The 70,999-nt window shown below is 40.7% G+C and overlaps 6 protein-coding genes across 6 annotated transcripts; 4 read left to right on the top strand and 2 right to left on the bottom strand.

The window, feature by feature from the left end:
* Nucleotides 1–17,001: 17,001 nt before the first annotated feature.
* rad51c (RAD51 paralog C) lies at nucleotides 17,002–18,667 on the bottom strand (the record flags this gene model as incomplete). The annotated part of the gene is made up of 4 exons (XM_083894996.1): nucleotides 18,543–18,667; nucleotides 17,829–18,063; nucleotides 17,535–17,751; nucleotides 17,002–17,448 (listed from the first exon to the last, which is right to left on the bottom strand). The coding sequence occupies exons 1-4, from the start codon at nucleotides 18,664–18,666 to the stop codon at nucleotides 17,002–17,004; spliced, it is 1,023 nt and encodes a 340-aa protein (XP_083751122.1). The 5' UTR covers nucleotide 18,667.
* A 318-nt stretch (nucleotides 18,668–18,985) lies between these two features.
* On the top strand, nucleotides 18,986–22,121 carry abt1 (activator of basal transcription 1). Its single transcript, XM_083894806.1, has 5 exons — nucleotides 18,986–19,069; nucleotides 19,908–20,273; nucleotides 21,261–21,433; nucleotides 21,520–21,708; nucleotides 21,794–22,121. The coding sequence occupies exons 2-5, from the start codon at nucleotides 19,910–19,912 to the stop codon at nucleotides 21,959–21,961; spliced, it is 894 nt and encodes a 297-aa protein (XP_083750932.1). The 5' UTR covers nucleotides 18,986–19,069; nucleotides 19,908–19,909; the 3' UTR covers nucleotides 21,962–22,121.
* Nucleotides 22,122–23,068: 947 nt separating this feature from the next.
* On the top strand, nucleotides 23,069–32,057 carry LOC310931601 (cyclin-dependent kinase 16-like). The gene is made up of 17 exons (XM_083894802.1): nucleotides 23,069–23,187; nucleotides 24,129–24,323; nucleotides 24,426–24,563; nucleotides 25,573–25,691; nucleotides 25,817–25,945; nucleotides 26,051–26,107; nucleotides 26,246–26,360; nucleotides 26,800–26,894; nucleotides 27,006–27,068; nucleotides 27,227–27,350; nucleotides 28,174–28,294; nucleotides 28,391–28,488; nucleotides 28,668–28,773; nucleotides 28,858–28,900; nucleotides 29,007–29,097; nucleotides 29,188–29,265; nucleotides 29,764–32,057. Exons 2-17 carry the CDS (start codon nucleotides 24,200–24,202, stop codon nucleotides 29,799–29,801), a joined length of 1,539 nt encoding a protein of 512 aa, XP_083750928.1. The 5' UTR covers nucleotides 23,069–23,187; nucleotides 24,129–24,199; the 3' UTR covers nucleotides 29,802–32,057.
* A 4,687-nt stretch (nucleotides 32,058–36,744) lies between these two features.
* On the top strand, nucleotides 36,745–41,636 carry LOC310931604 (tyrosine-protein phosphatase non-receptor type 7-like; the record flags this gene model as incomplete). Its single annotated transcript, XM_083894805.1, has 10 exons — nucleotides 36,745–36,851; nucleotides 37,152–37,332; nucleotides 37,914–37,998; nucleotides 38,120–38,199; nucleotides 39,003–39,140; nucleotides 39,236–39,436; nucleotides 39,552–39,745; nucleotides 39,909–40,022; nucleotides 41,015–41,099; nucleotides 41,521–41,636. 10 exons carry the CDS (start codon nucleotides 36,745–36,747, stop codon nucleotides 41,596–41,598), a joined length of 1,263 nt encoding a protein of 420 aa, XP_083750931.1. The 3' UTR covers nucleotides 41,599–41,636.
* A 722-nt stretch (nucleotides 41,637–42,358) lies between these two features.
* Nucleotides 42,359–48,338, top strand: LOC310931606 (ADP-ribosylation factor-like protein 8A). The gene is made up of 7 exons (XM_083894807.1): nucleotides 42,359–42,767; nucleotides 43,336–43,416; nucleotides 43,540–43,613; nucleotides 44,633–44,726; nucleotides 44,865–44,932; nucleotides 45,393–45,463; nucleotides 46,619–48,338. The coding sequence occupies exons 1-7, from the start codon at nucleotides 42,645–42,647 to the stop codon at nucleotides 46,669–46,671; spliced, it is 564 nt and encodes a 187-aa protein (XP_083750933.1). The 5' UTR covers nucleotides 42,359–42,644; the 3' UTR covers nucleotides 46,672–48,338.
* Nucleotides 48,339–54,162: 5,824 nt separating this feature from the next.
* gpr37l1b (G protein-coupled receptor 37 like 1b) lies at nucleotides 54,163–60,137 on the bottom strand (the record flags this gene model as incomplete). The annotated part of the gene is made up of 4 exons (XM_083894804.1): nucleotides 54,163–54,336; nucleotides 54,933–55,307; nucleotides 56,464–56,772; nucleotides 59,451–60,137. The coding sequence occupies 4 exons, from the start codon at nucleotides 60,135–60,137 to the stop codon at nucleotides 54,163–54,165; spliced, it is 1,545 nt and encodes a 514-aa protein (XP_083750930.1).
* Nucleotides 60,138–70,999: the final 10,862 nt, after the last annotated feature.

Here is a 70,999-nt window from a genome sequence, read left to right as displayed (position 1 = left end):
ACCGCCAGCCGAGTGACCCCACAGTGACCCCACAGTGACCCCAGGGCTGTGTGGATCAGACCCTTTCAATAAACACACACACACACACAAAGGTTAAAGCTCAAAGCTGGCATAAAAACATCTGAAGTAAGGCGAATGAATTCAGAAAATCTTGCGTTAACATGTATAATTTACATTTGTGTTTGAACATAAACGAGGCTGATCCTGCTTTAATCTCTCCACAGAGAGGCCAATCTGACCCCTGACCTCCATGAAAGGAAGATCAGCGAGGTCGCACACTCCTCTGGACCATTTTTTTTTTCATTTCTCCATGCACAAGCCTTTTCCCTCTGAAAGAGTGTTTGTCGAATCAGTTTTCATGGCAACAGTAAAGACGAGTAAAGTTTTCCTGTGAATCTGTGAGATTTCAGGAGGAGACGGCAGCAGTTAGCCTGTAAACACTGGGTCAGGAGGTGCAACTGCTGTTTCCTCTGCTTTGTCTCCTAAGAACAACACTTTTTATTTTATTTTACTTTATTTATCTTTTTTATTTATGTAGCTCAACATCACAAACACAGTTTACTCTAAGACCTTTACAGTATGTGTTTCCCTCTATCCTTAGACCCTCACATCCTTAGACCCTCACATCCTTAGACCCTCGCATCCTTAGATCCTCACATCCTTAGACCCTCAAATCCTTAGACCCTCACATCCTGAGACCCAAATATCCTTAAACCCTCACATCCTTAAACCCTCACATCCTTAGACCCTCACATCCTTAGACCCTCACATTGTTAGATCCTCACATCCTTAAACCCTCACATCCTTAAACCCTCACATCCTTAAACCCTCACATCCTTAGACCCTCACATCCTTAGACCCTCTCATCCTAAACCCCCACACCCTTAAACCCATCCTTAGACCCTCACATCCTTAAACCCTCACATCCTTAGACCCTCTCATCCTAAACCCTCACATCCTTAAACCCATCCTTGGACTCTCACATCCTTAGACCCTCACATCTTTAGACCCTCACACCCTTAAACCCTCGCATCCTTAGATCCTCACATCCTTAGATCCTCACATCCTTAGACCCTCAAATCCTTAGACCCTCACATCCTGAGACCCAAACATCCTTAAACCCTCACATCCTTAAACCCTCACATCCTTAGACCCTCACATCCTTAGACCCTCACATCCTGAGACCCAAACATCCTTAAACCCTCACATCCTTAGACCCTCACATCCTTAGACCCTCACATCGTTAGATCCTCACATCCTTAAACCCTCACATCCTTAAACCCTCACATCCTTAGACCCTCTAATCCTTAGACCCTCTCATCCTATACCCTCACATCCTCAAACCCATCTTTGGATCCTCACATCCTTAAACCCTCGCATCCTTAAACCCTCACATCCTTAAACCCTCACATCCTTAGATCCTCACATCCTTAGATCCTCACATCCTTAGACCCTCACATCCTTAGATCCTCACATCCTTAGATCCTCACATCCTTAAACCCTCACATCCTTAGATCCTCACATCCTTAGATCCTCACATCCTTAAACCCTCACATCCTTAGATCCTCACATCCTTAGATCCTCACATCCTTAAACCCTCACATCCTTAGACCCTCACAGTAAGGGAAAAACACAACAATATACATTTTACATTTTACACAAAAATGGTTGAAACCCCTGAAAGAGCCACAGAGGCGGCTGCTCGTGTAAATGTAAAAACCTTAAAGCTAAAACAACGCGGGATAAACCATTAAAACCTATAGGAAAAGTGGAAAAAGGACATTTAAATGATGTATATCATCTTAAAAATCACTACAGCCAAAAAGTCACAGCTAAAGATGTATATTTTATTCATGTAATTTACATTTAATTTCATTTTTAATATGAGTTACACTTATTTCAAATTGTTTTCACTTCTTTATATATTATACTCATGTTCCCCCCACACGTAATTCACCTTTTAAAACGCAAACGTACAAACAGTTTGTGGAGGTTTGAGGTTTGATTTGCTTGTAGAATTTGTAGATTTAAAAAAAAATTAAAATACAGCATATAATAATTCATAATTGCTTTAGGTCATTAATATCTGCATTTTAATTTCATATTCATTTTCTACGTAGAATATTTTACATTCAGATTCAGAGACAAAAACCAACATCTTATATTTGCTTATTTCTGACAAAAACAACAACACATTTTCTCAGTAAGACACTGAGAAACTGGAAAGTTGCCAAAAAGTTCTCAGTTCCTTTGTTTAAACTCTCTGTTCTCACTGTGCTGTGCATATATCCTCATATACTGCATACATACATACACATATGCATACATGTAAGTATATGTATATGGACGTACACAAATGTTAAGCTTTATAAACCTAGAACAAGAATAACAAAAAACTGATTTTATATTTAATTTAAATGTTAATTTCTCAGAATCTTATTATATTATATTAAAGTATATTATATACATCCTCATATGTGTAAATGCATATGTTAATAAAATAAGATTTTTACTCTTATCCTGCACCTTTTTAATTACGATGAATGTTTCCAAAGCAACAGAACTAGTGTACTAATACTATAATATAATATAATATAATATACCTTTCTATAATGATTTACTATAATATTCTAGCAGGACATGAAGTACAGCGAGCATTAAAATAAATGTAGTTAATGTTGATTTAGTTTTTAAGATTTAAATAATAGCAAAAAATGTGCTTTTGCGAGGAGTATTGGCCGCTGGTTCGTGTGCACACTGCGCCCTCTGCTGTTGGTAAAGCAGAGTTCAGCTAAGTACACATAATTATAAAGTAAGTTTATATAATAATAATAGAGCTGGTAAAGCACCTTTGTTGTGGGTACATTTTTCATTCGTGTGTGTGTGTGTGTGTGCGTGCGTGCGTGCGTGCGTGCGTGCGTGTGTGTGTGTGTGTGTGTGTGTGGAGAACAAATCACCATGCAAGGAAATGAGTACAATTTGAGGCCCCAAATACATGCATTTATAATGAATACTGTAATATTATATATTATATTATATTATATTATATTATAGTTGTTTTTTGAGTGAGTGAGTGAGTGAAAGTGAGTGAGTGAGTGAGTGAGTGAGTGAGTGAGTGAGTGAGTGAGTGAGTGAGTGAGTGAGTGAAAGTGAGTGAAAGTGAGTGAGTGAGTGAGTGAAAGTGAGTGAGTGAGTGAGTGAGTGAGTGAGTGAAAGTGAGTGAGTGAGTGAGTGAGTGAGTGAGTGAGTGAGTGAGTGAGTGAGTGAGTGAAAGTGAGTGAGTGAGTGAGTGAGTGAGTGAAAGTGAGTGAGTGAGTGAGTGAGTGAGTGAGTGAAAGTGAGTGAGTGAGTGAGTGAGTGAGTGAGTGAGTGAGTGAGTGAGTGAGTGAGTGAAAGTGAGTGAGTGAGTGAAAGTGAGTGAGTGAGTGAGTGAGTGAGTGAAAGTGAGTGAGTGAGTGAGTGAGTGAGTGAGTGAAAGTGAGTGAGTGAGTGAGTGAGTGAGTGAGTGAGTGAGTGAGTGAAAGTGAGTGAGTGAGTGAGTGAAAGTGAGTGAGTGAGTGAGTGAGTGAAAGTGAGTGAGTGAAAGTGAGTGAGTGAGTGAGTGAAAGTGAGTGAGTGAGTGAGTGAGTGAGTGAGTGAGTGAGTGAGTGAGTGAGTGAGTGAAAGTGAGTGAGTGAGTGAGTGAAAGTGAGTGAGTGAGTGAGTGAGTGAAAGTGAGTGAGTGAAAGTGAGTGAGTGAGTGAGTGAAAGTGAGTGAGTGAGTGAGTGAGTGAGTGAGTGAGTGAGTGAGTGAGTGAAAGTGAGTGAGTGAGTGAGTGAGTGAAAGTGAGTGTGAAAGTGAGTGAGTGAGTGAGTGAGTGAGTGAGTGAGTGAGTGAGTGAGTGAAAGTGAGTGAGTGAGTGAGTGAAAGTGAGTGAGTGAGTGAGTGAGTGAGTGAGTGAGTGAAAGTGAGTGAGTGAGTGAGTGAGTGAGTGAGTGAAAGTGAGTGAGTGAGTGAGTGAGTGAACGTGAGTGAGTGAGTGAGTGAGTGAGTGAGTGAAAGTGAGTGAGTGAGTGAGTGAGTGAAAGTGAGTGAGTGAGTGAGTGAGTGAAAGTGAGTGAGTGAGTGAGTGAGTGAGTGAGTGAGTGAAAGTGAGTGAGTGAAAGTGAGTGAGTGAGTGAGTGAGTGAGTGAGTGAGTGTGAGTGAAAGTGAGTGAGTGAGTGAGTGAGTGAGTGAGTGAGTGAGTGAGTGAGTGAGTGAGTGAAAGTGAGTGAGTGAGTGAGTGAGTGAGTGAGTGAAAGTGAGTGTGAGTGAGTGAGTGAGTGAGTGAAAGTGAGTGAGTGAGTGAGTGAAAGTGAGTGAGTGAAATTGAGTGAGTGAGTGAGTGAGTGAGTGAGTGAGTGAAAGTGAGTGAGTGAGTGAAAGTGAGTGAGTGAGTGAGTGAGTGAGTGAGTGAGTGAGTGAGTGTGAGTGAGTGAGTGAGTGAGTGAGTGAAAGTGAGTGAGTGAGTGAGTGAAAGTGAGTGAGTGAGTGAGTGAGTGAAAGTGAGTGAGTGAGTGAGTGAGTGAGTGAGTGAGTGAGTGAGTGAGTGAGTGAGTGAGTGAGCGAGTGAGTGAGTGTGAGTGAAAGTGAGTGAGTGAGTGAGTGAGTGAAAGTGAGTGAGTGAGTGAGTGAAAGTGAGTGAGTGAGTGAGTGAAAGTGAGTGAGTGAGTGAGTGAGTGAGTGAGTGAGTGAGTGAGTGAGTGAGTGAGTGAGTGAGTGAAAGTGAGTGAGTGAGTGAGTGAGTGAGTGAGTGAGTGAGTGAGTGAAAGTGAGAAAGTGAGTGTGTGAGTGAGTGAGTGAGTGAGTGAGTGAAAGTGAGTGAGTGAGTGAGTGAGTGAGTGAAAGTGAGTGAGTGAGTATGTGAGTGAGTGAGTGAGTGAGTGAGTGAGTGAGTGAGTGAGTATGTGAGTGAGTGAGTGAGTGAGTGAGTGAGTGAGTGAGTGAGTGAGTGTTTCGTGGGCTGACGGACCTGAGATTGAGCCTGACATCACCATTCTCAGGTTGGACAGTCCTGGAAACAACTACTCAGGTCAAAGTGAGACTGGAGACGTTGATCATGACGTTGTGGATTCACATCACTGTTCACACTGAGCTGCTCACACTGTTATTACATTTAAAACAATACAAACACATAGAGAGAAAAACACTGCTCACATGTTTGTTATTATGCTGTTGGAGTTTCACCACGTTCACAACTAACACCATCATCATCAAGTTTAACTCATGTCCCGCAGTGTGAATAAGACTGGATTTTTTTTCTGAAGTAAATAGTTAATTTTAAAAAATTAAAAGAAATAATAATAAATTATATAAATATAAATATAAATAAATTGTAATAAAATAAGTAAATAATTTTACAGAACACGGCATTCTTGTAGAATCATTTTCATTTTAGACTTCGTCATCAGACGCTGGGGTTTTGGCGCGAAATAAACGCACACGCTAACGTACGTTAATATAATCTCGTTAGATATAAGTTTATACATATATATACGTATATGTATATACGTATATATATGTATATATATATATACATATATATATATACAGTGAAGGAAGATAAAAGCTCTTATATCATCACATACAAACTGCACTGCATTCTACAAACATCTTTATCTTAAAACTTTATGAGGACAATCCGTGATTAACTATAGAGAGACACACGTATACACACACTTAAACACACATTTAAACACACACGTATACACACATTTAAACACACGTATACACACATATACACACATTTAAACACACATTTAATCACACATTTAAACACACGTATAAACACATTTAAACACACACATATACACACATTTAAACACACACGTATACACACATTTAAAAACACACGTATACACACATTTAAACACACATTTAAACACACACATATACACACATTTAAACACACACGTATACACACATTTAAACACACATATATACACACATTTAAACACACACATAAACACACATTTAAACACACACGTATACACACATTTAAACACACATTTAAACACACACATATACACACATTTAAACACACACGTATACACACATTTAAACACACACATATACACACATTTAAACACACGTATACACACATTTAAACACACATTTAAACACACGTATACACACATTTAAACACACACGTATACACACATTTAAACACACGTATACACACATATACACACATTTAAACACACATTTAATCACACATTTAAACACACGTATAAACACATTTAAACACACACATATACACACATTTAAACACACACATAAACACACATTTAAACACACACGTATACACACATTTAAACACACATTTAAACACACACATATACACACATTTAAACACACACGTATACACACATTTAAACACACACATATACACACATTTAAACACACGTATACACACATTTAAACACACATTTAAACACACGTATACACACATTTAAACACACACGTATACACACATTTAAACACACGTATACACAAATTTAAACACACACATATACACCCACTTAAACACACACACGTGTACACACATTTAAACACACACGTATACACACATTTAAACACACACGTATACACACATTTAAACACACGTATACACAAATTTAAAAACACACACATATACACACACTTGAACACACATTTAAACACACATTTACACACACATATACACACATTTAAACACACATTTAAACACACGTATAAACACACGTATAAACACATTTAAACACACATATACAGACACTTAAACACACATTTAAAAACACACACGTAAACACACACAAACACAGAGAGAGAAAAGGTTTAACAAACTTCTTCACATGATTCAGACAAACTCTGTGAGTATGTGAATAATTCATCCTCATCACCATCCATTCATCCCCTCACACTCACAAACACAGTCACAGCAGCAAATAACCAGCAGAAGAAGAAGAAAAACAACAACAACAACAACAAGAAGAAGAAGACGACAGTGTGAGGACAGTGATGGAGTTTTCTCCTCTGCAGGATTCTCACCTTCATAACGTGACGCTCAGACTCCTCACAGTGAAATGATGTGAACGTGATGGAGTTCATCATCTTCATCATCTTCATCATCTTCATCATCTTCATCTTCTTCATCATCTTCATCACTGAAAGAGGAAATAGAGGATGAGAGAGAGAGAGAGAGACTGAAGAACATGGAGGAAACCTGGTGACATGAGGACGAAGAAGAACCAGACTCAGGTCGATGAGTTATAACAGGACGTCATGATCTGTGCTGTCATTAACCAATGAGGACACAACACACACACACACACACACACACACACACACACACAGGAGGAGAGCGAGAAAAGAGAGAGAAAGAGAAACAGAGAGAGAGAGAGAGAGAGAGAGAGATACCATCTTCCTGTTTGTCAATGCTGGTGGTAAACTTTCCACTGACATCGCCAGTTAGAGGACAAGTGTGTGTGTGTGTGTTTGTGCGTGTGCGTGTGCGTGTGCGTGTGCGTGTGCGTGTGCGTGTGCGTGTGCGTGTGCGCGTGCGTACTTCTTACCTCTACATGCACGGACCTTGTCAGGACCAGTAGTCCTCATGTCCTGGAGTCCAAAACCTGGTCCTAATGAGGCCCAATGAGGAACTAGTTAAGTCCAGGACTAAGATTGTGAATCGTGGTTTGGTTAGGGTTAGGGTTAGGCATTACAGTGTGTGTGTGTGTGTGTGTGTTTGTGTGTGTGTGTGTGTGTGTGTGTGTGTGTGTGTGTGTGTGTGTGTGTGTGTGTGTGTGTGTGTGTGTGTGTGTGTGTGTGTGTGTGTGTGTGCCCTTGTCTGTCTATGCTTGTGAGGACCACCCCCTGGTAAACCACCTTCGTTGTGGGGACATTAGCCTTGTGGGGACATTAGCCTTGTGGGGACATTAGCCTTGTGGGGACATAATGCCAAGGAAAATGTTAGAATGAGCTCCTTTGACCTCAGTGGACGATCTGTCAAAGTTTCAAAGTACACAGGTCCTCATAGACTCAGAGAACTCAGAAGTGTGTGTGTATGTGTGTGCGTGTGTTCCTGTTTGTGTGCCTTTGTGAGGACCAAAAAAGGTGGCTTTGGGGACTAAGACCTGGTTTTAGGGTTAGGGTTTTGTATTGGGTTGTGATGGTTATGTCTATGAGTGTCCTCAGTAAGAATGCTGCACAAACGTGTGTGTGTGTGTGTGTGTGTGTGTGTGTGTGTGTGTGTGTGTGTGTGTGTGTGTGTGTGTGTGTGTGTGTGTGTGTGTGTGTGTGTGTGTGTGTGTGTGTGTGTGTGTGTGTGTGTGTGTGTGAGTGTGTGTGTGTGTGCCTCCCGTGGGTCAAACATCTGCCTGATGACCTTATATATTCCTCGATAATCGTCCGTCACTCTCATCAAATGTGGGTCAGTGAAACGTGACAGCTGTCAATCACAGCCCCACGTGTGAGGAGGGCGATGGAAGATGAAGACGTCAAGGTGACTCTCTCCTGGAGAAGAGGACGACCACAACATCCTTCCTGTTCGTTAAGTAGAGCCAGCCAGGAAGTCATACTATATTCAAAGGTTAATAAAGCTTTTATAAACTGTGTAATAACTGCTATATAACTGTTGACTGTTTGTGAGAGTAAATAAGCTTCACTGACGAACAATTAAGCATTTATTAACCTCCTAACCCTTATAGTAAAGTGGGTCATTTGTTACTTAACAAAGACTTATACACTAATACATAATAATGCTAATTAATTAATAATGCTAATTAATTACTGAGTCATTGCTAATTAAATAAGAACAATTAATCATTTGTTTCCCATAAGCGACATTAATTAATAATCACTTAGTTGAAGTAAAGTAAGTGCATTAATAAAGGTCAAGTAGTGCTAATTTATAATTAAATAATGATTATTTTCTACATTTATTTATAATAAATGTCACTTTACAGACACACAAACCGTTAATCGCTGTGAACTAAAGGAAAGACAGTAATCATGTCAGTAATTACAGAATAATATATGAATGAATAACTTTACTATTATAATAACATTAATTAGCTTTAAGTAAAGTAATCGCATGATTAAGTTAAGTTAAATAATGTACCTTTATTGTGAAAACAAACACTGATTCACGCTATTTGTATGGTTTCTGCTCCTTTAGACAACAGTTAAATAAAATGATATTTTATATATATGATAATTATAATGATTATATATTAGTGTGTGATATAATTTAATTTTGTGGTGGTATGCAAAGCTGTTGTAAAATCAGCATAATTGTTACCCTCAAAGGTCCAGATGTAACTGTCATACAGAATAAATGTAACTAAATGTAACCAAATATAATTTAAAATAAAGCTAACTACTCTGTAACATTATTGCTAAATAACTTATTAACTTATTCAACTTACAAATATGACGCATTATTATCGATGTAATCCGGTCCGCGACGGTGATGCCGCCACTTTCGCGGGTAACGCAGTCGCCGTGCATTGTGGGAAATGTAGTTTACGGTTAACGCCGGCCTTAAAGCAGCACGGACCTATTTTAACGCAGATTTTTTAAGACCAATCAATCACTCGCGGGGTCCACACAAAATGACGCGGCGGACCACATCTGGCCCCCGGGCCTCGAGTTTGACACTTAAGCAAATCATGGAGAAACAGTTTGTATTGTTGCAGTATTTATTTTTTAAGTATCCGCATATACTGTTTTGTAATACTGTCCATGTAACCGATAACCACTGATCAATGAAGACACATCATACACTCTTTAAATCTAATCTTGTAAACGCAGCCACGCGCTAACAGTCGTCTTTTCTTTTCATGTCGTGCATTTCCTTTTTTCTGCAAATTCCAAATAAATGTTTCAAAGGTGACAGGAAGTGACTGTTTATCACAAACAATCAGACACTAAAACAGCAGCAGAAAAAAAACCCTCAATGCCGATCTGTGTTTTTGTCTTTTTTTTTTAAATGTACACGAGCCTTTTTGCATAGCAGTACAGAGAAAAAAACCACCGGGTCAGGTCCGAAGTAGTAAAACGTATGTAAATGAAGGACTCGCTGCATAAATATACGCATCACGAGTGCGTACTTAAAGCTGCATAATGTAGACGGGTTTCATCAGCGTGTCGGGTCAGCATCCGCAGAGATGGAGCGGTGCTGAACATAAAAAAAAAAAAAAAAAAAAAGACACACACCTACATGTTTTTTCCGCGAGTGGTCCTTCAGAAAGTGCTCGTGGCGACGGAAGATGAGCAACACAAGTTCATGATTTTACTTTCCTGAAAGTTGTGGGGAAAAAAAACTATGTGATAAAAATAACCATAAAAGCATCTTTTTTTTTTTGTTTTGTTTTAACAGCGCGAGCTAATTTACATTCAGTAACATTGTGTCGTCCACAGTACACGGATAATCCTATATACATATACAGTTTATATATATATCTATATATCTATAGATATATGTAGATATATATATACCTGTATATCTATATATAGATATAGATATAGATAGAGATATACCTGTATATCTCTATATATATAGAGATATACAGGTATATCTATATCTATATCTATATCTATACATATATAGATATAGATATACCTGTATATCTCTCTCTCTATATACATATATAGATATATATATATATGTATATCTCTCTATATATATAGATATATATATGCACATTCTGAAACTGATCATCAAACTAAAAGAAGACATTTGGACTTAATACTTACTTAATACTGCTCCCTTTTTCCTTTAAAACATTGGTTCTCAAAGTGCGGCCCGCGGGCCAATGGCGGCCCGCAGAAACATTTCTGGCGGCCCCGCAATGAATTACAGCTGATAGTTTTAATCCAGGAGCTACTAAACTTGTTAAATGTTTATTGGACATTACTGGATACAAACAAAAATTCTGGGTATTTACCTGGTTTCTATATGGTGAATTTGAGTGTATTATTGGGTTATAAGCTGGTAATAAGCAGGTAGCTACAGCCCCCAATTACTAGCTATTTACCCAGTAAATATATGGTAACAGAAATGTGTTACTTGGTATTAACCTGTAATTAGAAGGTAAGAACAATGGCCAAAATACTGGGTAATTACCCAGTAAATTATAAAAAGCGTTATAAAGCGTTATTATATTAATGCTTAAATTACTTTATATTATAGCTTAACGATAAACTGTAGAAGTGCAATCTGGTCATTAAAATTATTATAAAGGGGATTTCTCTCTGGGTTTTTTTCCTTTGAAATCATGTTTTGGCATGTGGCGCCACCTACCGCCGTCTACCAATCATTGCAGTCAGTAGAGTCTCAGCTGCCGAGCAACCACGGGTTGCCAGTTGCGTTAAGAAACCGAAACCTAAAAGACCTCGGTATTTTGAATTTGAGTGTAGTAACCGTTTTTTGGCCACATTCTTACATATGGCAGCTTTAAAGCACAATTTATCTTCAATAAATGTACTTTTTTTTCCCCGTATAAAAGTCAGCTGCAATTTCTGATGACACAATTTTTCACAATTTTCATCCCAAGCAGAGTAGAGCTTGAAAATAGCCGCCGCTACATACTGAATCAAGTTTGAATTAAAAAAATGATTTTGAATCTGAAATTGTTCTGAATCGAGAAGCTAGTTTTAATTAAATCGTGACCCAAGGAAATGGAATCTTGAGACTCTGAAAGATTGACACCTGTGCATCAAGAGTTTTAATGCAGGTTTAATTTAGATTTTTGAGTGGTCACACACCAGCAGGACTGGTACGGCCATGATGGCAGCAGCTCCAGTGGACACTGGTGCAAGTCCATATCAGAATCACGTGATCGTCACTGATGTCTTTAAGCTGACGTGTTTTAAAAAAAGGATGTGGTTTAACATCAGAGTGTGACATACATGACCAGCACCTATATTCTGTGGTTGGCATTGAGCAGAAAACCCACCCACACAACAACCTGACAGTTTCCGGAAAAGGACGTGCAGATGAATTCAAGATAAAAAGATAAGACAAATGCCGTACTTAAACTCAACGACTGAGAGAAAATGAATCATTAAATAGGTTTATGAGTTTGTATTTATTGTTAAAGCTCCCATATTTGGAACATTTGAAATTATAGTTCAGGTTTTTGTCCATATATTTTAGCAACTTAGCTAAAAGCTTACATTATAACAGCTATTCTTGCTTAAATCTACAGCACCTTAAGAATATGTGAGTTGCTTTATTTCATTGTGAGATAACTTTTCCTGGAAACTGAAGTTTGTAAACGGCTCACTCTCCTGCACCAAAGAAAAGTCAATCTAATGGAGAGATCAAGAGGCAAAGATATGTTTAAGTTATTGTCAACTCAAGCCGATGAACTAATAATAATACAAATTCTAATAATGATGCATTTTATTTATTTATAATAAAGAAAATGACACTCAAGAACAAAATAATAAGACATTCGCAATAATGAAAGTAAGCAATTAAAAATAGAATATCAGGTGGGAAAAACAATAATAATAGGGGTTGATGCCATTCGCTGCCCTGTAACCACGGCAATGACACACACACACACACACACACAGGACATATACATTTGATTTTGACATTTTTTGGAGGAATTTTAATTTTCACTGATTTATTACGCTGCACCAGGCAGGCAGCGGCTCATCAGCAGCAGCTGTGCTGTCTGGAGCGGGGAGGTGGGAGTGAAGAGGCTGTGCTCACGGTGGGTGAGAAATTTTCACACGGTTCACTGCAGAAAATGGTGTTATACTGACACGACGAGGTGTCCAATACACCAATACGCGAGCACATATTTATTTTGAATTAGCACGGAACTACTTTGCGGCTAACATGGCGAACCTGTTTCCAAAGGTAAGCTAGCGTGGCTACGATTAGCATAAGCGTAGGGCTAACATAATATAACACTGTGCAACCTCATTAGGCACAAAGCAAATGTTTGTAGTCGTCGCACCCTGAATGAGGATCTGTTGAAAATATTTGCAAACCTGTTAACGAATAATTTTAATACATTTTTGAAATTCAGGCAATGATCCATTTGCCCTGATGCACTTTGACAGAGAGCTGACTTTTTTTGCCAAAACAAAAAGTATCTCGGAATTACTTGAAATTTACCATCATAATAGTCGGCATCGCCCTGAACAAGGATCCATTGAAATTATTTGCAAATCTCTTACGGAATCATTTAAATAAATTTTTGAAATTCAGGCAATGATCCATTTGCCCTGATGCACTTTGACAGAGAGCTGACTTTTTTCTCAAAAACAAAAAGTATCTCGGAATTACTTGAAATTTACCATCATAATAGTCGGCATCGCCCTGAACAAGGATCCATTAAAATTATTTGCAAATCTCTTACGGAATCATTTTAATACATTTTTGAAATTCAGGAAATCATCCATTTGCCCTGATGCACTTTGACAGTGAGCTGACTTTCTTCTCAAAAACAAAAAGTATCTCGGAATTACTTGAAATTTACCATCATAATAGTCGGCATCGCCCTGAACAAGGATCCATTGAAATTATTTGCAAACCTCTTACGGAATAATTTTAATGAATTTTTGAAATTCAGGACATCATCCATTTGCCCTGATGCACTTTGACAGTGAGCTGACTTTCTTTTTTTCTCAAAAACTAAAAGTATCTTGGAATGACTTGAAATTTACCCTGGAAATAGTGGGCATCATCCGGTAATAAAAATAAACGAAATAAATAAAAACTACAAAGCACACAGTGCTATATTGAAAACTGCAATGGAAAATCGAAACTGCAGAGTGCATGATGATGGAAAATCATCAAAAAAAAAACTTAAATAAAGGGTTATAAGAAAAGCAAAGTTTCCTCTGTGAGAACGTGACACATGCGGGGGCCATTTTTAATTAAAATAGCTGAAAAATGGCTTTTTTACAAACGTGTCCGGACCAGAGTGTTGATATCATGTGCATCCAAATGCGTGCACGCGTGGGCGTTGCACGCCGCGACCATGTGGCTGTCGCTGTCTCACCGTGAAGAAGAGAAAGAAGAGGTTGAGCTCACAGGCCTCAGCATATCCTGTGTCTAAAGACAGACGTGAAGCTCACTTCCTCCCGCTCAGTCGCACAAACTGTGGCTGACATTCAATGGAAAAACTCAGCGCTTTGTAGTTTTGGGTATTGGAAACTTTCTCTGTGGCTGAGCTATGTGATCAGTCAACAATAGGTGCAGCGAGAGCTTCCTCTCTCACACTTTCTGTCTCACTCTCTCTCACTCTGTTTGTTTTATTTCTGTCGTGGTTTAAAGGAGGGGTCAGCGACTCGACTCGCTGGAGTATTTTTAGACACAGACGCCAGGAAGGAAGAGAGTGAGCTGTCATTTCTCTACAAAGAAATATATATATTTATAAAAAAAAAGAGGGGAAACCAGCGTCTTTACATGAAATGCTGCAAATAAAAATGTGTTCCACAAAACTCATGACGGCTCCTTCAAAAGCTGTGTTTGGTTTACAGGACGTGGCACGAGAGCGCCACCTGGTGATATTGTGTCAAAACTGGGGTTTTCTCTTCTCAATATAACATAAGTTAAGAGAGGAGGAGAGTCCTTTATTCATTAGATTTACAGCAACAAGACAGTAAAAACATGCATTAACAAGAAAAGTACAATATAAAAAGACATTATACACATTATACATACTATACAGAATGTATAGTGTACGTAATAGACCATTTACACGATATAAATATAGTATGGACTAGATTTTTTGTTTATTTAGTAAGTGTTTTTACATAAAACATTAAAAAAGCATAGAAAAGAGACATTCATAAAATAAAATACACATATAAAATCAAAATCAAAAAAACAAAAAACAAGCAGGTTAAATATATATGAAAAACATTAACCCTTTAAGGTGCGCACCAAGAAAAAGGCAAAGGAAAAATTATTTATTTGCACTTTTTATTATTTTTATTTTATTTACTTATGATAACAATAAATACAATCAATATATATATATGTTGTTTTTTTTGTTTGTTTTTTTTTAGACCCCACAGTATTTCAGATACAGGCCTCTACCAAACGGCTGAGATGTCTGTTCATAATAAACCTGATCAGTACAACATTCACGAGTCACATTAAGTATTAGTGAGTTCAACTTGATGCTTTTTTCAATTACATATAGTGACTTAAAGTGTGGTCGACCAAATGGTTGCTTAATACCTTAAAGGGTTAACTAATAGAACATTTAAAAAATAAATAAATACATATTTTTGACATTATTAACAGAGATTGAGCATAGGATATTATATGTTAATATTGCACAGAGGATGAGGAGCCTGGTTATGTGTGGTCTATAATAAAGGTTTCTGCCTTACTATTTACTGTAGCTTGAGATCATTTATTTTGTGATTTAGAGCCGTACCAAGAAAATAAAATAAATTTTAAAAATTTTAAATTCAATTAAGATTTAATTATGTATATTTAGCTAAATGTATACTACCATGAAATTAAAATGTCACAAAAACCACATAATAACAACATTATAACCACATTGCTGCTCATTGCTTCTTTTTGTTCCTTCTTTCCTTCATTTACAAATGAATATGGACCCAAGTGAAATTACCACTAATAAAAATGCCAAGATTTAGTTTTAATTGTAATTGTCTAAATTTAGTTAGAACATCAATTTTGCCATTTCACAGGGCTTTTATTTTGAAATGCCACATTAGAATGGCCTATTTGGTGAGGGTTTGAGTGAATGACGCGTGTAAAACGAAGTCACCGCCCACATTGACAAGGTACTTTTTTTTGTAGTGGAAAACCAACCTGTGCCATACCATACCGTGCCGTGGACCGGCGGGACCATCTAGTCAGATCGTCCTAAGACTTCGGATATGGGTTGAGCATGGCACGATGGTGTGCATCCTTGAATTTTTTAGATTTATCACGCTGCATTTTTACCGATTTATCAGGCTACACCAGGCAGGCAGAGGCTCATCAGCAGCAGCTGTGCTGTGTGGAGTGTGGAGGTGGGAGTGAAGAGGCTGTCCTCACTGTGGGTGAGACATTTTCACACGGTTCACTGCAGAACATGGTGTTATACTGAAACGCCCAGGTGTCCATTCACCAATACACGAGCACATTTATTTTTGCATTAGCATGCTACTACTTTGCGGCTAACTTGGCGAACCTGTTTCCAAAGGTAAGCTAGGGAGGCTGTCATTAGCATTAGTGTAGGGCTAACATATTGTACATGTATTATTTTGTGCAAGTGTTTTCATTTTCAATTAGCATTAGCATAGCGTGTTTTGTGACTGTCAGCCATGCCACGTCATCTAGCTACGCTAATGCTAATCGAAAATACTTGCACAAAATAATACATGTACAATAATATGTTAGCCCTACGCTAATGCTAATGATAGCCTCCCTAGCTTACCTTTGGAAACAGGTTCGCCAAGTTAGCCGCAAAGTAGTAGCATGCTAAATATGTGCTCGCGTATTGGTGAATGGACACCTCGGTTGTCGGTGGGTTGCACAGTGTTTGTATTATGTTAGCCTTTACGTTCCTTATGATGCATTAGCATAACTGAAAAATCTTCTTCAGCTCCCTCTACAGGAATACATACTTCCTATGGGCACTGCACTAGTAGTGGAGAAGGGTCATTCGAGGACATACTGATGTCTGGAACAGGAGAAAAACAGTGCCCTCTGCTGGTCACTGCACATTACTGTTCGTGTTCAAACTTTGTTCTCACACACACACACTAACAACTGTTGCCATAGAAACAGATGTCTGATAATTCTCCATCAGTGATCACACCTGTGTAGCTCCGCCCCAAAACACAGGAAGCCATGTTTTGTCTTCATGTGAGTTGTTTTTGTAACATGTTTTTTTTTTTTTTTTCAAATGTCACAAGAAATCAGAGAAAGTAGAAAATATATTATAAAAAATATTATTTATTGTGTATATAACATATTTACATTATATAAAGGACAACAGCCTTCGACCAATCACACGCCTGCCTGTCTCTCTTCTGATTGGTCAGCGTCTCTGAAGCCGTCAGAGCTGATCTGGTATTGGACAGTGGCTTCCATGTGGCACGGAGACTTGACCACGGTCGCCAGCCGACGCGAGCCCGACCACTGTAGGAGGAGCCTGATGGTGGAGGCGTGGCCCCAGCTCTCCCCGAGTGCGGGCACCAGCTGCGATTGGCCGCCTCGTACCCGTGTGGTCATCTGGTTGGTGATCACAACGGCCAAGTCGTGTCTGGTTGCCAAGGCGACCAGCTGCTGGGCGAGGCCCTGGAGGAGGCGTGTCCTCTGCGACAGGTCGTCAAACCCCCTGAATGGACGCGCCACGCTGTCAATCACCAGGAGGCGGGTCCTCGGATGATCGGACAGGAAGTCAGGCAGCAGGTGGAGCTCGGCCAGCAGCTCCACGTAGTCACGGCAACGCACCTGAGGCAGGGGCAGACAGCCAATCAGAGTCGATCTCACCGACAGCTAAGTGTGGCGTCTGTTACCGCGACGACCTGCGTCGTTACCAAGAAGATGTTGGACAGGATCGTCTCGGCGGTGAACGTCGCCGCGGCGTCGCGCTGCTCGGCGTCCTCCGCCAGCAGGGAGCAGTGTCGGACGGCGGCGGCGGCGATGTCGACGACTCGCTGCAGCACGAAGCTTCCCTCCGTGTCCACGAAGACCGCCTGACCTCCGACCCCGCCGAAACACGGAGGCACCTGCACGTCCACCGCCAGCTGCAGGCTGAGGTCAAACACAGGTCACGTGATCAACGACATCATCAAACACAGGTCGTGTGTGTGTGTGTGTGTGAGTCTGACCACAGTTGTGTTTTTCCGATTCCCGGCGTTCCACAGATTTCCGTCGTTTTCCCGACAGGAACTCCGCCTCCGAGGGCGGAGTCCAGCTGAGAGGAGAAGGTCACGATGTTCCTTGACTCCGCCTCCATCTGCAGCAGCTCCATTGCCGTGAGAGAAGCCGCCGCCCCTCCTTCTCCTCCTCCTCCAGTCACCACCTGTAGCACCTCCAGCGCCTCCTGCTGGGACAAACCAGCCTCTGCATGTAAAGCGAAAATGTCATATTATATTATATACATATATGGACAATAATATAGATTTTAAATAAGCGACTTTAGGAAAGGTTTGAATTTGGACATGGTGACGTTTTATGGCATTGTTATTGTACAAAGTGGCGGGAAATTTCCAAAAACTTTTCACGGAATTGAGAACTTTAGTTTTACGAATTTTGGAAATATTCCAAATTGGGAACTTTCCATGGAAATTATGATAATTTTGCAAGCCTCACATCATGTTGTTTATATTTTTAAAGTAATAATAATTGCGATCATATTTGACAGTAAATTCATGAAAACACATGGAAAAGTTCTGACAAAGTTTAATTGTGATTAAAAAACAACAACAACAGACTAAGTCAGTGTTAAACCGACCAGTGACAAAACCAGGTCTAAACTCGGCGTCAGTCCGACTACACTCGTGAGAAGACCCGGTTCTTGACCCGGGTTGTGAGTGCGGTACCGTGGCTCAGATTTGCCGGGCTCAAGTGCTGCAGATCCCCGGCGAAACGAAAACCGGCAGAAACCAGTTTGAGCTTCACACCGGAGCTGAGAGGAAAACTGGACACCGAGCGCTGCATTTTCATAACAACAACAGCAGCATGGCGCCATGACACATATCCCAGCATGCCTCTGTGAGGCCAGGAAGTAACACGCACTTCCGGGTTGACCTTTCCAGCTAAAAGTCTTACGTTTTTAAGGTTAGATGTGAAGATGTCCGTCTTAAAGAATAAGTACAGATGTGTTAATCCATCATACATATTTGTTTTGCGACGAATAAATTTGGTTGGTATTGTTCTAAAAAAAATGCGTGTGTTTTAAATAATATTTGCAGGAGAAACATGTCACTTTATTTTGAAGGTAAAGGAGAAAAGCCGGAAGTTGTGTCGTCATTTCATGGCGACGCAGTTCGCCTCGGTGTCGCGTTCACATGCTGCCGCTGTTTTGATAAAAAAAAAAAAGTACGAATGAAGATTTGAAGATTTAAAGGTGAGATTTGTTTTCGTTTAACATTAAACACAGGGGAGAACACGAAGATGAACCGGAAGCGAACGTTTATGTTTCTAAAGGTGAAAGACAGTGTTGTTAGAGACTGTTGTCAGGTTATATCTGACGATGAATGTGTCCCAGTTAGTCTTTAATAACTGACGGTTATGAATAATTGTATGAAATATTGTTTGTTGTTCTCTTGTTGTTGTTGTTTATGTCCCCGTTGTTTTGCTGCCTCTTGCCCAGGTCGTCTGTAAATGAGATTGCAGTTCTCAACTGACTTACCTGTTTAAATAAAATAAAAAATAAATAACAGCACTTACTGAAAATGTTGTTTTTGATGACATCTCAATGTTAAGAATGTTTTTGATTAACTGGTGCAAATTCCTGTAAAACTGTACTGTAACAATATTTCCAGTTTGCTAGTAGTCATATATGTCCTTAACACAACTTTATCTGTAGTTTTGTTTGTATAGAACATTTTATTTTTATTACATCTCAAAGGTTGAGGTTTTGTCTCAATCAAAAAAAGTGCCAAAGAGTACATTTTATAATACTGCTACTAATACTGTACGGGAAAAATGTCTGAATTCCAGTAAGTTCATAGTCATAGATGTCCTGAAAACAACTTTATCAGTTTTTCTAGAATTTATAGAAAATGTAGTTTTTATTACATCTCAAAGTTGACAGTTTTTTTCCCCTTAAAAGTGCCAATGTGGTGACCTTTTCTGTGACATTTCCCTCAAACTGTACAGTTAAAATGTCTGATTTACAGTGTAGTAGTAATCATTGATGTCCTCCTGAAAAACACTTTGTTGTTTGTTTGATTTGTTCACAGACATGGAGAGAAGAAAGGAAGATGAGGAGCTGAGGACCGCGGCTCAGAGAGAGGAAGGAGAAGAGGAGGAGGAAGAAGCAGGAGAAGAGGAAGAAGAAGAAGAAGAGGAGGAGGAAGAAGCAGGAGAAGAGGAGGAGGAAGAAGAAGGAGAAGAAGAGGAGGAAATCAGAGGTGATGATGATGAGGAGGAGGAAGCAGCAGCTGTGATGAAGAAGAGCAAAGCAAAAGTGACTTCCTGTTCAAAGCGTCAGGTGCTTCCTGGAATCATTTACCTGGGTCACATTCCTCCGAGGCTCCGCCCCAAACACCTGAGGAACATGATGTCAGCGTACGGAGAGATTGGACGAGTGTTTCTGCAGCCTGAGGGTACAAGTACACACAAGTACACATGTTTACAAGTACACATACAGAGAAGTATACACAATTACACACCAATATAGTACAAGTACATACAACCAACTCAACCAAGAGTAATTCTGCAGCCTGTACGTACAAGCATGTACACACAAGTAAACACACTAATATAGTACAAGGGTTGATGGTACGATTACACACAGGTTTCTAAGTACACAGACTTATAAATACACAAAAGTACACACAAATTACACAATTACAAGTAAATTAGTACAGATACACCAACAAGTGTGAGACAAGTACACACATACACAAAAGTACACACAAGTATAACAAAGTTCACACAAGCACACACAATAATGTGTAAATACACACAAGTACACACAAATATAGTACAAATACATTCAAACAACTCAGTATTTCTGCAGGATGTACATGCAATTACACACGTGTAAACACACTTATATAGTACAAGGTTTGAGGGTACAAGTATACACAAATTCAGGCCAGTACACATACGTGTAAATACACAATTGCACACAAGTATACACAAGTAAATTAGTACAGATACAAACACCTGAGACAAGTGTTTCTGCAGCCTGAGGGTACAAGTACACATACTTACATGTACATAAAAGTACACATACTTACACATACACAAAAGTGCAAACAAGTATAAGAAAGTTTACACAAGCACACAAAAGTATGTGTAAATACACACAAGTACACAGAGTATTTCTGCAGACTGTACATGCAAGTAAACACACTAATATAGTACAAAGGTTGGGGGTACAAGTATACACAAATTCAGGCTACTACACAGACTTGTAAAGGTGACACAATTACACACAAGGAAATTAGTACAGATACACACAAACACATGAGACAAGTGTTTCTGTTTCTGAGACAAGTTTTATGTACAAGTACATAAAAGTATGTGTAAATACACATGTATATACCAGTTGTGTTCACTGTTATCACTGATTATCCATCCCTCAGAGAAGGGAAGGGCGAAGAAGAAGAGGCCTGGTCTGAGGAGGTGTGGCTTCACTGAAGGGTGGGTGGAGTTTCGAGACAAACGTGTGGCGAAGCGAGTGGCCGCGTCTCTTCACAACACGCCGATGGGAACCAGGAAACGCCAGATCTTCGCCGCCGACCTGTGGTGCATCAAGGTAACGCGCACATGTGACATCATCGTCGCACTGCGTAGGCAGAGGGAGGCGGGGCCTGACCTCTGTGTGTGTGTGTGTGTGTTCAGTACCTGCACAGGTTCCAGTGGATTCACCTGAGTGAACGTCTGGCGTACGAGCAGATGGTTCTGAAGCAGAAACTCAGGACGGAAATTTCTCAGGCAAAGAAAGAAACTAACTTTTACCTGAACAACGTGGAGAAGAGCGCTCGGATGAACGACAAGAGGCGGAAAAAGAGGCAGCAGGACGGCCCACAGGTACGCCACACCACGCCACAGTCACATGGTAAGAGTCCCACCTGAGCGCTCGTGTTAAAACGCCTGTTATTCTGCGTGTCTCCAGCAGGTGGAGGACAAGACATGGGACTTCACGCAGCGGCAGACGGAGGACGAGATCCAGACGAGGAAGAGGAGGCGGAAGGACATGGACAAGGCCCGCCTGCTACAGGAGAAGAGCCAATCGAATGTCTCGCTGCTGACCAAGATCTTCAACTCCAACCAGTCACAGTGACAGCGCAGGGACACACCCCCCTTCTGTCCAATCACAGAACACCTCGTAGGGGGTGGGTGGAGCCACTGCAGCAGCCGGATGATCTGATTGACTGATGATGGCGAACGAGTTCAATCGTTACCTTTTTTTTTATTTCATTGTAACAATAAACTGTTTGTTGACCTTTGACCTTTCCACTCATCTGTAATCCTCAACCAAGGCTCCTCCCACTTTTGTCTCCTCAGCTCAGTTTCAGGCAGTGTTTACTATTACTACTACTCGGTACTAATACTCCAAATATACTATATGTACAACCATGCTAACCGGCTAGGAAACACACCGTAGTACTACTACACATTACTAATACTGCAGATATATATACTATACTGTACTGTACTGTACTGTACAACCATGCCAACAGGCTAGGTAATACTCGGTACAACTACTACTACACAGTACTAATACTGCATATATATTATACAGTACTAATACTGCAAATATACTATATGTACAACCATGCTAACCGGCTAGGAAACACACCGTAGTACTACTACACAGTACTAATACTGCAGATATATAAACTGTACTGTTGTACTGTATTGTACTGTACAACTATGCTTACAGGCTAGGTAATACTCGGTACAACTAATACTACAAAGTACTAATACTGCAGATATGTTATACTGTACTGTACTGTACTGTACTGAACACAGTACAACCATGCTAAAAGGCGAGGTAACACTCGGTACAACTACTACTACACAGTACTAATACTGCAAATATACTAGTACTGCATATATAATAATAAATACCATGTAGAGTGTTGCTATTGAAACGGCTCATCAAAGATACGTTTGTGTCCATGGACTTCCGGTTCCCGAACTGAAGCTCTGAAAACAAACCGTTTATATTTTATTTTATAAATAAATTCGTTTTTTTATTTATATTATTAAAATTAAATAAATTCTGCTTTTATATTTAATAGTTAACAATAATAAACTGTTTCATGATGACATTAACATGTATTTATTACAATTAAATGGTCTGCGGTTAGAGCACGTGCCGGGGACGCCGTGCTGTGACGTCAGTGGGCGTCTCCACCAGGACGTACCGTAGGGGCGGGGCCGAGCAGCAGCAGCGGCAGCAGCAACATGGCGGCAGATTACTGGGAGCCACAGGGAACCGAGATTCTGTCAGACTGAACCGAGCCGCAGGAAACCCGGGACAGACCGGGCCAACGACTCCCGGTGAGTGACCGTCACCACCGAGCCGCGAGACACCCGGAAACAGAAACACGCACGAGCCGTTAACGGAACAACGGCGTCAGAGATTAAAGCCGCTGCTATTTATAACACACTCACACACACACACACACACACACACACACACACACACACACACACATACACATACCAGCAGATAGACGGGTCCCGTTTTCATTTATTATCACTGAAATATGAAGAGAGAGGAAACCGGACATGGACAGAACCAAAGACAACACATAACATAGACAGAACCACTGAGAGAACATGGAGAACACAGGACATAGACTGTACCACTGGCAGAATATAGACAGAACCACTGAGGGAACACAGGACATAGACTGTACCACTGACAGAACCACAGAGAAAACACAGAACTTAGACTGTACCACAGAGAAAACACATAACATAGACTGTACCACAGAGAAAACACATAACATAGACTGTACCACTGACAGAACATAGACAGAACCACGGAGAAAACGCATAACATTGACAGTACCACTGACAGAACATAGACTGTACCACTGACAGAACCACAGAGTAAACACAGAACATAGACTGCACCACTGACAGAACATAGACTGTACCACTGACAGAACCACAGAGAAAACACAGAACATAGACTGTATCACTGACAGAACATAGACTGTACCACTGACAAAACATAGACTGTTTTGTGCAGAACACCCCAACAATGGGCACATTGCAACGAACAGTGCATTATTTACTTATTCTGTGGCAACAAAGACAGGAAGTGGGATTAAATGTCACACTCGACTATGAACATGATTAGCCTAGCATTAGCCACAGGATACTAGACGGCGAGAACCATCAGTAAACACAAATAAACACAAAGTGAATAGGTTTTTTTGGGGGGGGAGCAGCGATATTGACATTTGCATTCCTGTATTTATCCTGTGTAGGCGTGGCCTCCAGACTGGCGGCCCAACCCACCTTGGCGTCACGCCCCCCTCTGCCTCCCCGCCCTCCCCTCATGGAGAGGATGAGGAAGATCAAGCGGCAGCTGTCGCTCACTCTCGGGAGGGGTGGAGCTGGGGAAGGGGACAGAACAGGGAGTGACGCCATCAACCAGGAAGTGACGTCACACAGTGATTCAGGTGACATACACACTTTAAACTGAATCGATTACAGCGCTGTCGGTAAGAGTGGGAAAACCTTTATCTGTGATCTGATTGGCTGCTTTGACTCCGCCCCTTCAGAGGTGTCTGTCCGTTCGTCCGGAGGTTTGAAGGGTCGCTCTTCATCCTCGTCTCTTCAGTCTCTTCTTCAGTCGTACAGAAAACCACGAGGACTCGGACGAAGTCTGAGCTCATACCTCAACCACGCTAACAGGCTAGGTAATGCTCACTGCTACTACTACACAGTACTAATACTGCAAATATACAGTACTGAACGACCACTCAAACAGGCTAGGTAATATTCATTACTACTACTACACAGTACTAAAACTGCAAATATACTGTAGTGAACGACTACTCAAACAGGGTAGGTAATATTCATTACTACTACTACACAGTACTAATACTCCTGATATACTGTACTGAACAACCACGCTAACAGGCTAGATAATACTCATTACTACTACTACACAATACTATTACTGCTAATATACTGTACTGAACAACCACGCTAACAGGCTACGTTATGCTCACTACTACTACTACTACACAGTACTAATACTACTAATCTACTGTACTGTACAACCACGCCAACAGGCTAGGTAATATTCACTACTACTACTGCTACTACATCGTACTAATATGGCAAATATACAGTACTGTACAACTGCGCTAACAGGCTACATAATAATCACTACTATTACACAGTACCAATACTGCAATTATACTGTACTGTACAACCACGCTAACAGGCTACATAAAACTCACTACCACTACTACTACTACATAGTACTAAAACTGCAAATCTACTGTACTGTACAACTACGCTAACAGGCTAATAGGCTAGGTAATACTCACTACTACTACTACACAGTACTAATACTGCAAATATACTGTACTGTACAACCATGCTAACAGACTACGTAATACTTACTACTATTACTACTACAAAGTACTAATACTGCAAATATACTGTACTGTTCAACCACGCTAACAGGCTACGTAATACTCACTACTACTACTACACAGTACTAATACAGCAAATATACTGTACTGTACAACTAAGCTAACAGGCTAGGTAATACTCGCTACTACTACTACTACTACACAATACCAATACTGCAAATATTCTATACTGAGCAACCATGCTAACGGGCTAGGTAATACTCACTACTACACAGTACAAATCCTGCATATATAGAGTTTATTTGATTGATTGATTTTTTAGAAATCGTCCATGAGGACATGAAGATGAGCTCAGACGGAGAAAGTGACGCGGCGTCTTCATCGGACGACGTCCAGAGTCCAGTGAGAGTCCGACTGAGGAACAAGAAGATTTCTACTGAGGTCAACACACACACACTGAAACACACACACACACTGAAACAAACACACACACACACACACACCATGTTCTAATGAATGAATCGAGTCGATCAATTATTCTCTCTGTCTCCGTCCCCGTCCCTCAGGACATAAACAAGCGTCTCTCGTTACCTGCTGACATCCGTCTTCCTGACGATTACCTGGAGAAGTTTAACATGATTGGTCCGTCTTTGTTTGAGCAGCCAATCAGCAGGCGGCTCCGCAGAGTGTCTCTGGTATTACTTCCTGTTTTTATAAACCCTTTTTTTTCTCCTCCTGTTTTGTCTCTTGAAGACATATTTTATTAACCCTGTCCCCTCCGTCTGTCTCTGTGTTTACAGTCAGAAATTGGTTTTGGGAAACTGGAAACCTACATCAAACTGGACAAGCTGGGAGAGGTGAGGACATTTATTTAGGTCTTTGTTTACATACAAACAAACTGTGTTCAGTGTCTTAAAGGGACACGCTGTGATGAGTTGTGTACCGCGTCCACTGAACTGTGTCTGTCCTGTGTGTGTGTGTGTGTGTGTCCGTAGGGAACGTACGCCACAGTGTACAAAGGTCGCAGTAAACTGACGGAGAACCTGGTGGCGCTGAAGGAAATTCGACTGGAACATGAAGAAGGAGCTCCGTGCACAGCCATCAGAGAAGGTTCATTTGAATTCAACTTTATTTAAAACCAGGATCATGAACGAAGACAATACACAAACGGCAACTACTCTAACTTTACTCTGAAATTTTCTATGCCTTACTCTGAATTTACTCTAAAGTTTACTCTTAAGTTTACGCTAAAGTTTACTCTTAAGTTTACTCTTAAGTTTACTCAAAAGTTTACTCTTAAGTTTACTCTGAATTTACTCTAAGTTTACTCTGAATTTACTCTAAGTTTACTCTGACTTTACTCAGAGAAGGTTAATTTTAATGAAACTTTATTCAAAACCAGGATCATGAATAAAGACAATGTTGAGATTCAGCATCAACAGTCACTTTATAATATTACCCTCTACACTCTATGATACTGTAGTACTATAGAGTGGTACTTCTGTAGTCTGTGTGTGTTTATTAATGTGTGTGTGTTTGTGTTCCTCAGTGTCTCTGTTGAAGGATCTGAAACACGCCAACATCGTCACGCTTCATGACATCATCCACACGCAGAAGTCACTCACACTAGTGTTTGAGTACCTGGTGAGACACACACACACACACACATTCTCATATTCCTATCCTTTTAAAGACTTGACTTGAGAATTGAGCAGTTTTATGTTATGACTAACCCTAACACTGTGTGTGTTTCAGGACAAAGATCTGAAACAGTACCTGGACGACTGTGGAAACATGATCAATGTTCACAATGTCAAAGTGAGAAAGATTTATTTATTTGTTTATTGTTGACAACGGTGATCATAGTTATTCATTTATTATATGTATTTTGCTACCGTTTGTTGATGATGATGATGATGTTGATGATGATGATGATGATTACTATTGATGTACTTTTACCTCTTTTCTTCTCTCAGCTGTTTCTGTTCCAGCTGCTCCGAGGTCTGTCGTACTGTCACCGCAGGAAAGTTCTGCACCGAGACCTGAAACCTCAGAACCTGCTGATCAATGAACGAGGAGAACTCAAGCTGGCTGACTTTGGTGAGCTCACTCCTGCTGTATTACAAGAGTGTACTCCCAAGAGTGTACTCCCAAGAGTGTACTCCCAAGAGTGTACTCCCAAGAGTGTACTCCCAAGAGTGTACTCCAAGAGATTACTCCAAGAGTTTACTCCAAGAGTTTACTCCAAGAGTTTACTCCAAGAGTTTACTCCAAGAGTTTACTCCAAGAGTTTACTACAAGAGAGTACTACAAGAGAGTACTCCCAAGAGTGTACTACAAGAGTGTACTACAAGAGATTACTACAACAGTTTACTCCAGGAGTGAGATGACAGAGATTACGATAAGAGCTTACTCCCAAGAGTGTACCCCAATAAGTACTCACTGTAGTACTCTTACTGTACTACTGATACTGATAAGAATGTACCCCAAGAGATGTACTCTAAAAGATTATGCCAATAATTTACTCCAAGGGTGTACTCCAAGAAATTACTCCAAGAGTTTAATCAAAGGGTGTACTCTAAGAGATTATGCCAATAATTTACTCCCAAGAGTGTACTCCCAAGAGTGTACTCCCAAGAGTGTACTCCCAAGAGTGTACTCCAATAGATTACTCCAAGAGTGTACTCCAATAGATTACTCCAAGAGTGTACTACAAGAGATTACGCCAAGAATTTATTCCAAGAGTGTACTCCAACTCCAAGAGTAAACTACATGAATTTACTCCAAGAGTGTACTCTCTGGCTTTACTCTGAATTTACTTGGACTTTAGTTTAACTTAACTGTGACTTTAGCCTGACTTTACTCTTGAGTTTTCTGACTTTACTGACTCAACAGAGTGATGATGTCACATGATTTGTTTCAGGTTTGGCTCGAGCGAAGTCGATCCCGACAAAGACGTACTCTAACGAGGTGGTGACGCTGTGGTATCGACCGCCGGACATTCTCCTGGGCAGCACCGACTATTCTACTCACATCGACATGTGGTCAGCACCGAGTACTCTCACTGTAGTACTCTTACTGTAGTACTGATACTGCCCATCTATGACTCACCTGTGTGTGTGTGTCTCTCTCTCTCTCAGGGGCGTGGGCTGTATCTTCTATGAGATGGCGACAGGTCGTCCTCTGTTTCCTGGTTCCACGGTGGAGGAGGAGCTTCACTTCATCTTCAAACTGCTCGGTAAATTCATAACATGGTTATGTATGACTACTGATCATATTCTGATGAAGAGATTAAGTGATGGTTTTTTTACTTTTTGCAAGAATATTTACAACTTTTGACAACAGATTATTGTTTTAATCTGGTTTATAAAATCAGAATATTGTTGTCCATGTTATGATTGATGTGTGTGTTCACAGGAACACCGACAGAGCGCACATGGCCGGGGATTACTGCAAACGACGAGTTTGTGTCATACAATTACCCTCAGTACAGAGCAGAAACGCTGAGTCACCACACGCCCAGGTACACAACAGCACTACACAACAATACTACACAGCATTATACTGAGTAAATTAATAAACGTGTGTGTGTGTGTGTGTGGTTCAGGCTCAGCAGTGAAGGAGTGGATTTGTTGTCAAAGTTCCTAAAGGTCAGTGAACGCATCACATACAGGATGTGACATCATCACTAATGTTTCACCAGTAACTGGACAATAAAGTTTTTTTTTTTGTTGTTGTTTTTTATGTAAATTTCAGTTTGAAGGGAAGAAGAGAGTCTCTGCAGAGGAGTCACTTCATCATCGTTATTTCAGTAACCTTGGAAACAGAGTGTTGTCACTTCCTGACAGTAAGTTTTGAAGTCACAGACTTGCCTATGATGTCATTTCCTGTTTGGCTTCCAATCGCCAATGCATCGTTTTTGTTTTGTTTTTTCCAGCCACTTCCATCTTTAGTCTGAATCAGGAGATTCACCTGGAAAAAGAAAACGTGAGAGCGACCGCAACACCTGAGCCAGGTAACACACACACACACACACACACACTCTTTTACTTGCTGCATACTGAGGATCGGGTAAAAATGCTGGCAAAGTGAGGACCAGCATTTCCACTTTATAAATCAACACAATTACAAATATCTCGTTCATGAATGACATCTATGTAGAAATGCTGGGCGCAGTACCATAACATGTCTGCAGTTGTAGCCCCAGAGCAAAAAGTTTGTGGAACAACAGGTTTTTGCACCAAATTGAGGACCTGTTAAAAACAGAGTATAGCATGTTTACAACCTAAGGAAGTGATTTCAATTAAAACAAAGTGAAGGACCGGCCAAAATTACCTCACTTCGTAAAAATGACCTCACTTTGTTGGTTAAAAACCCTCACTGGTCCTCAGTATGCCACAAGTACAAGAACACACACACAAACACACATGTTGAGTGTTCAGGGCCACCGTACCACAACAATATAATAACATTCAGAGAAAAGAGCTTTTGAATAAAATCTCTTTCTCTTTAGCAAATAGCCCAAACAGGAGGCGGAGTCTTCTCTTCTGACATCACCATAGGGGGCGGGGTCTTCTGCAGGACACCGACAAACTGAAAAATAATGACTCTTATCTTTTTGGATTAAAAGGAAGTTTTAAAACAAAAGAAGAAGATGAAGAAGCTGCCTCTGTCTGACCAATCAGAAGAGGCGATACATGAACACTTGATGGAGTGAATTCTGTCTTCCATTTTACGGCACAGGCACCAGTGATGTCATCGATGACATCACAGTCAGCTGTGACGCTAATGCTGCACGTTTTTAAACAAAACAGGAAGAAACAGATCAATACCTGGAATGAAAGGACACCTGTTTCATCAACACACCTCAACCAACCAATCAATCAATCAATATGTCAGTCCAACATTTATAAAGCTAATGCTAACCTTACAGTGAACACTACATGACTGTTAAGAGACTTTCACCCAGGTCAAAGGTCACAGGTGAGTGTGGAGATTTTGGTTTCTTTGTTTTTGTTAGCGTTAGCTCACCAGTGTTTATGTATGCAGGACGTTAAAAGAGATTAGCCTGAAACATGTAACCTCATCTTTGACTGACTGAACATGATGGCCATGTTTATTAAAACGTGTTTTCTTTTGAAAGGACGAAAGAAGTTCCTGCTGTCCTGCATCTGTGTGCGACTGTTAGCATGTATGCAGGAGCCTTCTGTTAGCATGTATACAGTGGTATACGACTGTAGACATGTAGTAAGTAATACTGTTATACTACTGTTAGCTGTACTGTATACTACTGTTATCATGTATGCAGGAGCCTTCTGTTGGCATACTAATGTTAGTTTTAGCATATATGCATTAGTCTCTGTTAGCTTGCCAACTTAGTATACTACTGTTGGCAAGTATGCAGGAGCTTTCTGTTAGCATGCTAACATTAGTATACTACTGTTGGCATGTATGCAGGAGACTTCTGTTTGGATGTATACAGTAGTATACTAATGTTAGCATGCAGGAGCCTTCTGTTAGCATGTGTACAGTGGAATACCACTGTTAGCATGTATGCAGGAGCCTTCTGTTTACATGTATGCAGTAGTATGCAACTGTTAGCATGTGTGCAGGAGCCTTCTGTTAGCATACCATAGTGCACTACTGTTAGCTGAACTGTATACCACTGTTAATAGCTATCCAGTATGTAACTGTTAAGGCATATACGGTAGTGTACTACCGTTAGCTTGTATGCAGTAGCCTTCTGTTAGCATATGTGCAGTGCCAAGCTACTGTTAGCCATGCTGTACGCTACTGTTAGCGTGTATACAGTATTACTATTAGCAAGTATCTTCAGTTGTTAGGGATTTGTCGGTTAACCCAAGCGTGTGTACGCTACTATTGCTAACAGTTAGTGTGGATAAGCATAATACAGAGTGAGCGTTTGTTTATCTGTAAACTTTATTTACATCTTTTTTTTTTATAAGTTAATTTATTGTTTTTAGTTTTTAGTTTTGTCGTCGAGACATTTTCGTAGGTTTTTTTTTTTTGTATTTTTCAAGATGAGTTTTAATATTTTTCAAAATAAAATTTCCGATGTGAATAAACATTAGCAATAGTAAAATATGGAGGAGAAAACAATAACAGTGTTAAATGTTTGTACGAGATGCTTGAAATATTTGACATATTTAAGACTTTTTCCTTGATGCTGATCAACAACGATTTTTACAGAAAAACTAAACAAAAGTGTTTCCATAGAACGTGAAATATTTAGAATAATTAAAGGGAGGAAGGATATTTCCTGTCGATCGTCATTGTGGAGCGCTGTGTTGTTGAAGGAAGTGATGTCACTGAGGGGGCGGAGTCACAGTGTCAGGTGAATGTATTATTGCGTTCCTGTGAAACTAGCGTCGGCCGACACTGATCAGCTGATGGACATTAATGTGAAGTGACTGTAAATATTTGTCGACACTGATTCAACAAGCAAATATTTAGAGAACAACTTTAAGGAATAATAACGTCGAGGTGTTTTATCGTATTTATCACATTTGTCTCTTTCAGAATAAAACACGTGCGTTTGTTTTAAGGATCCTGATGCTGATTTTTCTTTTTCTTGATTATGTAAATGAACGTACATGCTTTGTTTACATACCAAAGTTATCCGCAATATGAAACTGCACTGCATGATGGGAATTCTCCTCCACATGACTTCCATGCATATTTTTTGTTTTCCTTCCACCTGCGACGTGATGAGCAGAGAGTTTATCCTATAACTGTTTACTACACGTATAAAATCACATTATGAATAAACAGTAAAGTTATTTATTATCACTTTTGTCTTTTGTGTATTTTATTAAAGTTTCGTCGCAGTTTAGCCTCTGACCGGAGAGGAACTCTCACTCTCCCACACCAAAGTTGTTGATCCACTGCTGCCTCCATCACTAAGTTCAGATTTACTTCAGTGACACAAAGTGACCACACGAGGGCAGCAGTAGACCAGCAGCTCCTGTGTCCCCGCGAGCCAAAATCACCGATTTTCTCTATGGACTTTGGTGTGGGAGAGTGAGTGGTTTACAAAAAAGATGTGACATAAAAATACATTCAAATAAAACAGCAGTTTACCAAACAAAAATCTAATTGTTCATGAAAATTTCATGTTAATGAAGACTAATGCTGTCCCCCTCACCTCTGTTTCCATGGTAACCGTCAGTAACTGCCGTCATCGCAGCGGCTCAGCTCGTGGTTTGTGGAAACAGTCGCTCCGCGTGTCGTTGATCAGTGAACGTTTCCTCTGAGGGAGTTTTAAAGTGTTTTCACTGTGACTGTGCAGCCGCCCGTCAGCTGCGTCTCCATAGAAACTAATGAGAGAGTTTCACATGGGGACACTGAAGAGAGCAGCGCTGCCTCTGCTGGAGACAGTGAGACGCTGCGCTGTCGTTGTCACTTCATGGCTCACGAGGGAAATTTGGTTTAATAACTCGGTGTGATTTAAAAACACAAGACAAAGAAGCTGAAAACACGTCATTGAGTGAATATAAACAATATCAATTACTGCATATGCAGACCATAAATTATTGTATATGTGGACGATAAATTACTTTATATGTAAATAATAAATTACTGTATATGCAGACCATAAATTATTGTATATGCAGATGATAAATTACTTTATATGTAAATAATAAATTACTGTATATGTAAATAATAAATTACTGTATATGTAAATAATAAATTACTGTATATGTAGACGATAAATTACTGTATATGTAGACAATAAATTACTGTATATGTAAATGATAAATTACTGTATATGCAGATGATAAATTACTGTATATGTAGACGATAAATTACTGTATATGTAGACGATAAATTACTGTATATGTAAATGATAAATTACTGTATATGTAGATGATAAATTACTGTATATGCAGATGATACATTTCTGTATATGTAGACGATAAATTACTGTATATGCAGATGATACATTTCTGTATATGTAGACGATAAATTACTGTATATGCAGATGATACATTTCTGTTTATGTAGACGATAAATTACTGTATATGTGGAGGATAAATTACTGTATATGTAGACAATAAATTACTGTATATGTTGACAATAAATTACTGTATATGTGGAGGATAAATTACTGTATATGTAGACGATAAATTGCTGTTTATGTAAATGATAAATTACTGTATATGTACACGATAAATTACTGTATATGTAGACGATAAATTACTGTATATGTTGACAATAAATTACTGTATATGTAGAGGATAAATTACTGTATATGTAGAGGATAAATTACTATATATGGTAATTATAAATCACTGTATATGCGGATGATAAATAACTGTATATATAAATGATATATTACTGTATATGCAGATGATACATTTCTGTATATGTAGACGATAAATTACTGTATATGTTGACAATAAATTACTGTATATGTAAACAATAAATTACTGTTTATGCAGATGATAAATTACTGTATATGTAGATGATAAATTACTGTATATGCAGACAATAAATTACTGTATATTTTGACAATAAATTACTGTATATGCAGATGATACATTTCTGTATATGTAGATGATGAATTACTGTATATGTTGACAATAAATAACTGTATATGCAGACGATAAATAACTGTATATATAGATTATAAATGACTGTATATATAAACAATAAATGACTGTATATGTAAACAATAAATGACTGTATATGCAGACGATAAATTACTGTATATGTAGATTATAAATGACTGTATATATAAACAATAAATTACTGTATATGTAGATGATAAATTACTGTATATATAGACAATAAATTACTGTATATGTAGATGATAAATTACTGTATATATAGATTATAAATGAATATGTAGATAATTAATTACTGTATATGTAGATGATAAATTACTGTATATGTAGATGACTATATGTAAATAATAAACAACTGTATCTGAAGATAATAAATACTATTAATCCCATGTTGCAGCGTGTGAATGAGTGAAAACTGTCGTGTAAAGCAGCTCAACAAGACTGTAAAAGCTCTATATGAAGACAGACCATAATACCAACTCTTATTCTTCTGATGTAGTGGAGTAAAAGTACACATAAATAACAAAGTAAAGATATGTAAAGATATAAACGATCATGATGATGATGGTGATGATGATGATGATGATGATGATGATGATGATGATGATGAATCCTCTCTGTTCACTTTATTTCTATGGTGACGAACGGCGAATAACGCTAGCAGGTTAGCTTCATCACTGACTCTGTGTCCTGGTGGAATCAAACCCTGCTGCTGGTCATCTGACACACACACACACACACACACACACACACACACACAGGTTTGTGCAGCTATTCTTCTCAGGACGCTGCATTGACTCACGGACCTTAAGTCTAACCACAAAAATCTCATCTTTACTCCCAAACTTTACTCATTAGGACCAGGTTTTAGGTCTCCATGAGATGAGGACCACTGGTCCTGACAAGGTCAGTGTTTATGACAGATAACACACACACACACACACACACACACACACTTTCTATTCCCCTCATCCAAGGTTATGGTCCCCCTTTAGACTGCACGCCACGGGCTCCACCAGTGTGTGTGTGTGTGTGTGTGTGTGTGTGTGATAATGAGAGAGTGGGCGGGTACAGAAGAGGAAGTGGCAGTGAAGGTAGAAGTAAAGACAGAGAGAGACAGAGAGAGAGAGACAGAGAGAGAGAGAGAGAGAGAGAGAGAGAAGGAAGAAGAAGAGACAAAAGAGACGAGGACCTGAAAGAAGACAGGAGGAGGAGGAGGAGGAGACGGGACGTAAGGAGAGGGACGGGAAAACTTGACGACCTGAGAGACGAGTGAATGGACAGGTGCGCACACACACACACACACACCACAGAAGTTTAGATCACTTTTTTTCTTCCACTGTTTTTATGAAGTTATATCTGAGAATATGATATTATTGTGTGTGTGTGTGTGTGTGTGTGTGTGTGTGTGTGTGTGTGTGTGTGTGTGTGTGTGTGTGTGTGTGTGTGTGTGTGTGTGTGTGTGTGTGTGTTGAGTGATTCATGAGCAGCTGTTTTCAGTGTGTTAATAATCGACGCCTGGAGCATCTTTCACTCTTTCATCATCCGTCTATCTTTTCATTCTCTCTCTCTCTCTCTCGCTCTCTCTCTCAGAGTCGTAACGGTTAAAACAACAGGACGAGTCTTGTCATGTGTTTTCTTCTTCTTCTTCTTCTTCTTTTTCTTTCCTCCACCTCACCTGCCATCCTTCACTCTCTCTCTCACACACACACACACACACACACACACACACACACACACACACACACACACACACACACACACACACACACACACACACACACTTGTTTCTTCTTGCCTCTTCTCACAGACGATCACCTTTCTGGAAAGAAAACAATCACTGATAAAAAAAAACTGATCAATACATTTATTACTGTATCCTGTGTGTGTGTGTGTGTGTGTGTGTGTGTAATTGTCATCGAATCCCGGATGTTTTTATTGATCGCCGTCATTCGTTAATTTAAATTGTTTTATTTTTTTGGCATTAAGATTCATAAAGGAGTGACAATAAAATAACCTTATTTTACAGTTTGATATAAGACGTCGTATAAAGGCAAAGTCAGTGGCTCTTATTTTGAAAGCCGAAAAGGAAGCTGCGCCAGTGGTATAAGATCGGCTGACTGACCGACTGTCGTGTGTGAAGAGAGATGGTCACTGGTTCACGTCTCTTTTGGCCACTTCCAGGCCACCGTACTCTTCACGTAAACTCAGTAAACACAGGGCCGAGATTGTAAAATACCAGAATTGCCCTTTAATCCTTTGATGGCAGGTGTAAAGTTGACCTTTGTCCACTTGACCTTTGTCCCCCTGCTGGACACAGGGGTGATGCTCAGTGTGTGTGTGTGTGTGTGTGTGTGTGTGTGTGTGTGTGTGTGTGTGTGTGTGTGTGTGTGTGTGTGTGTGTGTGTGTGTGTGTGTGTGTGTGCATGTGCGTGTGTGTGTGTGTGTGGGTGTGCTCTGATTTCCTGATATGAGGAAACTGTCTTTCCGATGGAGTCACACTGAAACGTTTCAGAATGAAACTTCTGTAGAAATAAACTCACACACACACACACACACACACTTCCTTCAGTGTGTGTGTGTGTGTGTGTGTGAGATCAGAGTTTCTGTTTTTTACAGAAACTGGCACAGACGCTGACAGGAAGTGTCACCTCCGATCCAACGCCAGCAAAGAAGAAGAAGCGACGTGGACGGACGACGGAGAACTTACAGAGCAGACGTCCGTCAGCGCCGAGGTATGAGCCCTGCGGGACGCCGTCGCTGACCGAGTAACCATGGTAACATCTGTGTCTCGTGTCGACAGAGTGATGTGACGAAAACCTGAGAGCAACACACACACACACACACACACACACACACACACACACACACACACACACACACACACACACACACACTCCCACACCATGAGTACGACAGCAGTGCACTCGGGCTCGCCACCTGTGGAGGAGCCGACCACGCCCCCACCAATGACCACGCCCCCTCGCAAGGCCTCGGTCCGCCTGCAGGAGAGGTGAAGTGTTTGTGTCTGTGTAAACCGCTCACTCTGCCACACCAAAGTCCATAGAGAAAATCTGTAATTTTAGCTCGCGGGGGGGACACAGGAGCTGCTGGTCCGCTGCTGCCTCGTGTGGTCACTTTGTGTCAGTGTTGGAGGCAGCAGTGGATCAACAACTCCTGTGTGCTGTGATGTTAAAATCACTGATTTTCTCTATGGACTTTGGTGTGGGAGAGTGAGCGGTTTACAAACGTCCGTTTCCTGTTGTATATGTGAGTATTATGTCTGAATCACGTGTGTGGTCACTTCTTGTAGGCGTGGCTCTAACCTGTCCCTGCTATTGGATGTGAGCACTCTGGGGGTGGAGCCTGTGTGCTCTGTCTCCACCCCGAAGGAGGTGTGGCTTCAGCTGCTCCACACCTCGTCCAGGCCGCTCACGCACACACTGCTGCAGCACGCCGCCGCCGACACGCGCGCGCTCAACGACGAGTATCAGGTAAAACATGAACATCTGCGATGTTTTCCTCTTGGCAGAGGCTAACATTAGTCATTATCTTCTGCTGCTAATTCTTTCTGTTAGTCTTTGTTGATAATAGTTGATAGCAAATGTTGCTAACAACTATGTGTAAGCATTAGCAAATTTGCTTACTTACTAGCAAAGCAGCTCACGTTAGCATCATTATTATTAACCGTTGCTAACATTAATGATGTTAACACTTTTTGTTAACGATATGATCTTTGTCAGCATGAAACTTTGCAAAAGTTAGCAAACGCAAAGTTAGCAAGCTAGCATTAGCAGCATAAGCCTAGTAAATGTTAGCAAAATTGCTACACCACATAGACGAAGAAGTGAATGTTAGAGTTGGGTGACTTCTCCAGTCAGGCTAATGCTAACTGTACAAACAGCATGGTTTTAGGCTACATTTAGCATTAGCTACAGTCATAGTGCATTACAGTAATTGTATATTATAACAGCACAAAACCAAAACATGTCAAAAGTTTGCTCTTAACGCCGAGTCGTACACGAGACGAGGTGTGTTTGTTTCACCATGCGTCTCGTCCCCGTCTCCTCCACAGAAGATCCCGCCCAACTTTGTGAGCGCCGCAGAGCTCGACGTCCCCGGACACATGATGAAGGACAGATATAAGACCATCCTGCCCAGTCAGTGTCTCACCTGTCTCACCTGTCCTCATGTCCTCAGCAGAGACACAAGAATCACTGTCTCCGCCCCTGTTTATCAATCACAGCTCTTTGTTGTTGTTGTTGTTTCTTAACCGTTTAGATCCGGAGAGTCGCGTGAGTCTGAGGAGCCTGGACGAGGAGGCGGGGCCAGATCGCTACATCAACGCCAACTACATTAGGGTCAGAACTTATTTCATATTGGGGGCGTATCCCACTATAGCTCCACCCAGAAGGGAATTTTTAAAAACACAAGAGAAGGGGATCGAGTACAGATCCCTGAGGAACGCCAGAGATATCGAGTTCTATAAATAAACGTTAAATATGGACGTTAATGTTTAACAGAGGCGGTCGGATCAGAAACAGCTGTGAGCTGAAGATTAACGGAACAAAAACTGACAACGACAACGACGCGTCAGTTGCGAGATTGTGACATATGTGTGTGTGTGTGTGTGTGTGTGTGTGTTTGTGTTGAGCTGTCAATTTGTCAGTGTGGGAGTCTGACAACCAGGAAAACCACAGGAAGTGAGGGAGGAAGTGACACGTTCCTATCTCTTCCCTTCTCACCCCGACCCACGCACTCCTGTCACTATGCAGCCGTGCGTGTGTGCTCTTGTCTTTCTATGCTTGTGAGGACCACCCCCTGGCAAACCACCCTGTGTGTGTGTGTGTGTGTGTGTGTGTTTCTTCTAGACAAAAGGGGCACCATCAGCTTTTTTGTAATGTGTCACATCAAGTTAAGTTAACTTTAGCAACTTTGCTAACGCTAGCAAAGTTGCTAACATCAGCAGGGGTTTAGGGCGGGCAAATGTTATTTACTTTGCTAATGCTAGCAACTAAAACAATACACTGTCCCTTTAAATTCATTTGAAACGAAACAATGCGACAGCGAAAAATCCTCCAGTCACACATCACTGTCTTGACGTGTTAGCGCCACCTGTAGTAATCACATGACGTTTGTTGCGTGTGGATCCTCTCGCTCTCAGGGTTACAAAGGGACACCGCGCGCCTACATCGCCACCCAGGGGCCGATGGTGCACACTGTGGGCGACTTCTGGGACATGGTGTGGCAGGAGAGGAGCAGCGTCATCGTCATGGTGACCAGACTGAAGGAGAACAATGAGGTGAGCAGGCTCCGCCCACCTTTGACCTCGCCAGACCGTGCTCCCGTGGTGGCGGTCAGGAGGTCACAGAGGTAAACGTTTGGTGTTGTTTGCAGAAGTGTGAGGTGTACTGGCCTCAGCTGAGGAGGAGGAGGAGGGTGAAGGTGAGGGACGAGGAGAGGAGGCAAGGAGACGAGGAGGGAGAGAGGAGGCAAGGAGACGAGGATGGAGAGAGGAGTCAGTTCGGGAGGTTCCTCCTCAGAGTGAGAGAGAGTCGAGAGAAGGACGGGTTCACCATCACCGACATGGAGATCCAGGTTCAGACATTACATCATCATCATCATTAGACTTTATCATGAGACACCAAAAAACATCATGTTAAATGTGTGTGTGTGTGTGTGTGTGTGTGTGTGTGCGCGTGTGTGTGTGTAGCTGGGTTCCGAGCGTCGTCCGGTCAGACATTACTGGTTCACCTCTTGGCCCGACCACCACATCCCACAATGCACTGCTCCTCTGCTGAGGTTGGTGGAGGAGGTGGAGTCGTACAGGAAGTCCCGCCTACTGCCGGACTCTCGGCCGACCACAGGCCCCGCCCCCGGCCCTGGACCAATCATCGTCCACTGCAGGTTGTGTTTTCCAGAGAAAATTAACGTGATTATCAAACACTAAAATTGTTGTTGTAAATGTGCTTAGTGTTAAGCAATTCACCTTCTCCCCTCCTTCCCTCCTTTCCTCGTCTTGCCTCCTTGTTTCCTCTCCCTGTTTTCTCCCCTTGCTTCCTCTCCTCAGTGCAGGTATAGGTAGGACAGGTTGTTTTATAGCCAGCAGTATTTGTGTGGAGCAGCTCAGAGAAACAGCTCAGGTGGACGTTCTGGAGACAGTGTGTCAGCTACGACTGGACAGGTGAGACAGACGACGCCCACACTGTCACCTGTATCACACCTGGTTCACACCTGGTTCACACCTGGTTCACACCTGGTTTACACCTGTATCACATCTGTATCACACCTGGTTTACACCTGGTTTACACCTGGTTTACACCTGGTTTACACTTGTATCACACCTGGTTTACACCTGTATCACACCTGGTTTACACCTGGTTTACACTTGTATCACACCTGGTTTACACCTGTATCACACCTGGTTTACACCTGTATCACACCTGGTTTACACCTGTAACACACCTGTAACACACCTGTAACACACCTTTATCACATCTGTATCACACCTGGTTTACACCTGGTTTACACTTGTATCACACCTGGTTTACACCTGTAACACACCTTTATCACATCTGTATCACACCTGGTTTACACCTGGTTTACACTTGTATCACACCTGGTTTACACCTGTATCACACCTGGTTTACACCTGGTTTACACCTGGTTTACACCTGGTTTACACCTGGTTTACACCTGGTTTACACCTGGTTTACACTTGTATCACACCTGGTTTACACCTGGTTTACACCTGGTTTACACCTGGTTTACACCTGTATCACACCTGGTTTACACCTGTAACACACCTGTAACACACCTGTAACACACCTTTATCACATCTGTATCACACCTGGTTTACGCCTGTATTACATCTGTATCACACCTGTATCACACCTGTATCACATCTGTAGCACACCTGGTTTACACCTGGTTTACACCTGGTTTACACCTGTATCACATCTGTATCACACCTGTATCACATCTGTATCACACCTGGTTTACACCTGTATCACATCTGTATCACACCTGTATCACATCTATATCACACCTGGTTTACACCTGTATCACACCTGTATCACACATGTATCACACCTGTATCACGCCCGGTTTACACCTGTATCATAATTGGTTTACACCTGTATCACACCTGGTTTACACCTGTCCTCCCCCCTGCAGAGGTGGTATGATCCAGACCACAGAACAGTACCAGTTCTTGTACTCGATACTGGCCCAGTTCAGTTGTCAGCTACAACACCAGCAGGTGATTCACTTAACCTAACCGAAGTGGACTTAACTTAACCTTAACTTAGATTAGGTTGACTTAACCTTAACGACTTGGCTTGACTTAACCTATCTTAAGTGGACTTGACTTAAATTTAACTTGACTTGGGTTAACTTGACTTAACCTTACCTTAACCTAAGTTAACTTGACTTAACTTAAGTGGACTTAACTTAACTTAAACTTAACTTAGATTAGGTTGACTTAACTTAACCTTAAGTTGACTTGACTTAACTTAAGCCTTACTTTAGTTGACATGACCGTAATTTGACTTGACTTAAAAAATGGTTTACAGACTTTAGTTTCCTGTTGGAAAAGTCTGTCTAACTTGCTCTTTTTTCGTGAAGTTGCCACATTGATAATTGTTTGTTAGAGACCGACCATAACTCTGTTTTCTCTTCAGGAGCAGAACCAGAACCAGCAGCTCAGCACACACTTACAGAACCTTCAGCTGGACAACACACAGAAGCAGAGGAACTGATGCTGACCAGAACGTTCCAATGGAACCTCAAAACCAACAGAACCTGGAACAAATGAGTCCAGCACCAGTTCTGGTTAGTTCCAGAGAACCAGAACATTGTGTCTCAGATGTTTGAACCCTTAAACAACCAAGTATTTCTTAAAAATCTCACCTCCAGTGTTAATATCTGATCAAATCAAATCAAATAAAAAAGTTATTCGAGGTAAAACCTCATGTACATGTATTTAAATATACAATATACATTTCACCAGGAATGTGAGTTTGCAGGAACACAGGAGCTGCTGTCTACTACTGCCTCGTGTGGTCACTTTGTGTCACTGATTGTAAAAATGCAGTTTTCAAATAAAAACGTGTTAATGTAACCTGTGTGTGTGTGTGTGTGTGTGTGTGTACGCTAGGGGGCAGAGTTCAGACAAATCGACGTTTGTGTCTCCTCTTGTTTCTGCATCTCTTCTGTTTCACGCATCAACCCCACCCACTCAAACAGGAAGCAGAGTGACTTCCGGCCTGACACAACAACAACAACACGACCGTTATAAACGAATTATTCGCAGAACAAACATACATTGCGTATAATGTATTGTTTCGAATCAATATACACACACATATATGGTTCGTTTATGTAGAATCTTTATTATTTGATTGTAAATTTTAAAAAGATGGGAGGTTCAGTCAGAGTTTTATTTTGACGGGTTGCACCGGATGCGCCGCGCGTCATCCTCTTAGTCGTCTTGACGCTTCAGCGATCGAAAAAAGGCGTAGCTAAATGAACGTCGCTGAAAACACAGAGCGGACATTAACGCCAGAAAACACCGAGTCATTCGAGCTGTTCGTCGGTTCCGCCACACTCAGTCGGTGCTGTTCGGTGTTCCGTTACCGTCACCGACTCTATCTGTGACTGACAACGTTCGGAAATAACGAAAAAAACAACAGGACCGCCGGGGCGTTAGCCAGCTAGCTAGCTAGCATAGCCACCTATCCGCCGCAACAGCAGCAGCAGCTACCCTTAGCTTTAGCATTAGCATCAGCCGCGAGACGACGCAAAGATGATAGCGCTCATCAACAAACTACTGGACTGGTTCAAAGCTCTGTTCTGGAAGGAGGAGATGGAGCTGACGCTGGTGGGACTGCAGTACTCCGGGAAGACCACCTTCGTGAACGTGATAGCGGTAAGCTGAGCTCATGTAGCCGCTAACAGATGTGCTAACGACAGCTCTTTCATCTGGGCTCCGTCCATTGTTACCCTGCAGTGATGGGGATGAGGATGATGAGGTCACAGAGACACCGTCTTCATCAGTGATTGGATTTAGCTTTAGTTTATTTTCACACTCGGTGTTTGCTCATAGACTGAAGCGAATTCTCAACACGGAGCCTTTAAATCAACCGAACAGTGCAAATGTGGGACTTTTAACTTGAAAATTCTCTAACACTGTACAGTACAAAAATCAATACATTCTGATTCCCTGTATCCTATTACATGTCAATGTCCTGAGCACAGTTTTATCAATCTTTCAGAATGAATGGAAATGTTCGCTTTTCTTACATCTCAAAGTTCAGATTTTTCTCAAGTAAAAAGTGCAACTGTTAGACTTTTAACTTGACATTTCTCTACAACTGTACAGCTAAAATGTCCTACCTCCTGTCTGTTGGTAGATGTCAATGTCATGAACACAACTCTATTTTATGAGTGTTCTCCACATCTCAAAGTTGAACTGTGTGTGTGTGTGTGTTTTTCAGTCTGGACAGTTCAGTGAAGACATGATTCCCACAGTTGGATTCAACATGAGGAAAATCACCAAAGGCAACGTCACCATCAAGGTCGGCCGTTCACTTGTGCTGTCTGATATGAATAATCAATATAATCAATGACTGTTTTTAACCCTTTCCTGTTTTCGCTGTTTAATTCCCGTGTAAACTGAAGTTTTCTCTCTCTCTGTGTAGCTGTGGGACATCGGCGGTCAGCCTCGCTTCAGGAGCATGTGGGAGCGTTACTGCCGAGGAGTCAGCGCTATTGTGTAAGTTAGTGTCCGCTTCCTGAACTGAGATTACTGCGACTGAAACTAGTCGCCGCGACGCTTCTGTCCAGTCTAAGAAAGATGGCCGACAACGATGAGCGAGAGAGAAATAAATGGAGGGAAGTCGCGCCACCAGTGAAACTGACGTTTGTAAACGCACCACACCAAAGTCCGTAGAGGAAATCAGTGATTTTTGTTCGCGGGGACACAGGTGCTGCTGGTCTACTGCTGCCTCGTGTGGTCACTTTGTGTCACTGAGGTCAATCTGCACAAAGTACAAGTACAACAAAGTACTGGGAAGTTACAAAATAAGACATTTTAACTTATTGATGGAGACAGCAGTGGATCAACAACTCTTATGTGCCGTGATGTTAAAATCACTGATTTTCTCTATGGACTTTGGTGTGGGAGAGTGAGTGGTTTACAAACTTCAGTTTCCTGTTTGAAAAGGCTGTCTAACAGTGGAAATATACCTTTAAATACAGTGTGGAAGCAGAATATATTTAGATTTCTCGCATTAGGCTGTTTTTGGGTTGGTTTTCCAACAGGAAACTGAAGTTTGTAAACCACTCACTCTCCCACACCAAAGTCCATAGAGAAAATCAGTGATTATAACATCACAGAGACACAGGAGTTGTTGATCCACTGCTGCCTCCATCACTAAGTTCAAATGTCTGATTTTGTCACTTCAGCATTTGAAGAACTTTGTTCAGATTGACCTCAGTGACACAAAGTGACCACACGAGGCAGCAGTAGACCAGCAGCTCCTGTGTCCCCGCGAGCTAAAATCACTGATTTTCTCTTTGTATTGCTAACTATTGTAGATTTTACAAGTGGCTAAAATAGTTGAACACACTGTGACAAAACCCTCATTGCAGCCGCACTTTAAAAACACGACGTGTCAATTTCTTTAAAAAAAAAATGAAAAGAGAAGTGATCTGTTTTCTCTCGCTCTCTCTAAAACTCTCTACAGTGTGAAGTTAAAAACATTTTTTACATTCGTCTTCTTCTGGTTTCAGTTACATGGTGGACGCAGCCGATCCAGAGAAAATCGAAGCCTCTAAGAACGAACTCCACAACCTGCTGGACAAACCTCAGCTGCAGGGGATTCCTGTAAGAACCACACAATCACCAGAACCACTTAGTTCAGAACCACTGAGATCAGAACCACTGAGACCAGAACCAAGTCCAAGAAAAACTAAAAACCTGAACCTTTATCTAATGTGTGTGTGTGTGTGTGTGTCTGTGTAGGTTCTGGTTCTGGGTAATAAGAGGGACCTGCCAGGAGCTCTGGATGAGAAGGAACTCATAGAGAGGATGTGAGTTTGTGCTCTTCAGTGACACATTTTTCCATTTTCATACATTTTTCATGTCTGCTGTGCTGTGCCGTGCCGTTATATACAGTATTTTCAATCAAAACTGATGTAGAATATGAACGTTAACGCTTCTGTTAGCATCCTGTCGTTCATTACCGTATCTCCTAGACTGTTAGCGATATTGAGAAAATTAAAAAACTATCTACTGAACCCACTAATTTAACCTTTTCTGACAATTCTACGGCCGTAAAATCTAAATAAATCCAGATTATCTTGACGATCATGAAACAGGTCATCAGCAGAATGATCCTGGACTAAATTAAATTAACAGGTCTAAAAATGGCAGAACTGAACATCTGTGCTAAAGGAACCGTGATGCCTCTGTAACGAAGCTCCTGCCGCAAACCTACGTTTGAGTTGGTTTACGTGTGTTTACGTTCTCCCGTCTGCGTTATTTCATCAGGAACCTGTCGGCGATCCAGGACAGAGAGATCTGCTGCTACTCCATCTCCTGCAAGGAGAAAGACAACATCGGTAACACACACACACACACACACATACACGTTTACCTAGCAGAGAGGGGACTGTCAGTCTTCACTGACAAACAGGGAACTTGGGTTTCTGGTCTTTTTTAAATAAAAACAAAAGCATAGAAAATTTACTTTAAAGGTCTTTTACCATATTATTACTTCAAATGTACTTTTTGCGCACACACACACACACATCTCAAGATCCAAAAAGAACTGTTTTATCGTCATCATAAACTGCCACAAATATATGTTTTTGTATTTTACTTTAGTGGGCAGAAAAACGACAGGTTAGCCTGTTAGCTGGAGCCATTTAGCATTGTGAGGTGGAGCAAAGTCAGCTGGAGGCTGTTCGGCTCCAGCTCACTATGCTAAAAGGCTCTTGCTAAATAAGGTGTTAGTTCAGTTAGCTGACGCTGATTTACCTGAGGCTGTTGGCTAAGTCAGCTTTGGCTTTTAGCTCAGTTAACCGAGACTGCAAACCTAACAATGTCCAACTGTAGATTAAAGTTAAAAAGACTTAAAAATCCTGAAAAGACGCGTTAATCTGCAACGTTTTCCAAAGGAAGTGGTTCAAATCTCAGGAGTCTGGTGTATTTAGCGACTAGTTTGTGAAACCACATCACTGCAGTTAATCCCAAAATTCAAAGGGTTTGAGGGACACGTGTGTCGATGTGATGTATGACGTGCACAAATGTCATTGGTTGCGTGTGACTTGATCAAAACCTGTTTTTATTTTTCAAAAATCCACACGTTTTCATCCGTTCATTTGTTTTAATTTACACTGACCTGAAAACACGGGCCACTAGATGGCAGCAGACACATGGACATCTGTGGCTGCCAGTGTTCTATTGAAGTACAACTCAAATTTGAAATGAATGGAGCATCGAACAGAATTTGTAATTTGTTTTTAAAACCAAAAACTGTATGAAATTAAAACATAGTTTTATATATTTATATATTATTTATATTTTTTCTGTATATATTATATATTTTTAGAAAAACTGAACTAAAATCATCTGAGAGTAGTAGTTTTACTGGTAAATTTGTTGGTCAAATACACTTTTTCATTTCGTAAGCTGCAAATACTTTTATTTTGACATTTTGTCTCTCACTCACACACACACACACACACACTTCCTGTCTGTGCCTCTCTCTGCAGACATCACCCTCCAGTGGTTGATCCAACACTCCAGGACTAAGAGGAGTTCCTGAGAGCAGAGACACGCCCCTAACCGAACTGGCCACGCCCCCACCAAACTTAACACATCCTCTCTCTTTGATCAACTTCATCCCTAACACACGTCACATGACCCTAAACTTCCTAACCCCAAACTAATCCCTCTCTTTCCTCTCATTTAAACCCCTCCCCACCCTTCCCCACCCCCTCATTATTACCCCGCCCCCTCGTTACCCCCCCCCCCCCCTCCCCCGCATATGCACTGATACCGCAGAAGTTTTGTTCAACATAAAACAATCGTTTAACGTAAAATCTACGTTTTCCTGATGATTTTTTTAATAACGAGCTAAATTTTTCTACGAAAGATCGGAGCAGCGGCGATGATGAGCGCCCTCTGCTGGTGAAACATCTCTGACTCTGATTGTTTTTATGAATTAAATGGTAACCGTCATTATTAACAGTATTAACAGTGATCGGGTCAGTGGTGTTCACAATCTGCAAAAATACGAATGTCACCATTTTTAAACCAAAAGTCTCTCGTGAGCAGATTTGTGTCGTTTATGAAAACAGGAAGTTGGTATCAGTGCATCCTTTTTTTTTTTATTACAATAAATAAACATAAAATTAAATAACAGTTTTATCGTCATCATGATCATAAATGCCACAAATAAATGTTTTAGTTTTTTAGTTTAATCGGCAGAAAAACGCACCGTTAGCCTGTTAGCTAGAGCCATTTAGCATTGTGAGGTGGAGTGAAGTTAGCAGAGTTAGCTGGAAGCTGTTAGGCTCCAGCTGGCTAAGCTAAAAGGCTCTTGCCAAATGAGGTGGTAGTTCAGTTAGCTGACACTGATTTAACTGAGGCTGTTGGCTAAGTTAGCTTTGGCCTTTAGCTCAGTTAGCCAGAGGCTGTTAGCTCAGTTAGCTGGAGGCTGTTAGCTGGTGGCTGTTAGGCTCTAGCCAACTAAGTGAATAGGCGCCAGCTAAATGAGTTGTTAGTTCAGTTTGCTGATGCTTCCAGCTATTTTAGCTGAGGCTGTTGGTTAAGTTAGCTGGAGGCTTTTAGCTCAGTTAGGTCAGTTAGCTGTAAGCATTTAGCCCAGTTAGCTGTTAGCTGGGGCTGTTTTGTGGATCTTCTTCCCTCAGTTTTTTCACCTCACTTCCTCTCCCTTTTATTCCTCTTTTACTTCATTCCTCCACTTCATCCGTCCATCTTTTCACCGATATAACCCTGAGAAGCTCCGCCTCCACCTCCTCCCTCCTCTGTTGTAAACTGCTTGTCCTCCTTCTGTCCTTCCTGTTCTTTATTTTCTCTCTCTCTCCCTCCCTCTCTCTGTGTCTCTCGTCCTGAGCGAGGGATTCAGATCTTCTTATTGCACTGTTGATTTTGTTTTTGTAAGATATTAATGATGAAAATAATGTTAATAACCAGATTTAATGAAGTGGTACGTTCAACTACAGAAGGACTGAAGTCTCTGTACGAAGCCTTTTATTTGTTTTATATTATTATTATTATTGTTATTGTTGTTATTATTATTGTTTTTTTTTTTTTTAATGTTGTTTGTTGATGTGATGACTTTTCTCTGGACGCTGGGACGTAAGTCAGTGATTGGACCAGAGCCGTCACATGATCAGGCTGCAGTGTTTACATCGTCATGTGGTATTAAACGCAGAAACGTCATTGGTCGCGTGTGACTCGTTCAAAACCCGCATATTAAAAAGTTTTTATTTAAAAATCAAGACGTTTATGTCTGTTTTAATCGACACCTGTCGATCATTTTCTCTCTCATGTCAGGACCTTCTACTGACGAACACACACAATATCATGATAGGTAAAAAAAGAAAGAAAAAAGGTTGCCCCCTACTGGACAAAGGAAATGCATTTTCTTTTTTAAATCTGGAAGAATATTTCAGATTTGGTTTTTTTCTCCACTTTAAATGAGAACACAAAAAAAACTTGTGTGTGTGAGAAACCTGGCCTTCTTGTGAATGAATGAAGTGTGATGTGACAAGTGAGGGACCAGTGAGGGTTTTAAAACATCAAAATGAGGTCATTTTTACGAAGTGAGGACATTTTGGCCGGTCCTCACTTTGTTTTCATTGAAATCACTTCCTGAGGTTGTAAACATGCTATACTCTGTCCTCAATTTGGTGCAAAAACTCTTTTTCCAGTCCTGGTGTTACACACTTTTTGCTCTAGGGCTCTACCTGCAGACATTTTATGGTACTGCACCCAGTAGCTCTTTATAGATGTCATTCACAAAGTTTTTGTAATTATGTAGATTTGTAAAGTGGAAATGCTGGTCCTCAGCATGAAGCAAGTACAAGAGTGTGTGTTTGTGTGTGTGTGTGTGTGTGTGTGTGTGTGTCTCAGAGAACAAGTTCAATGAACACAAAATAACCTGACCTGAATGTCACACTCAGACACACACAATAATGGTTTTGTTCTGTGGGAAAAGTGATGAGGAGCAGAGTTGGGGTTTCTGTTGTCATGACGACAAAGGAGGACTCCTGATGGAGAGTGAGGTTGACTCTCTCTCTCACACACACACAACACACACACACACACACACACACACACACACACACACACACACACACACACACACACACACACACACACACACACACACACACACACACACACACACACACACACACAGTGGTGGGAGCACTTTGTCGCGCAGACAGGAAACACTGAGGCCTGTTTCTTTGTTGACTACTATAAGTCGAGACACGCACACACACACACACTGGTTTTGCATTGGTGTGGAGACTCTTTGACATAATACATTCTCGAGCCTCTTACCCTAACCTTAACCATCGAACCCTGACCTTTAACCGTTAAATTCACCCTTAACCCTGAAACGAGGACTTAATACTCAAAAAGCCAGGTAAAGTTGTGTGACCGAATGTCCCCACAAAGACTGTAGGTCCGCACACGCACACACACACACAGAGCTCTTCATCAGTGCGATCACGCCGTCTTTCCTGTGTTTTCTTAACTTGGAGCAGCTGAGAAAGGCCAGTCTAAACTCTCCGTTGACCTCAGAGTCGTCACAAATAAAAACGTCATCTTCATTTGTTAAGAATCAATGACAAGAATTTAATCGGCATCCATTTTGATAATGAATTGTTTGTTTTCTTGGATTTTTCTGCTTCTTAAATGTGAATATTTCCTGGTTTCTTTGCTCCATAATAACAAAGAAATCATTAAAAAAAAAACTGAATCATTTTGGTTTGTTAATAATGGTAATCATGGAGTGGACTGTGAACACACACAAACACACACACACACACACACACACACACACACACACACACACACACACACACACACACACACACACTGTTGTATTGTTTCGTTTCAAATGAATTTAAAAGGGATAGTGTATAGTTTTAGTCGCTAGCATTAGCATGTGAATAGTAAATAACTTTTCCCGCCTGAAACCACTGCTAATGTTAGCAACTTTGCTCATGCTAGCAAAGTTAAAGTTAACTTAACTTGACGTGACACTTTTACAAAAAAGCTGACTGTGGCCCCTTTACGTAGAGGAAATACACACACACGTTTGTATAGCATCCATAATGAGGACATTCATAGAGGGTTAACCTGATTCAAACCCTGACCCTTAGGTATAAAAGTGTGTTGGTCCTCACAAAGATACCCATACAAGAACTCTCTCTCTCTCACACACACACACAGCTCATATAAATGGATGTGGGACTCGAACCTGTGACCTTCCTGTTGTTATGTAACAGCTGTTGGTTTCCGTCCAGTCTGTTGCTGAGACACTGTCGCACGACCGATGACGGTCGTGTGTGTGTGTGTGCGTGCGTGCGTGCGTGCGTGTGTGTGTGTGTGTGTGTGGCTTCATTAGTGAACAGAGGCGGTTCTGTTCACTCGTTTGTTTCACAGCAGTGAACTCTCATCACTGCTAATGAGAACAACATCAGTGAAACACTCTGTTCCTCCAACTCCACATCAATCTCTCTCTCCCTCCCGCTCCCTCTCTCTCTCTCTCTCTCTCTCTGTCGTCGATTAATCGCTCGGTTGTGTTTGATCGATTGTTGTCGCAAAGAAACCAGACGTTACGCTCTGCTATTTCTGGTGCTGGGCGCGTTAACGCGATTACGGCATTTAGCGGCGTCAACGCTAACACGCGACGTGTTTCCATGACGACTGAGCGGACGTCATGTTTACGTGACTCCCGATTGTTAAAACGAGTCTCTAAAGTAAACGCTAAACTTTAAAAACAGAGGCACGCATACGCGGTACACAGATACGCTGGTTATTTGTAGCGCTGCTCTTTTCCTTTAATAAACAGACCGCTCCAGTTCCACTGTAGGCGCGCTAACGACGCTAAAGGAGCTAATGCAGCTAACGGAGCTAACTGGTAAACGGTGGTGCCTGGACTCCGGTGTCGCGGCACGTAAACATGACGCCACGCATGTCTTTTTCTGGTCAGTCATCATGGAAACACGTCATGCGCTAACGTGCGATAACCTAGGGCCCAGCACTGGTTATTTCTCTGTTTGGTCAAATATTTTAGGAAGTATGTAAAAGAACAAAAAAGTCTTCTCTGCGGTTTCAAGGAGACAAACAGCAGGTGGCGCTGAGGGTTTCACGTTTTTCCATTTCTGTTCTTTAAATAGTTTCGTCCTGTCGTCGCTCGCTCTTTTGTCCGTCTCTGGTTTTTTCCCATCGGGCCCTTTAAACCCACTAAATCCCCTTCAATGGTTGCCAGGGGCAACCAGGCCCGAGACCTCTGGAGGAAAGAGACTCTTGTTGATGAGAAAAGAGTTTGAGTTTTTCTAAATTAACAGAACACTGTGTGTGTGTGTGTGTGTGTGTGTGTGTGTGTGTGTGTGTGTGTGTGTGTGTGTGTGTGTGTGTGTGTGTGTGTGTGTGTGTGTGTGTGTGTGTGTGTGTGTGTGTGTGTGTGTGTGTGTGTGTGTGTGTGTGTGTGTGTGTGTCCGTCCTCTGACACGTGAATGTGGGCTGGTATCCCACGGCGACAGGACACTGGTGAGGTCGTTGATATTCAGAGCAGCAGATCTGCTGAGGGGAAATCCTCCTCAGTCAAAGATTCCTTTACGTGACCACGTTTAAAAAACAACAACAAAAATACAATAGATTTAGATAAATTAAAACATTTAGTATGTGGTCCAAAAAGTCAAAAGTTTAAGTTACATGTAGTAATGTTTTCATACCAGCAGAGGGCGCACATCAGCCCAGAGCACAGACGTGAAATAAAAGAGCAAGAAAACAAACTGCTATAATAGTTGAGTATAAAAGTCTCTGTGCTTTACTTTGTTATTTATATTTCTAGCAAAGAGCTTTTCACCACTACATTTCCTCTAACTGTTTTTTTTTCTCGATACTACCAAATAAAATCAGGAGAAGAAGAGTTTCTCCTAGCTTTTCTAGGCTTTATGAGCAGTTTTCACCCATTCATTGCTCAAGGACATGTATAGACTAGCAGAGCCAGGAATTGAACCCACAACCTCCCAGTTGAAAGACAACCTTCCCTACCACTGAGTTCACCACTGTACTTAAGTAAATGTCATATACTTTAAGACTTTTACTTGCCGGTTTCTGATTGCTGCTACTTTTCAAAACACATCGTACAAACTTCGCTGACACCGAACGTTATTTCAAATTAAAATTTATTCAAATAAAAATTTCAAAGTCAAATCCTATTTTTTTTTTTTTAAAGTTAAATGAAAAAGGATAAACACGACCTCCTGCACAACTTTTATTCGTGAAACCAACAAATGCCATCGTTCAAAGAATCGACATCGCGTTTAATCATCTGTCGCCTCCGTGGTGACGGGAGATCGCACCTTGTTTTTGTGCGTCATCACGTTCTAAAAAAGAAAAGAAAACAAAAAAAAACAACCTCTCACCTAAATCACAGATCGTCTGCGTACGTAGAAATCACAGGAACCACGTCGTACACGCAAACTTTACCGTCTCACTTCCCTTCGTACAAACACGTCATTAGTCAAACATCTAACGTTACAGTGAGCTACATTCACGTTCCTCCTCGTTTGATCTAGTTTTTTTTTGTTGTTGAAAGTTTTGCGCTAAACACAAATTAATACACGACTTCCTCCTACACACTTTAACTTCCTGTACAGAGAGTTTGATTCCCGTCCTCGTCCACATCTCCTCACTTGCTCGCCGCCTGCTTTACCACAACACTCGGACGTCTTCACACCACAGAGAAGAAGAAGAAAAAACCCTTACTTATTTTTTAAAGGGATAGTTCAGGTTTTTAAAGGGAGATTGTGTAATGCAGTGTTCCCAAACTCTCCAAGATAATCTCCAAGAGATGTTTGGTAAGTTAATTAAAACATAATTTTATGCATGTTATGTAAAACATACACACTTAAAATTCTGTAAATCTGTTTTGGGGACCCCCCAATCCAGACTTTGGGAACCTGGTCGATGGTTCTGTACTGTGAAGCGTTGTCCGCCGTGTTTCTTTATCCTCACATTAGAACAATTTTAACCAGATTTAAACCACTTAACAAAAGATTCAGCTAATAAAATCCATGTCTAAGTCTACGATATCTGAAGAACATGTTCACGTCTTTATCTTCACTGTTAGACAGACTTTTCCAACAGGAAACTGAAGTTTGTAAACCACTCACTCTCCCACACCAAAGTCCATAGAGAAAATCAGTGATTTTAACATCACAGCACACAGGAGTTGTTGATCCACTGCTGCCTCCATCACTAAGTTCAAATGTCTTATTTTGTCACGTCTGCATTTGAAATCCTGCGTTCAGATTGACCTCAGTGACACAAAGTGACCACACGAGGCAGCAGTAGACCAGCAGCTCCTGTGTCCCCACGAGCTAAAATCACTGATTTTCTCTATGGACTTTGGTGTGGGAGAGTGAGTGGTTTACGGCGTGAAAATGTTCTTAAGCTATCGTAGACATGGTTTTTATGAGCCGAGTCTTTAGTGAAGTGGTTTAAATCTGTTTCCTTGTCTCAGGCTGACAGTCAGCAACAGGGGGCGCTCACAGCACAGTCACGTCGACGAGTCGGATGTTTTTCTCCAACGTCGTAATAAACTTTGTCGTCTTCTCCCCGTTTGTCGTAAATTAAAGTACGTCTGCGTCTCGTCTTCATCATCTGTCTCAGGTGCGACAAACCACAAACCCAGAAACGTCGTCTTCTGTCATCACGTCGTTCAAACATTAGAGCAGGAACGTGAGGAGAATGTTCCAACGCTAAGTCCCGACGCAAACTCTCCTACTTTTTTACAGCCGCGGCCTCTCTAATCTCTACTCATTAAACCTCACTTCCTGCACAGACAGGAAGTTGCAGGGTTGACTCTGTGTCCTCAGAAGAATGTCAAACAAATGGACTGGAGAGAGAAAGATGGAGGAGGAGCCAAGAAACTGGCCAGTTAATAAACACTAAAGACGGACGAGACGATGAGATGATTGATTTATGCAGCAGGAAATGATGGACAACCCCCCCCCCCCCATATCCCCCATCCCCCATGGCTCTAGCTGGAGACGGACAAGATGGCCGACGTGTCTTTCGCCTTGTCGAATAAGATTGACGTCTCGTCGGCCGCCGTCAGTTTGATGTGGGCGGAGCCCGGCGATCCCTGAGCGGTGTCGGGCTGACACTCCTGACAACAACAGCAGCAGCAGTCCATGAAGGCCTGACCCAGAGTCTGAAACACAGAGAGACGCAGGACAAGAAGAAGAAGAGCGTTAGAGTCTGACTGTCGAGACCTGCGAGGAATGGTACGTTCCTCAGAGTCAGGCCTGGGAATGACGAGTGTCCTCAAACCTTCGCACAGTCGATAGCCGTTCTTAGCATTAAAGAAAAATTTACTTAAGAACATGTCCACGTCTTTATCTTTACTGTTAGACAGAATTTTCCAACGGGAAACTGACATTTGTAAACCACTCACTCTCCCACACCAAAGTCCATAGAGAAAATCTGAGATTTTAGCTCACGGAGACACAGGAGCTGCTGGTCTACTGCCGCCTCGTGTGGTCACTTTGTGTCACTGAGGTCAACCTGAGCGCAGGATTTTAAATGCGGACGTGACAAAATAAGACATTTGAACTTAGTGATGGAGGCAGCAGTGGATCAACAACTCCTGTGAACTGTGATGTTCAAATCTAATATCTAGTTGAACAGTGAGATAAAGACGTGAACAACTTATTACGTTATTACGAGTCTTTAGTGAAGTGGCTAAAATCTGTTTTTCCACAAATCATTTTGTCATAGCGAATATGAACTCTCAGTGATGCCACCTACCTTACAGAGACAGAGCAGCAGAACCGGTGTCGCCGCCGCCTTGAAGAACAACAGGAAGTGATGTAACAGAGCCAACATGGCAGCCATGTCCTCAGACAGGACGATGTGCGTGTAGGCCAGCGTGATGTTGCACACGTGTTCAGGCAGCGCGCAGACGCCGTACACCACGGCCAACGCCAGCAGCGCGCAGTTCCGCTGCCGCTCCACGGCCTGGTGCTCCTGGCGCTTCTGATTGGACGAGCGGTCGTCGTGGTCGCGCTGCTGCTTTTTGGCCGAGCTGTAGTCGCTGTTGACGTTGCGAGTGGCCATTTGGCAGAGGAGGGTGAAGAGGACGGGCAGACAGAAGTAGCAGCCAAAACACCACCACATACGGCCCTGAAACAATTCATCCGATTACTTTACCGGGAAACAGTAGTGGGACTTTTTTTCTCTTTTTATCGTATGTTGCGTTGCCGTCAGGGATTCACAAAGTACCTGTACCTGCAATCGCGATTTCTGCGAATTAGCATCAGTTGGGTGTTTGCGATGCAAGTCCCTCAAATTCGCGACATGCGCTTTATATTTAAGTAATAGATTAATTTTGCATCACAATCATGAATTGTAATCGTGAACTAAATAACGTTCCATGTCAACACTGACCCTTTTATTTTGAAATTCCGTGAAATATTTGACGACCATATCGCGAGGTGACATCTTTTTAAACTCAAAACAAGACGTCACAAAGCGATATTGTCACGATATTTAAGTCACGATACGATATTGCAAAAACAAATATTGGGATACACCCACACAACAGCTTTAGTAACAGTGAGCACTTGGCACCATCTAGTGGACGGAAACATCAGTTGTTGTTTTTGTATGCTCATCCACAAAATGTTTATTTGTAACGTCAGTTTAAACATTTTACGCTATAAACACAATTGATACTTGCAAAATATCGCGAGTTTGCAATGCTCACCTCAAATGAATAGTTGCTCCCCCCAAAAAATGTTTTTCACTTGCCTGGCCCCCTACTGACCAGACTAGATCCTCGGTGACCCCAAGGTCAGTTTGAGGCGCTGAAAAATGCTTTATTGATGATTTATTTTTACTTTTTACCAGGGGAAAAGTAACTTAAAATGATCGTCAAGTGTGCGTTTGTAAAGTCTTACTCTGTTTTTAGACACAATGACATTCATGAAACATTTATTTTATTTGACAAAGTTAAGGACACGATCGTTTTATGTCAAGTTTCCCTCAATTTCCCCCCTTAACTGCCGCTCAGGAAGCTGTGAATCTGGATGCTAACTTCGGCGTCGTTACAGTATCCATCATTATTGAAAATCAGACTTTTCCTGCCAACATGGCGGAGTAAACAAACTTTTTTGCATCTTAAGCACCTGCTTCAAGCTACCGGGGCTGTATCAGCTCCACACCAGAGCTGTTCCAGTTTTTGCGACATTAGCTACACTTAAAAATACCTCAAACCTCGCGGAAAACAAATTGTAAAGATCTCTGCGCCCCCTACTGGTATAGAGCTGGAGTGACTCACCTGGTGGTACCTGAGCAACAGGGAGTGGAGGGAGTCCGGGAGGTAGAGGGTCAACGGCGAGGAGAGGGTGATGGAGCAGGAGTCAATCAGGCGGCCACTGGAGGGCGACACCGCCTGGCCGTGCTGCCACAGGAAGATCTCGGGGCTGGAGAGCAGCAGAGCGGACGACCACACCAGCAGCAGCTTCAGCAGCACCGAGCGGCAGCGCTCCACGCGCCGAGCCTTCGGCTGCGACGAGGAGGTGGCGGCGTGGAAACGGGCGATGCCCAGAGCGCAGAGCGTGAAGGTGGTGATGCCCAGAGACACGACCTGCACAGACGACGACGTCGAAGAAGAAGAAGAAGAAGAAGAAGAAGAAGAAGAATGCGACGTCAGTGAGGAAATCTGCGACTTTGTGTCTCAAACTGGCAACATTCACCGAACTGAACAGATCATGCTACAATTTAATCGTCTCTGGTACGTTCTCTTGAGCAAGACGCCCAGATATCAGCCAGGATGCGCTTAACTTAACTTAACTTAACTTAACTTAACTTAACTTAACTTAACTTAACTTAACTTAACTTAACTTAACTTTACTTTACTTTACTTTACTTTACTTTACTTTACTTTACTTTACTTTACTTTACTTTACTTTACTTTACTTTACGTTAAAGTGCTCATGATTAAATGATTCAATTCCTTGCTTAACCCTCAATCTCAAAAATGCTCCCTCTAGTGCAAGTGCTGTCCCGATTCTCAGAAAAATTAAGTTGAGGGGCAAGTTTAAGGGCTGTATCGCCCTCAATATTGAGATTTTCCGAGACCACCCTTGGGAACAAGGGCTACCCAGAATGCATTGCGTGTTTTGCCATAACAAAGATGGCGCCGAAAGAAGTGAAACGAGTACGCTACAAATGAAGTATTTTCTTTGTTAATAGAGATATAAAAATGATGAAAACCATTGTATTATCTTAGTTTAGGCCCATTTTATGGATTACTGACGTCATTGTTGCGTAACATTTATTTTTATTCTACAATCTTTTGTCAATAGCCGGCCGGTGCGGACAAGCGATCGTTTGCTATGGTTTACTTTTCAATAAGCCGTGGTGTGTGGTAACTGTCAGCTGAATATGTTCGTGGTTGTGGTATTTGTATGAGTATCATCTTATAACTAACTGACAACCTAATAACTTGACTGACAAACGGATCGTAATAAATAATCCTGACGTAAAGGTGTTCTTCTTCTTCTTCTTTTTTGGAGTTGACAGACTGGACGCAGCTTTTGCGTCATTCTGCCCCCTACAGTCTGAAGACGTACCTGCATTTAAGGGGTGTCCCATTTCTAAGTGACAAAATAACCCTCAACACTTGGTTTTGAGGCCAGTTAAGATTAAGGGTTGAGCTTCAGGGTTGATAGGAATTGGAATTGGCCAATAGTCCGTCATTAGGTTGATTAATTAGAACGTTGGACACGAGGTGGGTGTAGTGGTTAGCATGTTGGCCTTTGCAGCAAGAAGACCTGGGCTCGCACCTGGATGGAAGAAGGTCTTTCTGCAGGAGTTTGCATGTTCTCCACTCAGAGTGGGTTTTCTCCAGGTTCTCTGGTTTCCTCCCACAGTATAAAAAGTACTAATCCCCAAGAGATGAGGGATAAGGTCAACTGGACACTCTGAAGTGACTGTAGACGTGAGAGAGAGATTGGATGGTTGTTTGTCTCTATGTGGCCTTGGTGCCCCTCATGTGGAGGATAAAGCAGTAGAAGATGAATTAATGAATGAATGGTTAGAAAATGTGCAGTAAATATGATGAAAAAATAGGTTTTTCAGTTGGTCGTCTGTAGTCGATTACTTTCTCTTGATTGGTCCATAAAACTTCAACACATTTTCATCCCTTCATGGGTGTTCTGATTTACACTATTTTAATGACCAAATTAACAAATAAAAGAACTGAACACATGAACCACTAGATGGCGGCAGACCAGCGTGGCCTCGACAGCCCTGCAGTGAGTAGTGTGTGTTGAATAACATTGATATTCAACTGTATTTGATTGTTTTAGCCAAAGATTATGATACAATATATTATATAACGATTAAATTTAACTTCACAACCTGAACCTTTTTTGTAGTACACATGCCAGGCCTGTGTGTGGCACTGTGACGCTGCTTTCCCACGACATCACGATTATATAAAACTTGCTCTGTTCATGTGATATGTGACAGAAATACTGGAAGTGTTGCAACAAAAAACAGAAGTGGGAACCCATCCAGGGTTGCACCTTTAACTTAATTAACTGCATACTTAATCCTCTAGCTCCACCCTCTGGTCTGGAGGCCCCCCAGTAAACTCAACTTAGGCTACATTCACACCAGCCCTTCTTGATCAAACCCTAGTTCGTTTGCTCAGAAAGTCCGGTTTGTTTGGGTAGGTGTGAATGTGCAACCGAACTCTGATGCGCATCAAAGCAGCGATAGCACTCAGTTTTCGCTTTAAAGGTGCATTATGTAATAAATCTGAAGCAACTGGCCATAAAATCCTCCTAATATGTCACAGAGACTCAGGAATAATGTTCATATAACAAACTGAACTCACCAACAACAACAGTACAGCCAAAATATTTGCATTAAAAAAATATTTTGCAGACTGCAAATCATGTTTATGTTTTGAAATCATGTTTTGGCATGTGGCGCCACCTACCGCCGTCTACCAATCATTGCAGTCAGTAGAGTCTTAGCTGCTGAGCAACCACGGGTTGCCAGTTACGTTAGAAAACGAAACTTAAAAGACCTCAGTATTTTAAATTTGAATGTAGTAACCGTTTTTGGCCACATTCTTACATATGGCACCTTTAAGCTAACCAAATGCAGGAAGCGAACTACAAGGGCATTATGGGTAAACACAGCCAAAACTTACACATACATAATTTGCCCTAGCGGAGACTATAAGGTGTAAGACCGAATTGTAAAAGGAGCAGTTTTATTCCCTCCCACCTCAACACAAGCTCCACCCACCTCCATATAAGGCACCATGCGGCAGGTGATGTCACCCAGGATCCTCCTGTGGGTGAGGTGATTCAGGACGACCACAGGGAGGCAGAACACCAGAACCAGGAAGTCCCAGAACGCCATGCTGGCCAGCAGGTAGTTCCAGGCCGACCTCATGTAGTAGTTGTTCCAGACGACGCACATCACCACCATGTTCCCGACCACGCCCACCGCCAGCACCAGCCCCGCCGCGAGGAGCACGGCGTACGTTACGTACGGACTCTCCACCACTGGGCTGAACGGGTTGAAGAATCTCACGGCGTCATTGTTGGAGGTGGAAGTGTTTCCACGGAGACCGTCGTCATTGACGCCAACGCCGTCGCCCCCTGCTGCTACGCTCGTCGCGTTGTTGAAGGCGGTGACCTGCGGCGTCGTCACAAAGTCGTTCTCAAACGACTGTCCGAACGTGGACTGTTGCTCGTCCTCGTCGGTGCTGCGGGCCAGACGGTGGCGCTGTTCCGCGTCCAAGTCCAGCAGCTCGGTGAGGAGGCTTTGGTCAGAGGTGCCGTCCTGAACTTTGACCCGCTCGCTCCAAAGAGGAGGCGAGGGCTTGTCCATGGCGTTTCCCCGACCGTCGAGTTTCCCGACGCTCTTCGCTTGCGTACACAGCAGCGGCAGGAGGAGACACGACCACAGGACAACAGGCGGAGACATGACGCAGGCTTTTCACGTTTGAATTCAAATCAGGTGTCGGATTAAAATTCCCAAAGATTTTCCCCCAACTTTTTCCCAAAACAGGAGAGTGAGGAGCTAATCTGAAACGCAAAAAAGATAGTCAAACATTTGTTGACGATTCCTAACTTTTCCAGATTTTTAATGCACTTGTAGTCCGGAGGAGAACTTCTCTTCTCTTCTCTTCTCTTCTCTTGTCTTCTCTCTTTTAAACTCCTGGCGTTCCTAACCTTCTCGCTCCGAAGCTCTTGGCGTCTCTGTTGTCTCCGTTGTCTCCGTCCATCAGTAATCCTCTCAGGTGTGTGGTGCTGGAGCTCCAGCAGCAGCAGGAGGAGGAGGAGGAAGAGGAGGGGCAGGTGTCAGGCTGAAGTGTCCCACTCAGAGCTGCTGTTTGTGGGCAGCGATCTGCAGAGACTCTGGGCGTCCTGGAGCTCTGAGGGTTTGTGCTCTGGGAACGAGACTCTTTCTCTGCTCTCTCGCTCTCTCTCTCTCTCTCTCTCTGTTGTATGGAGGCTTTGTGAGGACACACACACACACACACACACACATACAAACAAGTTTGGCACAAACACAGAGACTCACACATTTGTCTGCTCAATCATTCATGTTCACTTTCTCTCTCTCCCTCTCTTTTCATGCACACACACACATTCATGTCTTTCTCTAGTCGTGAGGACACGCATCATTATGATGTATTCCCTAATCTGTCTGTCTATCTAAGCTAGCGAGCTAAGCTAACTATCTATCTAAGCCAGGGGTGTCGAACTCATTTTCCCCGAGGGCCACGTCAGCATAACGGTCACCCTCAAAGGGCCAGATGTCACTGTAAGACAGAATAAATGTAACTAAATGTAAACGCACCCTCAGAAAAAGGCTAGTTTGCCTTTTAATTCTCTCTTTTTCTTGAAGACTAACCTTTGCATACTTGGCTCCGTGTTTGGTGTCAAAATGCCGACGTAGATCGTACTTGACACCGCCTCGTAACACAAAAGACATACCGTTTTTTCTCCTTGAAGCACAAACATGTATTCGCCTTCCCATCTTGAAACTACCTTCCATCTGCATCAATCTTTATCTTCCTAGTGGCGGGCAGCCATCAGTTCACAGGTAACAAAATCGCCATGCATTGTGGGAAATGTAGTGTATGGTCAACACACGCCTTAACCCATTGACGCCGGGAGAGCGGCTGCGCGTTATCGGGGTTCCTCGCGACATTGTTTTGAAATTTCTTCGCGCGAACATGGAGGACTTTGACAGCGGAGAGATTTCTGAAGGCAGTGACTTTGAGGAGTTTCTCGTCTTCAATGACATCATCGCTGATAAATTCGAACGCGCTGAACAAATCGACCGGGATTTATGGTTAAGACGTAATTACGTTTGAAGACGACGAGGTCGGCGATAACGACGATAACTACCACCGCAATCGACGGAGTGTTTACAACCGCGCACCAGGGGTGACAGTGGATTTACCTGCAGATGCCACAGCGCTGTAAACACCATCACAGTCACATGTGAAGCAGACTGTTACAGTCATTACATGATGTTCTTGTTCTTCACACTCCATCAGGACTAAATCAAGGCACTGACACAAGTTGATATTACTTTATTTTCTTACTGTTTTTCAATTGGAAATAGTTATTCACTTTAATTTTTCAGTTTTGTATCTAAATAAACTAAATTTCACAGGAAAGCCACAGGTGTGAGCTCTCAAATACTTTTTGAATTGTGTTCCTATATCTGCTACAGAGGCTGAGAAATCAGTCATTTCATTTAGTCGGCATTGAAGCTCAGGTTTTAGAGACATTTTTTTAGGCGCTTCAGGTCTTAATGGGTTAAAGCAGCATAGACCTAGCAGGCCACATAAAATGATATGGCGGGCCACATCTGGCCCCCCGGGCCTCGAGTTTGACACATGTGATCTATCTATCTATCTATCTATCTATCTATCTATCTATCTATCTATCTATCTATCTATCTATCTATCTATCTATCTATCTATCTATCTATCTATCTATCTATCTATCTATCTATCTATCTATCTATCTATCTATCTATCTATCTATCTATCTATATGGATGTAATGAATCGTGTGTTTGGCAGTGGCAGAGAACATTTGGCAAGTTTTGAGTTTGAGTATTTTTTATGTATTTATTTATTTATTGACATACTCAACTCTGCTGCTCAAGCCACACATGCTATGTTTTCCAACTGTAGAAGTTTTATTACCAAGAAGCAACAAAAAAATAATCCACCACACACAAATGTCCGATGTTCATTTATGGGTGTGTGTGTGTGTGTGTGTATATATGTGTGTATGTATAGTGTGTATATATGTACAGTTGTGCTTTATGATTTCTTAACCATTTTTCAGGGAATATGAATGACCCAAATGACCCTGATCAAAGGTTTATTTGTATTGATCCTTTAACATCAATGACAGGTCAATTTGGCCTTGTGTTTTGTGTTTTTTCACATTTACATATACATTTATATATATATATATATATATATATGTATACATTTATATATATATATATATATATGTATATGTATATATATGTATATATATATATATGTATATATATATATATGTATATATATATATGTATATATATATGTATATATATATATATATATATATATATATATATATATATGTATATATATATATATATATATGTATACATATATATGTATATATATATATATATGTATATATGTATATGTATACATATATATATATGTATACATATATATGTATATATGTATATATATATATATATGTATATATGTATATGTATACATATATATGTATATATGTATATGTATATATATATACGTATATATGTATATGTATACATATATATGTATATATATATATACGTATATATGTATATATGTATATATGTATATGTATACGTATATATACATATATATGTATATATATATATACGTATATATGTATATGTATATGTATATATACATATATATGTATATATATATATACGTATATATGTATATATGTATATATGTATATGTATACGTATATATGTATATGTATATATATATACGTATATATGTATATATGTATATGTATATATATATACGTATATATGTATATATGTATATATATATGTATATATGTATATGTATATATATATACGTATATATGTATATATATATATATATATGTATATATACATATATATATAATATATAAAACATTGAAAACATGAAAAAAAACAAATGTATATGTATATATACATATACATTTAACCTCTTCTTCCCTGACCCTCTTTTTGGAGTCCCTTCTCGAAAAATGACATGCCAAAACTAAAGTAAACCTCTGCAGTTACAAGCCCTATGTGAATTATCTTGATATCAAACTACAGATAACACTCGTGAGATTCCACCAGAGGTGTAAGTTTCACTGCAGATGCCACTGTGTCAGAGTAAATGTACATGGAACACAGCATAAATGAAGGATTTTTGTCTCTCGCCTAAAAAAATATTGCACATTGCACAACTGAGATGTTTCCTCCTCAGTCTTAACACATGCAGATTCAATCAATAAAAATAATAATAACTCATTTTTAAATCGCCTTTCACATAACACAAGGTCGCTGTACAAAAACAAAAGACAAACCACCCTTGAATGTTATATAAATTGGCCTCTACAAGTGAGAAATTTTGGAAGATGACTGCTGAGTTGACCTCATTAAATAATCATGTTGACACTGGCACATGAAGGATGAATATGACATTTAAATGATCCTGTTTTATTAGCTTTTTCTCTCACATGAACCTTCATCTCCACCCTCTTACAAGAGGACACTTGCTGAAACCAGACAAAAACACAAGTATAATGTATGAATACGACGACAGAGCGACGATAGCTCAGTGGTAGAGCGAGTCGTCTTTCATCCCAAAGATTGCGGGTTAGACTAACGCGCAATGCACTTAATGGGTTATCTGAGGTCAGGTCGTGGGGGTAGCAGCTTGAGCAGAGGAGCCCAGACTTCCCTCTCCCCAGTCCAACTCCAGTCCTTACCCAGAGTAATCCCATGACATTCCCAGGTCAGAAGAGGGTCTTCCCCGGTGCCTCCTCCCTGTAGGACCTTCCTGGTACTTCTCACAGGGAGGCATCTTAACCAGATGCCCGAGTCACCTCACCTGGCTTCTCTCACATTACTGCAGACAACACACTGATCTACCTGTCGATTTCCCGTTCCATTCTTCCCCAACTCGTGAACAAGACCCCAAGAGTCTTAAACTTTGTCACTTGAAGAAGTATCTCACTCCCGACCCAGAGAGAGCACTCCACCTCGGGCTGATTTTCATCCCAGCCACTTCAAACCCTGCTGTGAACTGCTCCAGTAAGAGTTGAAGATCACGGCCCGATGACGCAAACAGGACCACATCGTCTGCAAAAAGCAGAGACCCAATCCTGAGTCCACCAAACACGACTCCCTCAACGCCCTGGCTGCATCTACAAATTATGTTCTTTAAAGTTATGAACATGATCGGTGACAAAGAGCAGCCCTGGCAGAGCACAACCTTCAGTGGAAACAGAACCGACTTACTCTCAGTAATGTGGACCAAGCTCTGACACTGGTCGTACAGGGTCGTCCTGGACCTCGTGTCAACTCGCCACACAGATCTGCTCCTCTCTTCACCTGAGTGTCCAAGACGTTTGGCCACATGTCCGATTATATGACTACAGAGTCGATCATTGACTCACGACAAAGGGTCTCCTGGTGCCAAGTGCACATATGAACACCCTTATGTCTGAACATGGTGTTTGTTATGGACAATATGATGAGTTCATAAGTCCAACAACAAAGCAACACTCTGGTTATCTACATTGTAGATAGATAGATAGATAGATAGATAGATAGATAGATAGATAGATAGATAGATAGATAGATAGATAGATAGATAGATAGATAGATAGATAGATAGATAGATAGATAGATAGATAGATAGATAGATAGAAATTAAACGAAACGCTCTAACCCACACAGACTGTACACTCAGAGGTCAAATGCTGCCCTCTACAGGTTGAAGTGGTGAATCACAGTTGATCCCGACTGCTGCTTTCAGACCTGATGTGACAGAAACTCTGGTTTTATGGTTGTGTCACAAACACACTGATCACATTTGTCTCGACATTCATCGTTTTGATTCACACGGCAGCAAAAACACAACCTCACTTTCAGAATAAGCTCCTCGTTTTTGTCCACATGGTGGCGCCGTGTGTGTCCTTTCAGTTCATGTCTTGTGCAGATCCACACAGTAAACAGTGTTTACATTAGTTTCTATTGATTCCATTTCAATCCTGATTTTTATTTTAAACCTGGTCAAACTTTCAGTGATGAAAATAATCATTAGTTGCAGATTATGGCTGTCAATTCTCCTCTATAATCCCATTCGAATACCATTCCTTAGCTGCATTGTCCGTGGTGAAGGAGAACACTGACTCATGTTCTACTCTCACAAGTGTGTCGTCGATGCATCTGGCAACGTTTTCAGCAGGTGGTTCATCTGAGCTTCGGTCGTTTTGAGAATTATATCAATGTCTATGAAATGTGCGCTCACCCTTGGCTCAAGCTCTTGGATTTAGTCTTTGAAACTGGACTCCTGTGAGATGTTCATCAGTCTCATGTCTTTACAAATAAAGTGCACCAGTTTGTCCGTAATAGCATTCTGAAGAGCAGCTGTAAACCCTGTGATGTGGAGGGAGGTGAAGAAGATGTCATTCTTGTCTGCTAATGTTGCTCGTTGTCCAGTGATATCTTCATTTGTCATTTTTCAGTTTGTTGATGGAAAGCCAAAAACTTTCCACACATGGCTTTTTAGATGGTCAGGAGTGGTGATCTCTGTGGGTGTTTTATCACTGTCGCATATATGTTAGAGAAAATTAGCCTCTACAAGTGAGAACTTTTTGAAGATGACTGCAGAGTTGACTTTATTAAATAATCATTAGTTTTGTTGGCAGCAGTGACATGTTGACACTCACACTTGAAGGATTTTCCCACAGGCTGATGATGAATATGAAAATGAAAATATCCGGTTTTATGCGTTTTTTCTCTCACATGTTTGGAAACTTCGTCTCCACCCTCTTACAAGAGGACACTTGCTGAAACCAGACAAAAACACAAATGTAATATATGGATATGATGATGGAGCGACAGTAGCTCAGTGTTAGAGCAAGTTGTTTCCATCACAAAGATTGTGGGTTAAAAGATATATATATATATATATATATATATATATATATATATATATATATATATATATATATACATAAAACATTCCCTTAACATCATTTGCTTCTTTGTGGGTTTTTTTTCACGTTTTCAGTGTTTTATATAATATATAAAACACTGAAAACATGAAAAAAAATGATATGTATATACATATATATATATGCATATACATATATACATATATATGTATATACATATATATGTATATACATATATATATATATGTATATACATATATATACGTATATATATGTATATACATATATATATATATGTATATACATATATATATATATGTATATACATATATATATATATGTATATACATATATATATGTATATACATATATATGTATATACATATATATACGTATATATATGTATATACATATATATATGTGTATATACATATACATATATATACGTATATATATGTATATACATATATATATATATGTATATACATATATATATGTATATACATATATATACGTATATATATGTATATATATACGTATATATATGTATATACATATATATATGTGTATATACATATATATACATTTAATAGTGTCATCAGCGTATAGTAGGTATGTTTGTACGCTGGTAGGTACGTAGACACTTTTAGATACAAATCAAATTATATTCTGACAAATAATCCAAAGAAACATGAAAAAACAACACAAAGAAGCAAATGCTGTTAAGGGAATGTTTTATTCCATCTGAAGTGAAATCAACAGAAGAATTGATTTGAATATTTCGAGGTCAGTAGAGTCAAATCATCCATGCCATGGTCTGTGTTTATTATTCACAATGTGCCACATCATGCAACACCTAGTTAAAAAAAAAAATAACAAAGAAGAAAGAAACATTATTACATTACATTAGATGAGAAAATAAATATACAGAATATTGGTGTGCTGCATCTGGACGACTCAACTTACATGCGGTCGTTCCTGCAAGCTGCTTCTTTTGAGGCTTTGTCATCGCCACGCAAAATACATTTTATTTCTGGTTTCTTAAAAGGGCCTCGATGCCCAGCAGCAACCTGAACCTCGTTCTCTGCAACTGAGGAGAGAAAAATCCAAACATGAAGTTTGTTTTGGTTGTAAAAATGTTTGATCATCAGCACAAATGTGGAAATGTGACAAAGGTCAAACACACACAGTCATGTATCTGTAAACTTACCATAAAGCATCAGGAGAACGACGAGAGCCAAAGCAGCCACATTATAACGAGCCATGGTTGTTTCTGAAAGTGTTGTTTCAGAGTGAAGACGACACAAGAGTTTTATCTGGTCACCTCAGACAAGAGGGGCGGAGTTAAACAGCGGAGGGGAGGAGTCTGCTTAATCATTCGTGTGAAGCAAGTGTCCTCTTGTAGGATGATGGAGACGACGGTTTGAAACATGTGAGAGAAAAACTAATAAAAGTCAATGATATTTACATTTTTATAGTCGACTCCTTGTATGAACTCCAAACTCTTGATAATTATTGTTGTGTACGTACCAACCAACACATCAACCTACATACGTATGTAGCTACTGTATAATGTAAATGTGTCTGTAGTCCAGCTCCTCTGTTGACTGATGGTTTCTCCAGGTTAACGTAGATGACTTCACTCACTGGAGGACGTGCAGGTGAACAACTGAGATGTTTCCTCCTCAGTCTAAACACATGCAGATTCAATCAATAATAATAATAATCAGTCATTTCTAAATCACCTTTCATGTAACATGTACAAGGACAAAAGACAAACCACCCTTAAATGTTATATAAATTAGCCTCTACAAGTGAGAACTTTTTGAAGATGACTGCAGAGTTGACTTTATTAAATAATCATTAGTTTTGTTGGCAGCAGTGATATGTTGACACTCACACTTGAAGGATTTTACCACAGGCTGATGATGAATATGAAAATGAAAATATCCGGTTTTATTCGTTTTTTCTCTCACATGTTTAGAAACTTCGTCTCCACCCTCTTACAAGAGGACACTTGCTGAAACCAGACAAAAACACAAATGTAATATATGGATATGATGATGGAGCGACAGTAGCTCAGTGTTAGAGCAAGTTGTTTCCATCACAAAGATTGTGGGTTAAAAGATATATATATATATATAGATATATATATATCTATCTATACATATATAGATAGATATATATATATATATACATAAAAACATTCCCTTAACATCATTTGCTTCTTTGTGGGTTTTTTTTCACGTTTTCAGTGTTTTATATAATATATAAAACACTGAAAACATGAAAAAAAATGATATGTATATACATATATATATATGCATATACATATATACATATGTATATATATATATATACATATGTATATATATATATATACATATGTATATATATATATACATATGTATATACATACATATGTGTATATACATATATATATACATTTAATAGTGTCATCAGCGTATAGTAGGTATGTTTGTACGCTGGTAGGTATGTAGACACTTTTAGATACAAATCAAATTATATTCTGACAAATAATCCAAAGAAACATGAAAAAACAACACAAAGAAGCAAATGCTGTTAAGGGAATGTTTTATTCCATCTGAACTGAAATCAACAGAAGAATTGATTTCAATATTTCGAGGTCAGTAGAGTCCAATCATCCATGCCATGGTCTGTGTTTATTATTCACAATGTGCCACATCATGCAACACCTAGTTAAAAAAAAAAAAATAATAAAGAAGAAAGAAACATTATTACATTAAATTAGATGAGAAAATAAATATACAGAATATTGGTGTGCTGCATCTGGACGACTCAACTTACATGCGGTCGTTCCTGCAAGCTGCTTCTTTTGAGGCTTTGTCATCGCCACGCAAAATACATTTTATTTCTGGTTTCTTAAAAGGGCCTCGATGCCCAGCAGCAACCTGAACCTCGTTCTCTGCAACTGAGGAGAGAAAAATCCAAACATGAAGTTTGTTTTGGTTGTAAAAATGTTTGATCATCAGCACAAATGTTGAAATGTGACAAAGGTCAAACACACACAGTCATGTATCTGTAAACTTACCATAAAGCATCAGGAGAACGACGAGAGCCAAAGCAGCCACATTATAACGAGCCATGGTTGTTTCTGAAAGTGTTGTTTCAGAGTGAAGACGACACAAGAGTTTGTCCTTTTTAATCTGGTCACCTCAGACAAGAGGGGCGGAGTTAAACAGCAGAGGGGAGGAGTCTGCTTAATCATTGGTGTGAAGCAAGTGTCCTCTTGTAGGATGATGGAGACGACGGTTTGAAACATGCGAGAGAAAAACTATTAATCTAATTCTCTAACCCACACAAGCTGTAGATTCAGAGGTCAAACGCTGCCCTCCACAGGTTGATGTGGTGAATCACAGTTGAGCCTGACTGCTGCTTTAAGATCCAGGGCCCGTTTCAGAAAGCAGGTTTAGTTAAAAATCTGACTAAGTTAACCCTGAGATGAGGGAAACTCTGGTTTTTCAGTTTCAAAAAGCCAGTTCAGCTTAACGCTCAGTCAGTTACCATGGCAACATGAGCCTAACCTCTCTGTGGCAGCTTTTCTTCAACTAACCCTAAGTTTCTTCTGCTCTTAAGTTGAAGCCTGCAGACTGAAGGCAGTGGCAGACATGGTGTACTTGTACTTATACATAAGTATACTTATTTTATACTAAAACTGAGGCAGAATGCTTGAAGTTTACTTTTGATATATTATTTATATACTTAAGAAGTATACTTGGTTTATACAGAAAAGTATAAACAGAAGTCTAAGACTAAGTACATTAAAGGTGCCATATGTAAGAATGTGGCCAAAAACTGTTAATACATTCAAATTCAAAATACCGAGGTCTTTTAGGTTTGGTTTTCTGACAAAACTGGCAACCCGTGGTTGCTCGGCAGCTGAGACTCTACTGACTGCAATGATTGGTAGACGGCGGTAGGTGGCGCCACATGCCAAAACATGATTTCAAAACATAAACATGATTTGCAGTCTGCAAGATATTTTTTTTTAATGCAAATATTTTGTCTGTACTGTTGTTGTTGGTGAGTTCAGTTTGTTATATGAACATTATTCCTGAGTCTCTGTGACATATTAGGAGGATTTTATGGCCAGTTGCTTTAGATTTATTACATAATGCACCTTTAATACTAAGACTTACACATATACTTTAATACTAAAGCTTATACTTGTGCTTTAGTATACTTTTTACTTCTTTCTGCCACAAAGTACTAATACTTGGTACATCTTGATCCAAGTACAGAATAATAAGGCATTGACCCGTGCTTACATTTAGTTTAGCAGAATAAAACAGTTTTTAACGACACACATGAGCTTTGAGTTATTACCACGTTATAAACGTACGTGTTCAATATCATACAGAGCTGGAGTTTAGCAGAAGCCATTCTAGAGTCTGTAGGGGCCCTAAGCAAAAATCCCCAGGGGGCCCTTCCTTCCAACTAGTGTTCATCACCATTATGTTATAAATAATCTGACACCAACGAAAAATGTATGAGGTCAAAATATGATTTTTTTTTCCGAAATGAATGAAAAACATGGAAAAACCTTATAATTAAA

Source organism: Microchirus variegatus (assembly GCF_963457635.1).
Source record: "Microchirus variegatus genome assembly, chromosome: 9".
Lineage (NCBI taxonomy): Eukaryota > Metazoa > Chordata > Actinopteri > Pleuronectiformes > Soleidae > Microchirus > Microchirus variegatus.
The sequence above is the reverse complement of the archived record's forward strand: the minus strand, read 5'-3'. Positions and strand labels throughout refer to the sequence as shown.

Coding starts and splice junctions, on each gene's coding strand:
- abt1 (XM_083894806.1), top strand. CDS start 19,910: ATGGAGAGAAGAAAGGAAGATGAGGAGCTGAGGACCGCGGCTCAGAGA. Junction 21,434..21,519: donor CCGACCTGTGGTGCATCAAG/GTAACGCGCACA, acceptor GTGTGTGTTCAG/TACCTGCACAGGTTCCAGTG. Junction 21,709..21,793: donor GGCAGCAGGACGGCCCACAG/GTACGCCACACC, acceptor GCGTGTCTCCAG/CAGGTGGAGGACAAGACATG.
- LOC310931601 (XM_083894802.1), top strand. CDS start 24,200: ATGGAGAGGATGAGGAAGATCAAGCGGCAGCTGTCGCTCACTCTCGGG. Junction 27,351..28,173: donor ACTCAAGCTGGCTGACTTTG/GTGAGCTCACTC, acceptor GATTTGTTTCAG/GTTTGGCTCGAGCGAAGTCG. Junction 29,266..29,763: donor GACCGCAACACCTGAGCCAG/GTAACACACACA, acceptor CTTTCTCTTTAG/CAAATAGCCCAAACAGGAGG.
- LOC310931606 (XM_083894807.1), top strand. CDS start 42,645: ATGATAGCGCTCATCAACAAACTACTGGACTGGTTCAAAGCTCTGTTC. Junction 43,417..43,539: donor AAGGCAACGTCACCATCAAG/GTCGGCCGTTCA, acceptor CTCTCTGTGTAG/CTGTGGGACATCGGCGGTCA. Junction 44,933..45,392: donor AAGGAACTCATAGAGAGGAT/GTGAGTTTGTGC, acceptor TTATTTCATCAG/GAACCTGTCGGCGATCCAGG.